Source organism: Mustelus asterias, chromosome 16 (genome assembly GCF_964213995.1).
Source record: "Mustelus asterias chromosome 16, sMusAst1.hap1.1, whole genome shotgun sequence".
In the NCBI taxonomy this organism is placed as follows: Eukaryota; Metazoa; Chordata; class Chondrichthyes; order Carcharhiniformes; family Triakidae; genus Mustelus; species Mustelus asterias.
In genome coordinates, this window is record NC_135816.1 from 97,063,702 (window position 1) to 97,135,790 (window position 72,089).

General features: G+C 42.2%; 1 protein-coding gene across 1 annotated transcript; it reads right to left on the reverse strand.

Moving 5' to 3' along the window:
- Positions 1-25,105: 25,105 nt before the first annotated feature.
- On the reverse strand, positions 25,106-36,780 carry LOC144505403 (T-cell ecto-ADP-ribosyltransferase 2-like). The gene is given in 3 exon segments (XM_078231515.1): positions 25,106-25,864; positions 32,434-32,664; positions 36,772-36,780. Coding segments are annotated over 3 exon segments (999 nt in total).
- Between the last annotated feature and the right edge of the window lie 35,309 nt (positions 36,781-72,089).

Here is a 72,089-nt window from a genome sequence, read left to right on the forward strand (position 1 = left end):
TAGTGGGGTGCTTCCATCACTAACCGAGGAGGTATCTGAGGATTCTGATGCGGTGAGCGAAGTCATCTTAAAAACGTATGAATTGGTGCTAAAAGCCTGCATAATGCGGTTTAGAAATTGAAGGAACTTACCAGGCGTGGAATTTGAAAGGATTATACCAATGGGTGGAAAAGGGATGTGAAAATTGACCAGACCTTTGAAGCTCTTACAGACACTGTTATTTTGAGAAGTTTGGGAATTTACTTCCTGATGTATTGATAAGTCATGTGGAAGTGCAGAGGGTTAAAATGGCAAGGTTCGTAACAGAGACAGCAGATGATTATGAATTAGTTCATGAATCAATCTTTGATTTCCAACATCATTTTCTGCCTATGAGGAGTAGGAATTGGAAAAAAGGAACAAAAAACCTCAGATGGGAAAGGTAGAGGAGGTCGTGAGGGAGATAATAAAGACAGTGTACCTTAGAATAAAAATGAAACCTATTAAATTGTAAAAGGAATAAAAAAGCCTCAGATGTTTTCACTGTAATAAATTAAGACACAGAAAGCCACAGTGTTGGTGGTTGAAGAGAAGCTCAGGGAAGGCAGCTATTGTTAAACATGATAAGTCTGTGGGGATTATAAACGTGGTAAAGGAAACCCCAGATGAAGCGAAAGAGGTACAAAATAATGTACCACCTGTCAGGCGTTGATTGATGAGGAAGTGCCAAGTCTCTTTAAATAATTTAACTGTGTGTGTAAAGTTTACTCATGAGTACCAGGAGGAATAACTAAAGAAGTTAAAATGTTAAGAGATAAGGATGCTAGTTAATATTTGAAGGAGAGAGATGAGGAGTTGTGCCGGAAAAGGTGGTAATATGTGGAATTAAGGGCGAGAAGAGTAGTGTTCCATTACATAATTTGAGGTAGGAGGCTCCGGTGAAGTATGGTGACGTGTTTGTAAGAGTAATAGAGACATTCTACCGCCTCGCCTGCCACGGAATTGAATCGGGTGAGGCGCAAACAATGGAAATGTCTGTTGAACTCAGGCGGTAATTTCTGGTGTCACTTGGGCGAGGCCGTGAAACCCCACCCAATATTATCTAGTCCAGAGATGGCCAAATCACAGGTGGGAATGATGTCTCCTGTGATTGGCAAATCAGTAGGTAATCAAACAACTGAGTTGTTAAAGGACGCATATCCTGGGAATGTTCCTGATTGTTTGGTAACAATGTCAGAAAGTTACAAGTTAGAAGAGAGGAGCAATCAAAGTGTGAATATAAAGAAGTTGAATTTCAATGATCAGAAACAAATTTTCATCAGATAGTTGGAAGAGACCAAAAGCAGTTTGAGGACGAAGTGAAACATTTTTTTCAGGAAATTTGGCAGAGTTACAACAGAAATATTTGAAAATAAAATAGATATGCCACAAAGCATAAATGGAAGAAGAATCTGTATATATACCGGAATGTTATCACCCTAAAAATGATGTGCAAATGTGGAAATAGAGACCCTTACATATTCAAGCGGATGGGAAATGGGCAGAAGTTGATCAAGAGTTTTGTTTCTTTTTTCGGTGGGGTGTAGAAAGGAAGTGTTGCATGTAGCACATGAGTTTCCAAGTTGGAAGCCTTTTCAGAGTAAGAGCTTTATTGGCCTGGTTTGCATAAAGATGTGGTTGAATTTCGCTGGTCATGTCATCTATGTCAAGTAATAGGGAAATCTCAGGTCGTCATAAAATCAGCACCGTTAATACCCCATTCCAGCATTTGAGGAACCTGCTATAAGGTTTTGAATTGAATGCCTGGTACCCTTCTCTAAATTCCCTCAATATCAATTGAACATAATTGATGTGTCTGCGACATTTACAGAGATCAGTCCCATGGACAATATTATAGCTAAAAGGATTGTAGAGAAGTTGTTATATATTTTTTTCCGGTATGGTCTACCCACAAAAATGCAATCAGATCAAGAATCAAATTTTCCATCAAAGTTATTCAAGGAGGTTATGGTTAATTACGGTGTAAAATGATTTAAATCAACTGCACATTATCCAGAATCGCATCAAACTTTAAGTACGATGTTGAGGGTTTATTGTCAAGAGCATCCAGAGGCTGTGATAAAGGAATTGAATTTGCACTTTTTGCAATTAGCGATCCACGTCATGAATCCCCCAAATTTAATCCCTTTGAATTGATTTTTGGTCATGAGGAAAGAGGACCATTTAAGTTGATTAAGGAGAAATTCGTGAGTCAGCGTTCTGAGACTACATTATTGGACTATGTGTCAAATTTTAGGGAAATATTGAAGGGAGCAGGTCAGTTGACGAAACAACATTAAAAGTGACATGGCATGTGATGCAAGAGAAAGCAGATAAGGAATCAATACTTTTGGTTTTGCTGGTGCAGATAAAGCCGGAGTATTACTATCAATGGTAGGTAACCATTTAAAAGCAAGGATTAGTGGGTCTTATCAAATTGCAAGGAAATTAACTGAGGTAAATTATTTGATAAGAACGCCAGATAGAAGGAAATCTCAGAGAGCGTGTCATGTGAATGTGCTCAAACGGTATTGTGATAGGGAAGAAAAGCAGAAGGAGGATTTGTTGGCCGTACAATTCAGAGTGAAAAACCGATTCCAGATGATACTGAACTTGACATTCCTCAAATTAAATTAAATAATGAGGAAGTTATCAGAAATTATAATAAATGTTTGAGTTATCTTCAAGAGGAAAATCGAAATGACCTGACCATGGGAGATATGTAGGAATAAGTTGAGATGTACGAAAATAATTGTGAACGAGGTATTTGTAGAAAATACTTTTCCAATTGAATAACATCCTTGTAGACATAGCATTCCGAAGTTGGCACAGGTTCAGAAGAATAAGCTATAATTTTCTCAGTCTGTAATGCAGCAGCCGAAATTCTGGAACAATCATACAAAACTTTTGGACCTGGAGAAGAAGAACCAGGCTTTCGACAGCAATATGAACAAAGAAAGTGAGCAGGCATGGAGACAACTTGACTGTTTAGAAACCTGTTCCTGAGTTGTAAAAAAAATGCCTGAACATAGATTGCAGGCCTGTGAAAAACAGCTCATCGTCTATGCAGAGAGACGCGTAGGTGAATCGGTAGTCCTATATGTTCTCTAAAGGGAGATTGAAAAATAGAAACATCGTCCTACTGGGGACTAAGGGAAAATACAACACTGTGAACTAAGGCTGTTTGCTGAAATTGTGCCATCATTCAAAATGAACTCCGGGCATTATCATCATGTAATGTCTGCACGGATGTGGATACCCAATGAAACAATAGTGTACACATCTGGTGTTCGAATAAATTGTGATGGTTTTCGCAGCAGCTGAACTGCTGTTTTTGGAACAATGGTTGCCATCTCTTCTGACACCAAGGAAGAAGATCAGCTCTGCGACTTTGTCAAAACGTGTGAAGGCAGTGATGAAGCAGATCCAGTGCAAACACAGGAGTCGAACTCTCTGGCAAAGGATGAGTTAAGGCCAATTGACATGAACAATGTAATGTCTCTCTCTCTCTCTCTGTCCTCCATCTCTCTCTCTCTTTCTTGTCTTCGCAACCAGCAAAAGATGATTACGTAAATGATAGAGGGAAAAGTTAGAATGTGCCAGTTTATTTTCCTAGTACGAATACAAAAACAGGCAGTAACTTCTCAAATATATTAAGCGAAAGTGAATAATCTAAATTGAAGGTGAAGATAAGTTGTTTCTCGAAGAGTGTTGTGAGTCTTTGGAACTCTGTTCCTCAAAAAATATATTTTTAAGGCAGATCTGGTTAGTTTATTTGGCAAACAAGGGAGTGATGACTTATCGGGATATGCCGGATGTAGATTCAGATTTAACATCAGTATAAAGTTGCGCAGGTTAGGTGGATTTCACGTTCTAAATTGCCCCTTAGTCGACAATAATGTTGAGGTTCGGGCGACTGGTAAATGCGCGGGGATGCGGGCGTAGGACGGTGTGGGCGGGTGGGGTTGGGAATGCTGGGAAGATGCTCTTTCGGAGAATCTGTGCAGACTAAATGGGTCGAATGGCGTCCTTCTGAACTGAAGGGATTGCATGATTCTATCAGACAGGCATTATATTTTTAAATGGCGTAGTGGGCTCGATGGGCCGCATGGCCTAATCATGCTGCATATTCGTCTGTTCAAATACTTGCATGGCTAAAGTGAAATCTGGCCGCCTGCAAAATGAGACTTGGGGAATCATTAATGTTAAACATGTACACGACAAGTATGTCGAGCAATTGATTTGTGTCTGTGTTGACAGCAGAAAAACATACAAATAATATTATGACAGTACTAGGCATTCCGCTGGTTATGACGTTGTAGCAATATATTTTGAAAATAAGCATAAAATCACGCTGAGTCAACAAGGTTCTATGAAAGTTAAGTCCTGCTGACTGTTTTGCAACAGCTTTTCAGGACGTGACAAAAATGGTAAGTGAGGAGAACATGAGGAGATAGTCTATTTGTATTTTTAAAAGGCATTCGATAATGTGCGAAGCAAATAGTTGTGAAACATGATGAGCGTTCATGGTGTTCCGGGTCGTACATTATTTTGTAAAGAGAATTTTTTAATTAATATGAAACACTGAGGTGGATAAAGAGAACGATTACGGTTCGTAAATGGAAACTATTGCAGTGTCAGAGATCACTGCTTTGGCCTCACATATCTGAAATCATTATTAATAACTTGAATGAACGCATGACAGAGCACAGCCAGATTTGCTAACAACGGAAGTAAATGTTGCGAATCAAGTTATGAGTAGGACGCAAAATAATAGGCAAATAAAGATAGGTAGGTCAAGTCAGTGTGCAAACCAAATCGCAGGTATACTATACTGTCTGAAATGTATCGGCACCTGAATCAGTAGAGCGAAGACAAAACAGGTTATTATTAAAATGGAAAGAGACATTCGGAGATGTAGTTATGGAGAGAGGCGGGAAAATTGAGTTTGGGTGACAATCCTACATCCCTTGATTATATTGATCAGTGGAATTAGTTCATTGAATGGAATGGCCTACTATTCCTGCTAATGGTTTTGCGGGTGTGTTCTGTGATGCTTTTGAAGTGACAGCGAACGAGAAACGCCACTGTACCAGAGACTTAAAAAAAATATGTTTTGATTTTTCAAAATACGATGAGAAAAATGCATCAATAACAGATGTTGAGTAATGGAGGGAAATTTTGAGTGACATATAGAACCACTGTGAACCATTGAGAGAAACACGGAAAATGATACCGAAGCAAGGAGAGCAGGAGATAGAGATACGATCTTTAGATCAGAGCTCAAGAGCCATGCGCTAACACAGGCCAATTTCTGAGACGATCAGTGGTCTTGCGCTTACATTCTTTTAACAATATACTCCCCTGGCATTGAAAATGAGCATGATTTTTTATTCTCTCAATTTGTGCACATCCCTAATAATTAAACGCACAGGACATGCCGATAATTATAAATATGCTTGCATAGAGTACGGTCTATCATTGTGTTATTGAGACCTAGCAGCTTGGAATGCAAGGGGGCATTACTTCCTCCACAGCATGAATGTTCGGCTCTTCTTGTTAATGCTCAGTGTACAGGAATATTTCTATCACATTCTGGCAGTTATTGGAGTTCCAGGTAATTTACAGCAGATATATGAAAAGAAAGGAGACCGTTGTTAACGTATGTCAGTTACCATGTTGCACTCTTGCCCACCTAGTGATGACATGTATGTTGGGAATATTAAAAGGTTAGTGTGAATCTCTTGCTGGGATTGCCTAATATGCATCCATGGAATACTGCTCTGCAGGATGTTTGATGGAGTGGACGGGGATAAACAATTGCCGCCGGTGGAATACTGGATACGCAATTAAAATTGTGCTGCTTAGAATCTCTACAGTACAGAAGGAGGCTATTCGGCCCATCGAGTCTGTACGAACCACAATCCCACCCATCCCACATATTTACCCAGCTAATCTCCCTGACACAAGGGTCATTTCAGCATGGTATATCAATCGAACCCGTAAATCTTTCGACTGTGGGAGGAAACCGGAGCAGTCGGAGGAAACCCTCGCAGCCACGGGTAGAAAGTGACCAAGACCGTAATTGAACGTGGGTCCCTGGCACTGTGAGGCAGCAGTGCAAGCTACTTTGCCTTCGTGCCGCCCTAAGCACAATTATTTGTAAAATCCCCAATGGTAAGACTCTAGATATTGTTTGGCAGCGTTTTGCTATTATGTGTAGCTCAATGTTTGAAATAGTGAGCAACAGTTCAATAATATATTTCAAAAGGGTTGCTGAGATTCACTTCCAAAAGTAGTAATACACTGTTTCATTCTTTCAAGATGGAAATATCAATGAGGCAATAGAAAATAATTGTTCGCCAAAATTCCCCATACAGTGTTACTGATCACGGAGCAAAGTGATGATATCAACCAATTAAAATTTGCACAAAATGTTCGTTCATTGCTGAGTAAAATATAAATTGTGGGTGAGCTACCAGGTTGGTGTTGTTCTTCCTAACCAAACTGACAGTTGATGTTAAATATTCCCAAAACGATTCCAATTCAGCTGGCATGACAGGTCAGTTCTCTCACAGAACATGTCTGCATGATACGTAATCTTGTTTGAAGGTTGGCTTTCAATTTTAAACCGAACTTTTATGAACGCTAAAAAATATTTCCGGAAAATAATGGAAACGTATCCATTTTTACAGCAGCTTTCACAAGCTCGGGACATGTTAAACGCTTCGCATTATCTCAACCCTTACTTGTCACGGACCATTAGGTAGGGAACACTAAATTTCCAGGTAACGAGGACGCCACTTCCCATAAAATAAAGTAAAATATATTTAGGAGGCAGTCGCTGCATTAACGCAATCACTTTTCTTCCAATCAGCAAGATGGCAATCTGATGGATAATTTTGATCGCTATATCCTCATCTTCTGTATAGAGTATACAAACAATATATTGCAAATAAAATCATGATTTCCCCTTGTGACAGTGACTGTGACTATGGGACATAACTTAAAAATAAGGGGTCTCCCATTAAAGACAGAGAGGAGGAGAATAGTTCTTTTATCTCCCATGTGGTTGTCAATCTTTGAAACTCTACTGGTCCTCCGTCCCTTATAATTCATTAGGTCACATGTTCGTATTAGATTACGGGTCTCTCTTTAAACTTGAGCCTTCTGATTTACATCGTAGAGTCACGATTGAAGCCCTTGACTGATACTTCTTATTTTTGACTAATGCGAAATGGAGGAATAATCCTTGTTTAATGCATACCATAACACTTGGCAGGAGGAGCTTTGTACCCCTTCTTGAAAATAATCAATGTGGAAAAAGCGTTTTACAATTACTTCTCCATTTCTTGTAGCGAATTTTGTGACAATTGCGATCCTTTGTCGAGGCAAGTACGGTCTCTCTAAATCTGTCACCCTATATTTGCTGGCCATGGCTGTCTCTGATCTGCTGGTCATCGCCTTCTTCGTGATATTTGATCACCTCACTTATTACAATGTGAAGTCTTTAATATTTTTCCCTACCAGTGTATGTGCACTGAACAAGTTAATCAAATATGCATCCATGGATTGTTCTGTCTGGTCTACAGTGACTTTCACCTTCGACCGTTTCGTGGCTAAATGTCACCAGCGATTTCAAGACAAATATTGTGCCGTGAGCACGACAATCCGAGTACTCTGTACCATTTGGATCGTGAGCATCTTGAGGAACATACCTGAGTATTTTAAATATGAATCTATTGTCATAATATACCACCAAGATAGGGCTTGCAAAAAACACTCAAGACTTCGTGAATCTAATTGAGTGGGCCACCTTTGATTGGTGCGTCATATATTGACACCAGTCAACCCATACATCGTCATCGTTCTCTGCAACTGCCTCACCGTCAAGCACATCTTGGTGAAAAGTTTAGCCCGAGTAAGAATCAGGAGTTAAGGCAGAACCGCCACCAGCGATGATCAGCAGAGGAAATCAATCTCTCTGTTATTCAACATTTCAGCAAGCTTTATACTGCTGTGGAATGCCAAATGTCATTTATTTCATCATGGACCGAATTGTGGATGTACATTACAACAGTGCGGACTTTACAAACCCTTTTGGCATTTTTCGCCAGACGAGCAACATGTTAATGCTTCTGAGTTCCTGTGTCAACACCTTTATTTGTGACATAACACAAACTAAGTTCAGGAAAGAGTTGCAAAATGGATTGCGTATTCCTTTTGTTGTATTGATTAAGATAGTGAAATTACGTAAATGCCGAGAATAACTGGAAATAATTCAGGGCGCCCCGATCCACTTCTATGCTTGTGGACCACTGATCTGAACACTAACTTCAGCAGGGGGTGATTGCAGCTGTTTCTTAAACAATCGAGCATTTCACCCACAGTACTCTCAGCAACTTCTCGCCATACATGCATAATACACTTCAATACAAATGAATTAGTCCAGCCTCTGGTATCTGTTCTTCTGGGTTTCTTTAAAAGTGGGAGACAGTTATTCACCCTCCCACCACAGTTTTGCATGAGGAGGCAGGTTGTTTGATTTTACCTCACGATTTCAAGCATTTGTTATCATTTCATAGTTCTTATCCCAACTACTTCCATCAACCCTCCACTGATTGCATTCCAAAATGTAGCAACGAACAGCCAAACGGAACAATTCCTTCTGATCTGGACATCGTCCCTTGGTTAATTTTCCCGAATCCCTTGTCCCTCGTGTTTGTCTCATCTGCAATCAGAAACTCTGCTCATAAAATCATGATTTGCAGCAATAGCATTTACATCTTTAATTAAGCCTGTCTGCTTTCGTCAGAACAATGCCAGATTCCTCAGTTTCAGCGCAAAAATATAATTCATTACCTCTGTTTGCAGTGTGGTGAGCTTTCTCTTCCGAGATACGAATCACTTTTTAAGAAGCAGTACTCATTTTTGCCGTTCCGCTGCAAGAAATCAAGACGGCCACTCCATCAAACTCTCCCACGTCCCTCATAAGCCATCTCGAACAATGGGAATCTTTCAGTCTCTAACAACATCCAGAAATTGAAAACATTAAATTCAGGGATATAACTCAAGGTAGCGATGATGAATTATTTTGTAGAACAAAAATATAAAAATCGATAAATGCAGGTGGGGGAGGGCCGAATGGACTGTAGGCCTTTTATTAACATGCTCAGGTTCTTATGCTAGTTACAGTTGCGGAAATCGCTGATTACTCTTTAATTTGTGTGGAGTGTTAAATTATCAATAGCTCAACTAGAACTGACACATTGTGCTTGGAGGGCCTGCATTGCAGATTTACCTCAACTGAACAACAGATAATAATTTTCACTGGCTGTAAATAGGAAAGTTTGACTTATTTGACTTTTACGCCCAATACAAGTTAGTTATTGCAGCATTTATGTAAGGGGAGAAGTAATTCTCTACGGTATGGCAGCAACGTAATTATACAAACATAACATTAAAAGTAAATCATTCGGCATGAATGTGGCAATACATTTTTTCCGAAGAATGTTTCGTGAAATGGAAAATATGGTCCCAACAGCGTTTCAACTTTAGACTCGGAAACCAAATTTAAAGTGTCAAAACTGAGATATTTGGCTTTTTGTGTGGCCAACGGTTTAAAGTATTATTGCACAAAAGTGGTAACACTCAGCTAACAGGTCAATCCCGCGTCATTTTGCAGATTGGCGGATAAACCTGGCACAATACAAAACCACAATGAAGCAAAATGAAGCGGGTGCAGAAAATCATAAACAAAAAGAGACAACGCTGGGCCAACTCATCAGGTCTGTGTAGCATCTGGAGAGAGAAAAATAGAGTTCAAGCTGTCGGAACGTATTATTCTTTTTCAGAGCTGAAGGGGTTGAAAAGTACGGATTTCTGCTGTTGAGGGTAAGGCGTGAAGAGGGATTTGGGGAGGGGGGAGGTAAAAGAAAGAGCAGGTACATCAATATATTTCAGGGAAAGGTTGAAGGTCAAGAAAGATAATATGTCAAAGATTATATGGAAACATTCAAAGTGCGTGCTAACCGTAGTAGTAAAGGCTGAAACAAGTGTTAGCAGAGGCTTAATAGTCATTTTACATAATAGTTTAGGAGCAAAATAAGGATCAGCGTTTTCAAATGGAAAAGGTGAGAACATATATAGGCTGTCATTTTATCGTTTGGGAGAGGAGTAGATCAATGAAGTGATGTGGAGATGCCGCCGTTGGACTGGCGTGGGCACAGTAAGAAGTCTCACAACACCAACTGAATGTCCAACAGGTTTATTTGGAATCACGAGCTTTTGGAGCGCTGCTCCTCAATCAGGTGAGTGGAGGTTAGTTCGCAAATACGGCACATATAGGGAGAAACACAATTGCAAAAATACTGGTTGGAATCTAGTCTTTATAGGTAATCAAGTATTCAAAGGTACAGACAGTGCGATTGGAGAGAGGGATAATCACAGGTTAGAGAGGTGTGAATTGTCTCAGGCCAGAACAGTTAGTCGCATTTTGCAAGCCCAGGCCTAATAGTGGGGGTTACATGTAGTGTGACATGAACCCAATATCCCGGTTGACGCTGTTCTCATGTGTGCAGAACTTGGCTATCTGTTTCTGCTCAGTGATTCTGCATTGTCGCGTGTCTTGAAGGCTGCCTTGGACCACCTGAGCTCAGATGAATTTTTGTGCATAGCTTTTGTGTCCTCGTCCCAGAATGGCAATGCTTGCCCACAGATGGACTGCAATGCATGTTGAGCAGACTGATCACTAGGGTGGCGGGATTGCTGTATGAGGTAAGACTGAGGAAACAAAGTCTTTATTCTCCGTAGTGTCGAAGAATGATAGGTGATAGCATTGGAACTTACACGGCTCCTAAACAACCTGGCTGGGCAGATGTCGATAGAAAATCTCCTCTGACTTGTTAAGTTGGAACCAGGGGACAAACTTCCCGAATAAGAGGCAGTCATGGTAAGAGTGCGATGCTAAGGGATTTCGTCAGTCATAGGGAGGAGAATGTTCGAAATTTTCTGCACCAGCACACGTTAGAAGCTCAATAATTGAGTCTGTACAAAACATCAATGGATAGGTTTCCCGGTACTGATGAAATCAATATATGTGGAGGTTGTGGGGGAAATGGCGTTGATTGAGATGGTGAGATATTGTCTGATTGGAGGATTTGGCTAGAAGGGGCGTGCGGCCACATGCTGCTTCCTACGATCCTATGAGATGCATATCTTAAATCTTGGAAGATGAGTGGAATTGTTTCATGTCCTATTTGTGGAAAAAACTGATAAAACATCCTGTGGCAAAATACACAGGGATACTGGTATCCGTTTGCTATTTTAAATCAGTTTCCTGATAGTAAATCATCTGCTCTATTTACATGGGTACGATGGGTATAGAGGGATATGGGCCAAATGCGGGCAATTGGGATTAGTTTAGGGGTTTTAAAGGAAAGGGCGGCATGGACAAGTTGGGCCAAAGGGCCTGTTTCCATGCTGTAACCTCTATGACTCTATTGGCCTGCAAATTCTGTTTGCAATAACAAAACGAGCACTGATACGTTTATTGCAGAAAGAAAATAAAGAGCATTCAGCTCTTTTCAAGGTTAATGGCATCACTTGAAAATCACCTGTTCAAATCATGTTATGTTGCATATATTTTAATTCGTAATTTATGTTTCTCAATTATAATAGACACACACTTTGGCAACATATGCACTTATTTCATATATATATATATATATGTTGTATACATACATAAAAATACACAAATATACGCATGAACATGTTATGCATTCAAAACACTTCAAAAGATCAGTTGGACTTTTTTGTGTGGTGTATAGTGTAGATTCAAAGTAAAGAAAATATTATTTTATTGTTTCCTCAATTGTAACCTTGGCATGCCAAGTTATCACTAATTTTACTTTAACTGAGTGGCATTCTGGACCATGTTGGATGACGTTCAATTGGCAATTGCGACCACGGTGATCTCGTTTGAAATATCGGCCAGACCAGGGAACGTCAGCACATTCCCTTTCCCAAGATGTATTAAGGAACCAGGTGTACTTTCCCACTCAATAATGTTTCAATGGCAAATATTACTTAGAATACCTTTGAATTCCAAATGTTAATAATCGTATTTGAACTCCACCAGCTGCCATGGTGGGATTTTGTTTTTTACTCGGAGAATTAGACAAGTTCACGGAATTATTAGTTTCAAAAATGGACAAATCCCCAGGCCGAATGAATTACATTGAGTCTGCTGTGGAATGTGAGGTTGAAACTTTAGGTGCCCGAACGCAGATTTTTAATTCCTCTCTGGCCACGGCGGAAGTGACGGACGACTGAAGGAGAGCTAACCTGGTTGCAGTTTTTAAAATGGTTGGGAGAGTTGAACCAGTAACTTGAAGACTGGTAACTTTCATGTTAGTGTTAGGAGAAAATTGGAGAAAATTTTAAAGGAATGAATTCATCTTCATCTGTCAAGACATGAGGTAATTAGGGATAATCAGCAAAGCATTGACAGAGGGAATTCATACCAATCAAATTTGATAGAACCTATCGAAAATGTGACAGAATGTCTGGATGAGGGGAGTGCAGTTGATGAACTGAAAATCATCAGGATTTTAGCAAAGACCTTGACAACATCCCACAGGGGAGATAGGCTGAGAAGGTATAAGTAGAATTCAGGGAAAACTGGCGAGATGGATCGAAACCTAGCTTAGTAATAGAACACAAAGGGTGGCGATTAGAACATAGAACAGTACAGCACAGAACAGGCCCTTCGGCCCACGATGTTGTGCCGAACTTTATCTGAAACCAAGATCAAGCTATCCCACTCCCTATCATCCTGGTGTGCTCCATGTGCCTATCCAATAACCGCTTAAATTTTCCAAAAGTGTCTGACTCCACTATCACTGCAGGCAGTCCATTCCACACCCCAACCACTCTCTGCGTAAAGAGTGTTAAAGACTGTTTTTGAGACTAAAAGCCGGTGTACAGTGTGTATCACAGGTTTCAGCCCTGCAGTCCATTTTTTTTCTTATATACTTAAATTATGAGGATGATATTGTGGGGAAATGACAATATTTTGAGATGACACCGAGATTGATAGGGTTGTTCATGGTAAGAAAGACGGTCGTGCATTTCAAGAATGTATAGGTGGGTTGGTCAGGTAAGCAGAACAGTGGTAAATTGTATGGAACCCAGTTAATTACGAGATGAAGCAATTTGGTGAAAATTACAAGACAGGGAGCATTTAATGAATGGTGAGATACAAGGACGCTCTGAGGAACAGACGGATTTTCCGGTACGAACTCACAGTTTCCTGAAGGCGACAGAGCAGATAAATAGGATAGTTAAGAAGGCATATGGAACACTTGTTTTTTTCAGCCGTGGCAATGAGTATAAGGGCAAGTAAGTAATGGCGATGCTGTACATAACATTGTTGGGGCACAGCTGGAGGACTGTGTGTATTCTGAACTGGAATACTGTCTAAAGTTCTGATCACGTCGCTTTAGGAGGAATGTAATATCACCAGGTGGGAACAGAAGACATTGCACAACATGTTGACTGGGATGCACCTTTTGAGAGACTGGGTAAGCATGGATTGTTTTCTATAGAGCAGAGTAGACTGAAGGGGGACACGGTTGAAATGTATAAGATTATGAGGGGAATGGATAGGGTGAATAGTAATCAGCTGTTCCCCTTGACTAAGGGGTGAATCACGAGGGTGGGTGGGGGGGGGGGGGGGGGTTTCAGTTTTTGGAAATTCAGAGGGGCTTTCAGAATTTCCTTTTCACTCAGAGGGTGGTGAAAATCTCGAATAGACTGCCGAGGATGCTGGAAGGCGTACAACCCTTAAAATGTATTTGGATGAACACTTGAGACAACTAGTGGTAGTTATTTTTGGCGCAGTTTTGATGGACACAGAATCTTTGCTGCACTGCAAGACTGTATGACTCAATTACTATGACTCGATGGATATGTAAGCATAGCCCCTTGATAATCCCAAGATCCTCACTGCACCTTCATGTGCATTGAAACCCTGGGTACTTAGGTTAAAGGAAACAAATAACATCTGGCTTGTGAGATAGCGGAAATCGGATATTAAATTCACATCTCGACCTTCACAATGCACCTTCTGCCCTTTATATTTAACTTCGTTATTGCTCCATGTGCACAGCCCATTTCTCAGAACAACACTCACTGCCCGTCACAGTCACGAGTGGTACAAATACTCTCAACTTCGTCAATTCACGACAGTTGAGAGTGGAACGAGACAATGTAAGAATGGACAATGAAGGCGGAAAAATCTGCATCAAAATGTTCCACATTGCTTCTGAGTCGGTGAGGAAGAAAAATGATCCGCATTTTTTTCTTTGAAAGATTCATAAGTCAAAAGAAGGAAATTGACATTTCAATGGTTATTGATTGTCAATGTGAAAAAAAAAACGGATTGAACGCTGTGCCAAACAACCTGGTGGGGTCGAGCTAATGGAACCATGGAATGATGGAACAATATCGCAAAGAAGGTGGATATTAGACATTTAGGGTCTGTCCCATTCCTCGGTTATAAGTTAATGCACCTCCCCGCCATTTAACATAATCCTCTACAAGTGTCCCTTCAAGTATTGATTCAATTGTTTTTTTGAATTTAACAATAAGATGAGACTGCACCACCCTTTCAGAGATTGCATTTCAGGTCATATTTATTCACTGCGTCAGAAAATGTTTCCTTAGGTCACCTGCTATTCAATTGAAAGTCAATTTAAATTTGTGCTTTCTGAATTGCAAACACTTTTCGCAATAAAATTGTTTTTTGCCCATTTATACCATCAAATAAATCACGATTTTAAGCAACAATTCCCCTCTTAAACATCTGTACACTAACAAATCCCCTCTGCTTTTCGCTTGTCTCCACTGATCACAAGCCCCTAATCTTCGGCACGATTCTAGCAAATGAAATCAAATTAGATTTATAATCCAGAATGGGCACAAGATATTTGACCCAGCCGTTCCACGCACCTGTGATTATACTCCCCTGTTTATCTTTTTTCCAATATTGCCTTTAGTCATTTATTAGTATTACCCGTTATTCCGTTCTGTACGATGTTTATCACGCCAAGCAACCATTCAAGCGGCTATTAAAAAGTGATTTTGGTGAGAGTTATACGAGTCCTGGAACTGTCTCCAGAGTGAAACTGAGTGCACGTATACCTCAGGGACTGCAGCGGTTCGATACGGCAGCTCACCCCACCTACTCAAGGATAAGGGGACATGGGCAATAAATGACAGCTGATTCAACGACGTCAACAGCCGTTCATGATTGTTTAAAAAATAAGGAGAAACACATCTCTCGGTGCGGACTTTGACAGTGGAGAGGGGCAAATTTGAAAAATCTAGGATGGTGCAATTGACTTGAATTACTTCGCCTTCTAATCTCTTCCCGCAGTTTGTGGTGCAGCAAGGCGGACTTTGTCTCTTTTCATAGCTAGTAATTCCAGGAACAGGTCGCGAGTCCTTCGCGACTGGCTCAAGGCTTGGGAGCGCGACTCCACTTCTAAAGTGGCTGACCAGGAGACGTTCACGTTCTAGGCGTATTTAGAAGGATTTACTGACGTTGTAGGCCGAGCTCGTGCTTCTGGCCCAGAGTTAGGGGCGTGACGCACTGCGCTACGAATTCTACGAATGGTGCTAACTTGAAGCAAGTTTGCGGCACTTTCACGGTTCAGACGGTAGCTGAGAGTGAGGGTGTCGTAATTACCTAAATTCGCCTCTTGTTGTCGCTGTTTTGAGATAACTGCCACTGTTCGAAAGCACTGCCATCGAAATTAACCTGGATTGGATAAGTCGGTTGTTGCAGAAATCCCTCGAGTCTTCCGATGGGTTTAAGAACAAAGAACGAAGAGGAAAGAAAATTACAGCACAGGAACAGACCCTTCAGCCCTCCAAGCCTGCACCGACCATGCTGTCCGACTTAAGTGGGAGAGAGGAAGCATCGACGTGCATTGATGATATTGGGACCTCGGTGCATGTGACAATTTATTATTTGAGGTGTAGCCCAGTTGGCTGGACGGCTTGTTAGTGTTACAGAACGACGCCTGGCTGGACGGCTTGTTAGTGTTACAGAACGACGCCAACAACACGGGCTAACTTCCCATTCGGACACACGTTATTCTTTAAGGCTCCCTTCAAAACCTTGTCCATCGCTCGAGGTGTGGTGATCATCAGGTTAAATCACAACCAATCACAGCCTAAGTTTATCTGGGACTATCGCGACTTCAATTTCCACTCTCGGACACAGTTGCCTTCAAACATACGAGTACACTGACTTACATGGTTTCGGCCATAGAGACTGACACAATCACACAGGCCATAAAGACACATAGACAATACGTAGTCACATGAGCGTTCTCTCTCTCTCTCTCCTTCAAACACACACACATACAAATATTTATTCACAACGATAAAATCAACATCATATTGATGTTGCAACTTAAAAAAAAAGATATTGCTGGAAATACTCAGATATCTGAAGATCAGTAATACGGAGTTGAAATATTAACTTTGTTTATCTCTAATCAGTAGCAGTCAGGCCTGCTGAGATTTCCAAGCACTTTTTGATAATTATCGAATCACATGTTCTCGCCCAACACAAGCGCACTGAGCGACTCGTAAAAAAGACACACAAACATCCTCTCACAGGTGAACAAACTCGTAAACAAACATTGTCACATGCATTCTCACATAGTGCAAACAGTCTCTTGAGACATGCAGAATCTCAGCAAACATCCGGTTTAGGCTGCAGATTAATTTGCCTTGAGAACCTCTGTTTGTTATTCACAATAAATTTATGCTCTAAAATCTAACCGATAAATCCTTTCACTGTCCTTCTCATTATAACTTCCGTTTTGATACGCACAGGCCTGCTTTTCGATAAATGTTGTGGTATAGGGCAGTATCTGACAATATTAAACAGTGTATTGGAGACCTCTCTGATGCTGTGATGAGCTGCTGTCTGGAAGGCTCCGCACATGTCCGAGAAACACCAAGGGGATAATCGTTGTATGGAGTCCAAATTTTAGTGGCAATGTTGTGAATGGATTGAAATCTGAAATTGAGACACTTGCAATAAAGAAACATCTGCAATAATGGGTGACATTACTCTTGATATAGATTGTGGAAATAAAATTGGTAACAGGGACAGAGAGAAAGAATTTCTGGTGTGTATGCCGGAGGTTGTTTTGTACCAATATGTTGAGAAAACAATTAGAAAACAGACCACTCTGAATTGGGTATTGTTTAATGAGAAAGGAGTAATTGGCAATCGAGTTTTGCGCGCCCCCTTGAGGATGAGCGACCATAATATGGTCGCATTCTTCATCAAGATGGCGAGTGGAATAGTTGATGCTGAACAGAGGGTCCTAAGTACTTAAACAAAGGAAATCACAATTTTATGAGGTGTGAGCTGGCTACGATATATTGAGTAATGGTACACAAAGGAATGACCGTAGAAATTATGGTAAACATTGAAAGACTGATGGGTTAACTGCAACAACTGTTCATTTCTCTTTGGCGCCAAAAGAAAATGTCAAATGTGGGCAAGCAATAGCTTGGAAGGGGAATTGGAGATGGCATTATGTGCATGGAAGTGGCTACAGTCAGACGACAAATTTGTTTATTGAGAGCAGTTTAGAAGTCAGCAAAGAAGCACTAAATGTTGATCAAAAAAGAGATAATAGTGTATGACAATAAGCTTGGGCTAAACATGAAACTTACTGTAAAGATTTCGATAGTAACATGAAAAGCAAACGAATGCTGAAGGCAAATGTAGTGCCTTATAGTCAGAAACGGGCAAACACATCAAAGGCTGATCAAAAACTTACCAGAAATGTAGGGTAACACATGGTTTAGTGAAAGGGAGGAACTGAAAGAAATCAGTATTAGCAGTAAAACGGTAGAGGGGAAATAATGGGATTGAAGGCAAGGGCCTGATAATCTACATGCCAGTGTACATATGTAAGTGGCCCCAGAAAGGAAATGGATGAATTAGCGTTCATCTTCCAAGATCCTATAGACTTTGGAGCATGTCCTGCAGATTCGAGGCTCGCTAATATAAGCACACAATGAAAAATTGTGAGGTCGCAAGAAAGCAGTCAGCCTCTCGTAGGCAGTTAGGAAAAAGCGAGCCCTTTATTTAAAAAAAAGGAGAGTTCTTGGAAACCTATGGCAGGACCAGAGAGATTCAGCATCGATTTACAAAAAGGAAATCAAGCTTGGCAAATGTAATTGAATTTTTGGAGAATATAACTATTACAGTTGATTGTGGGGAGGGGAATAGTGGGCGTTGTATATTTGGACTTTCACAAGGCTTTTGACAAGTCCCCCACCAGATATCAGGGTGCAAAATTAAAACATATTGGATATCCAGTATTAATCTGGATAGAAAAATGGTTAGGAATTTGGAGAAAAAGGATACGGATAAAAGGCTCTTTTTCCAAATTGCAGGCAGTGATTTGTGAGGTACCACTGGGTTCGGTGCTAGGACCACAACTATTCAGAACATATATTTATGATTTAGATGAAGAAATTAAATGAAACATTTCCATATTTTTATATAATGCAAAACTGGGAGAGAAGCTGAGCAGTGAGGGGGATGCAGTGACGCTGCAGTACACTTTGGACAAACTGGTTGAATGGGCAGATCCATGGCAGATCCATAGTCATGTAACTAAATGTGAAGTTATCCACTTTGGTAGCAAACACTTTGAGACATATTATTCCCTGAATTTTTATAAGTTGGGAGAGAAGAATGTCCAAAGAGACCCGGGGGCCATCCATCACTCGCTAAAGGTAAGGATGCAGGTGCAGTATGCAGTAAAGTTGACCAATTGCATTTTGGTCTTCATAGAGAATTGAAGTATACCGGCATGGATGTCTTGCGGCATTTGGGCTTTGCCACTTTGGGGCGGCACGGTGGCACAGTTGCAGCTGCACAGCGCCAGGGATGCAGGTTCGATTCCCGGCTTGCGTTACTGTCTGTGTGGAGATTGCACGTTCTCACTGCGTATGCGTGGGTTTCCTCCGGGTGCTCTGGTTTCTTCCCACAGTCCAAAAGACGTGAGGGTTATTTGGATTGGCCATGCTAAATTGCCCCTGAGCATAAGGGAGGCTAGCTAGGGGAAATGCATGGGGTTATGGGGATAGGGCCTGAGTGGTCGGTGCAGACTCGATGGACTAATTGGCCTCCTTCTGGACTGTAGGATTCCATAAAATCTCTATTAAAAATTTATTTATTCAGGATCGAACTATAGCCCGTCAGAGCACATGCAAACTGCCAAAAAAATAATGGTTGACCGATAAAGAGATCTAGAGGTCCATGTTCATAGCTCCTTGAAAGTGCAGTCACAGGTTGACAGAGTGGTGAAGAAGGCATTCGGCATGCTTGGTTTCATTGGTCAGAAGATTGAATACAGGAGATGGAATGTCTTTTTGAAGTTGTACAGGACATTGGTAAGGCCACACTTGGAACACTGTGTGCAATTCTGATCACCCTCTTATAGAAAGGATATTATTAAACTAGAAAAAGTACAGAAAAGATTTACTAGGATGCTGCTGGGACTTGATGGATTGAGATATAAGGAGAGGCTGGATAGACTGGAACTTCTTTCTCTGGAGCGTAGGAGGCTGAGAGGTGATCTTATAGAGGTCTACACAATAATGAGGTGCAGAGATCAGTTAGATAGTCAATATATTTTCCCAAAAGTAGGGGAGTCTAAATCTAGAGGGCATAGTTTTAAGGTGAGAATGGAGAGATACAAAAGTGTCCAGAGGGGCAATTCTTTCACACAGAGGGTGGTGAGTGTCTGGAGAAAGCTGCCAGAAGTAGCAGTAGAGGCAGGTACAATGTTGTATTTTGAAAAGCACTTCGATAGCTACATGGGTACGATGGGTATAGAGGGATATGGGCCAAATGCGGGAAATTGGGATTAGCTTAGGGGTTTAAAAAGAAAGGGCGGCATGGACAAGTTGGGGCGAAGGCCTGTTTCCATGTTGTAAACCTCAATGACCGATACAATTCATTCTTCTGTTTCAAACATATTCAAAGAATATGGTATATTGTTTCTTAATGCAATACAAATGACACAGAATATTCGATTTTTTTCCAGTTAATGCGTTTCTGCCAAGCAAGCTCGTTCTCGGTGTCTTTTTAATGAGTTACAGCATAATGAAGAATTTCACAAAGGTACAATATATTTTATGATTGCAATGTAATGTCATGTAATTATGGAAGCAGAACAATCTTAAAGGTGCAATTGCAAAGTCTTTCACAAGCTGAGCAATCATGACTTTAAGTTTTCGGTGACTTGTCATTTTCAGGATTCCTTGAAATATACATAGAATCCTGAGTTGTATAAACAGAGGCGCCGATTGCTAAGGTGAAGGCAAAATACTGTGGATGCTGGAATCTGCATTAAACACAGAATGTGCTGGAAAAAAATCAACTGGCCTGAGAGCATCTTTGTTTCATACATGCAAGGGACATGGCGTCGCTGACTGGTCAACATTATTGCCCTTCCCTTGTTGCCTTTGAGAAGGTGCTGGTGAGCTGCCTTCTTAAAACGCTGCAGTCCACGTGCTGTGGGTTGTCCCACAATGTCATAGGACGTGGAACATTACAGCGCAGTACAGGCCCTTCGGCCCTCGATGTTGCGCCGACCAGTGAAACCAATCTGAAGCCCATCTAACCTACACTATTCCAATATCATCCATATGTTTATCCAATTACCATTTAAATGCCCTTCAGGTTGGCGAATCCACTACTGCTGCAGGCAGGGCATTCCACGCCCTCACTACTCTCTGAGTGAAGAACCTACCTCTGATATCTGTCCCATATCTATCACACCTCAATTTAAAGCTATGTCCCCTCGTGTTACCTATCACCATCCGAGGAAAAAGGCTCTCACTATCCACCCTGTCTAATCCTCTGACCATCTTGTATACCTCTATTAAATCACCGCGTAACCTTCGTTTCTCTAACGAAAACAACCTGAAGTCCCTCAGCCTTTCCTTATAAGACCTTACCACCACACCAGGCAACATCCTGGTAAATCTCCTCTGCACCCTTTCCAATGCTTCCGCATCCTTCCTATAATGCGGCAACCAGAACTGAACGCAATACTCCAAGTCTGGCTGCACCAGAGTTTTGTACAGCTGCAACATGACCTCCTGGCTCCGAAACTCAATCCCTCTCCCAATAGGCTAACACTCCGCACACCTTCTTAACAACCCTATCAACCTGGATGCCAACTTTCAGGGATCTATGCACATGCACACTGAGATCTCTCTGTTCATCCAAACTACCAAGTATCTTACCATTAGCCCAGTACTCTGTAATCCTGCTACTCCTTCCAAAGTGAAACATCTCACACTTTTCCGCATTGAACTCCATTTGCCACCTCTCAGCCCAGCTCTGCAGCTTATCCATGTCCCTCTGTAACCACCAACAACCTTCCGCAATGCCCACAACTCCACCGACTTTAATGTCACCCGCAAATTTACTAACCCATCCTTCTCCGCCCTCATCCAGGTCATTTATAAAAATGACAAACAGCAGTGGCCCCAGGACTGAACCTTGCGGTACAGCACTAGTAACTGAACTCCAGGATGAACATTTCCCATCAACCACCACCCTCTGTCTTCTTACAGCTAGCCAATTGCTGATCCAAACCGCTAAATCACACTCAATCCCATGCCTCTCTATCTTAGTGACGGAATTCCAGGATTTTGACTCTGCGACTGGGAAGGAACGGCGATATTTTTTCCAAGTCAGGTTGGTGAGTGGTTTCGAGGGGAACTTGAAGGTGGTGGTCTTTCCCATGTGTCTGCTGTCTCTGTCCTATATGGAAGTGGTCGTGGATTTGGAATGTTGTCTCTGAGGATCTTTGGTGAGTTGCTGCAGTGCATCTTGTAGATAGTACACACTGCTGCTGCAGAACGTTGGTGTGGAGGGAGCGGATATTTGTGGATGTCGTGGCCATCAAGTGGGCTGCTGAATCCTGGATGGTGTCAAGCATATTGAGTCCTGTTCGAGCTGCACCCATCCAAGTATGTGGGGAGTATTCCATCCCACTCCTGACTTGTGCCTTTATTATCATGGGCAGGCTTTGGGGTGTCAAGCGCTGAGTGAATCGCCGCGGTATTCCTAGGCTCTGACCTGCTCTTGTAGCCACTGTCATTATGCGGCGAGTCCAGTTGAGGTTCCTTTCAATGCTAACCCCAAAGATGACAGTGGGGGAGTCAATAATTCTAAAACCAACCAATATCAAGGGACGGGAGTTGGAGCGTGTCTTAATGGTGATTGTCATTGCCTGGCATTTGTGTGGCGTGAATATTACTTGCCACTTGTCAGCCCAAGTTGCATATTGTCCACGTCATGTTGCATTTAAACAGCGACTGCTTCTGTCGAGAGAACATCGAGCCAAAGTCAGCTCTGACGAAAAGTCACCCTGATTCGGAATTTTATCTCCATTCTCTATCCGCAGATGCTGTGAAACTTCTTGAATTTTTCCAGGACTTTTACTTTTCCAGCGCCTATTAATAAATCTGGGAGGTGGTGATGAAATGTTATAAAACACTGGTTCTGTCTTAAGTGAAGTGTTGCATTCCGACTGGCTACCATACATTAGCAAGGATGTGAACACGTTGAGAAAGACCTGGGGGAATCATTGCAGGGATGGGAGGACTTTAGATTTGGAGTGGTTTTACGTCCCTGCCTTGATCCCAGGGGTACCGGTTAGAGTCCAGATCCAGAATGTGACGTTCAAGGTATCAACCTGTGTGATACTTTCAGTACCTGCTAAGAGTGAGAATTGTCCCAATCAGCCTAGATCATGCTATAAAAATGCAGCAAGAATCTTAGATATTAACAATCTCTGTGGCAAGCAGGCTTCAAGAGAGTCATGGCAATATGTTTCGATTGGGGTATGTCATCCATAAATAGAGTCGGTATTTGAAGTTTCATTTGTGATTCGTTGTTTTTTGGTTTATTCATCGCCCCTTTAAGCCCCTGCTCATTTGATTGGTCTCTAGGTTGGCTATTTTATTTTACTTGGTGTACACAAAAGAAAATCCCAGGGATTTCGGGCGAATTTCTCGATGTCAGCATTGTTTCACTTAAAGAGGAAATTGATTGGTTTTCCCAATCACGATGTCGCTGGGCAGAATATATAACTAGAATGGAGCCATCGGTGCAAAGGACGAGAACCAGCTGACAAAAAATAAAGAGATTGCCGAATGAATCAAAAGAAACGCGGGGGAGAACCTTCACATCTACAAACCGTTTGGGTTTTGGAGTGCATTGCTGAGATTGTGGTAGAGGCAGGTTCAATTATGACTTTCAAAGGGACATTAGGTAAGCATCCTGAAAGGAAACAATTACAGCAATACGACGAATTGGGGCAGTGCAAGCAGCTACATTTGTCTTGTATAGAGACAGCACAGGATTGATGCCACGAATGGTCTCTTCAAAAGTTCCAACAATTATGTGATTTGATAATCATCACGAATCAGAATTGCAACACGATTTCTGAAACATGACTCAATGCCAAATAATTCCAATTTGTGGCACAAATACGGTTCGCTGTCCAATGAACGAAACAAAAGAAGGAAATGGTATAAGACCTGAAGTCTTGTAGATCAGAACCTTTACTCAACAGTTTAAGGTTACATGTTCAGAGGATAGGTAATTTATACAATAGGGAAAAAAATGCCTACCAATCCCAGATATCGGACTCCAGGTACCCTCACTAGACATCCAGTAATTATAAGTGCCATGGAGCAAATCATTTGTTTTGCTGATATGTATCACATGATCCGGAATATTTCCAGGTTCCGAGATCTGTTCGAATTTCGAAAGCCCAAAATAAATTACTGATGCAGCTTTGCAATGCTCTGTCTGTGGATCGGTAGCTTGAATCCATACTGTATCGTGTTCGCTCACTGCCACATTCTAATCAACCCTGCATCAAGTTAGCCATGATGTGGAGATGCCGGCGTTGGACTGCGGTAAACACAGTAAAAAGTCTCACAACACCAGGTTAAAGTTCACCAGGTTCATTTGTAGCAAACGCCACTAGCTTTCGGAACTGGCTGTTCCTTCGTCAGGTGGGTGGGAGAATTTGCTGCAAATAAACCTGTTGAACTTTAACCTAGTGTTGTGAGACTTCTAACTCAAGTTAGCCAGACATCTCTTTGTCTCACGCACTCACCTTCTCTATCCATTTCTCCATCTCCCGCCTACTGCTCTGCATTATGAATTGAACCAAACGTCCACATTTATTTTAACTCGCCGTTCACTTTGCACACATGAAAACATCTGTTGGCAGAGACACGTACAAATACCGACACGAACAAGTACGCAGATGTACTAAAAATGCAAAAGGAGACAAAAACGTATGTATTGTCACACACGTATGGCCAGGTTACAAAGACAAATAAGCGCCCGTTGAAGTTTGGACAAACATTAACATGTACGGTGACCGGTAGGGACTGAATTGGCATATATAGTGATAAGATTTAATTTTATACTCAAGGACGGGTGCTGACGCATACATGGACAATGACTGTCTGACACGGGAAGAATAAATGTACTTTGCTGACATCACGATGGATAGGTAGGAATATGCACGTTTACTGATACAATTGCCTCGAAACAAGTGATGAAGTCCATGGTGTTAGTTGGGATAGGTACAAAGATACACAATGCCAAGTATGAACTGGTACTAACATGAGAATGGATCAGTGCTGACACAAACAGGTACCGGGATGTTCACAAAAGCTATTGGCCGTCAAAGGCAGAGATGGGGAATTCCGTTGTAATACATAGTGACAACTACGAACAGTACACAGTAAGAGGTGGGGATAGGTGAAGACATTCAGGTCCAGGTATTAGAATTTGCAAGCAAATAATTGACACGATTTGTTATGCACCGTGACAGATTCTTATAAGCACCGCGACAATTGTTAAGCATGCCTGATCAAATATTAGCTGACTGCTCATTGGCAAAGCGATGTTAGTCATGTTGAGCTGCCTCAGAACTTAGGTTGCAGTGCATTTGCAAGATTGGGGACATTTGTTCTTTTCTCCTTTTACACTAAGTACCCCATTTTTAATTTTCACGGTCACTGTCTTGCCTTTGCACCCTACGGCTGCCAACGTAATGATCCTCATGGCCTGATTGCTTTTCTTATCGACTGTTTTCACCTCAAAAATTTCAATGGGGGGGATAAGGACCTCCGCTTCACTTTGGATGGCCGAGAATTCACTGATTGGGACACCAAGTTTGGTCTTTATTTTAAAGAGCGTGTTGCTGGATGTACTTGGATTCAAGAATCCGATCGCTACATTCTCATCAAGGGAGCTGGAGGAGAATTGCGCCAGCCGGACTGTCGTTTTCTCCTTGGCTTCGAATAGAAGCGAAACTCCCCTATAGGTGCTGGACACCTTATTTTTATTGAGCACTTGCATGGCAACAGAGAGAAGGTAATGGAAGCATTTGAAGTGGAATTTATCCCGATAGGTGGAATCAGATTTGCCGTAATTTCTCATTGCTTCGTTAAAGTCCCCATACAATGAGGACGCTTGAGTATAAGCGTGAATGGCCATTAGGTGCTCCCTTCGCAATCCAGTTGGGATTTTGGTGTTAGGTTCCACACTTATGTTTGCCTCCTTCCAAACGTTTAGATATTGTGGCATGCCAGCCCATTCCTTTTTGATATATTCACTCACTGCCTCGTCGACTTCCGGCGTCTGTTTGAATATGTAAGCGGCTGAATCTTTGGCCATATCCATTTTGATGTCCTTTTGTTCATGTTCAAAAACGAGCATTATCGCATCTGTGAAAATGAAGAGATATCCCTCTCAACTCATGTACACTGGAGGCAGAGTATCAAGTCGCTCAATGACCTTCCATAGCCTCCTAACCTCCATAACGGGACAAAACAACTAATAAATAGAGAAGTCATATCGCATCCCAACTTGGAATATCATCACAATTTTGCCTAATATCTGAACATTTTCTGCCCAAAAGTCTCCGGAAGACTTTTACATGGTGATGCAGGATGTTGCATACCATCATATACTCAGGACTGAGAAATGAAGTTAGCAATTCATTTTTACATGTTTCCACTTTTCCATTGCTGGCAACACTTACTTAGGTTAATATGGACATTTAGATTACCGTTTTTGACTTTGCAAAAAGTTATTGACACATTTGAGGTTTGGAACAGTTTTGGACAAAGAACAAAGAACAATACAGCACAGGAACAGGCCCTTCGGCCCTCCAAGCCCGAGCCGACCCCGGTCCAAACTAGACCATTCTTTTGTATCCCTCCATTCGCACTCCGAGGGAACAACATCATAAAGAATGGCAAAATATAATTTCAGAGCAAAACACGGTGTGTAGAAACTGAGTGTACCTGCTTCTTCGGGGATTTGAAAGGGAGCAGGTCACCAAAAGTGAACGTCCATTCTTTCCACTGTGAGTCAGCTGACAAAATGAGAGACAGTAAGGAGATAACTGAACCGTGAAAGAACAGCTTTCTAACTGTTTTCGGATTTCAAAGGCACAAAAGGGATACCAGGACCAGAGGGAACTATGGGAGAAATGATCATGATTGAAAGGGTGCAGAGGAGATTTACAAGGATGTTGCCTGGATTGAGTGGCATGCCTTATGAGGATAGGCTGAGGGAGCTCGGTCTTTTCTCCTTGGAGATACGTAGAATGAGGGGAGACCTAATAGAGGTATATAAGATGTTGAGAGGCATAGATCTCAAAGGCTTTTGCCCAGGATGGAAATGGCTGCTATGAGAGGACATAGGTTTAAGGTGCTGGGGAGGGTAGGTACGGGGAAATGTTAGGGGGAAGTTTTTCACACTTGGTGGTGGGCGAGTGGAATTGGCTGCCGTCAGTGGTGGTGGAGGCAAACTCAATAGGGTCTTTTAAGAGACTCCTGGATGTACATGGGACTTAATAGGATGGAGGGTTATAGATAGGTCTAAAAGGTAGTGATATGTTCGCCACAACTTGTGGGGCCGAAGGACCTGTTTCGTGCTGTAGTTTTTCTATGTTTCTATGATTAATCTAAACTGATCAACAGCAGCAGAGCGACATTGTCAGAGATGTGAATGCCAGTAAAGACCAATAAATGCTGTGGGTTTAATGGCCTATACTTCTTGTGTGGGAGTGTAGAGGCTATAGATACGGTGCCTGCATTGGTTCTGACCTTTAATAGATTCCACGATTCAAGGGTTGTCCCAAGAGATTGAACAGTAAAGCCGCCATTCACAAAATGAGGGAAGGTCAAAACATCGAAGTCAACATCAGTTACCTTGCTATCATGTGCCCGTAAAACCTTGGAAGCTACCTTCACGTAGACACTTGAACAATTCGAATATGTCAAGGCAGCGTAATTGTGGTTTGAGCAAAGGTAAATTATGTGTGAAGAGTTTATTGAAGTTGTTTCTGGATGTAACTAATAGGGTAGATAAAGTGGTACCTGTGAGTGCAATACTATTGGATTGCCAATGGAAACTCGAACGGGCGTCACAAAAAAGTTTATTGCACGAGACAAGGGTGACTGGGGATAAAACATTGGCATGGATAGACAATCGGTTTACAGAAAAATGAGAACGCATGGATTTAAAACTGGCATTTACAAGTGGAAAGCTTGCACTTCATGGAGTGATGCAACGATCTTTAGTGGGGCATCAACTATTCGCAAGCTAAATCAACTATGTGCACGTTGTGCTGAGCAATAATATTGCCATGTTCGCTGATGATATGTAGCAAAGCGATTGGTTTAGGAGGACACTAAGGTTTTACAAATTGACATAGGAAGATACACTGTGCCTGCAATAGATGTGGCACATTGGACCAAACCAATATTATTCACTTTGTTCGAATGGATAGAAAAGAGATTATTTTTTCAATGGTAACGGACTTCAAATCTTGATGTTCAGGGAACTTTTAGTGTACTAGTGCAAGGAGGTGCGTTAGGCACGTGGGCATATGGCTCTTAATGCAATGAGGCTGCATTATATAAAAAAGGCAATATTGTTGCAATTGTGCACAACCCAGCACAATTTGTTCAGGTGGAGTCCATGTGATTTCAGGAATGGCAAATTAAATGGAAATAATGTATTGAGTTTTCTATGGATATAAATGATGATGTGGATAAAGTGGAACCAGTGATTGCAATGTTATTTGGTTTTCAGTAAAATCCAGCAGACATCACTAAGATGTTTATTATGCAATGTCTCGTGGTATTGGGAGTAATATGTTGGCACGAATAGATAATTAGTTATCAAAACATAAGGAAAGAATGGCCTTCAAGCTGATATTTGCAAGAGGATAACGTGTAACTAGTGGAGTAATGCTCGGATCACTAGTGAGGGATCAGCTATTCGTAGCTTGCACAATTTTGGTCTAATTAACGCATAGGACGATATACTTGTCTTGAAGATAATGCATATTTATTCCTGCCATTATAATCAGGCAATCATTTGAATACAGCTATGTGCAGCCTTACAGGGAAAATGCAGGAGGAATACACTAAGTCTACATGAGCATTCAGAGAGCCAGTTAGGCCGGACTGTCTTCATCTGCATCGTGACTGTTCTGTGACGATATGACAACATTGCCCTTCCGTTATCGATTGACAGGATGAGAGTGTAGTCTTTGCAAACCGAATCAAAAAGCGATGATCAAATGTTCGAGAGTTTATCGAAGAGCATGTTGTCCATGCAGTTTAACAACAGTGGAGCGCTGTGGTGCTCATTGTTGAACATATTAAAGATTTATGTAAATGGATTTTTGGACTCCAGGAGAACGGTTGGATCTGGCGATCAAGGGAACACGTGGAACGAAGGCTCAATTGCAAATGTGAACTTATGGAGCAGTAATTCATTTCAGAGGGGAATATGGCCAACTACTGCGACGATATGTTATGCTGCTATGTTCTTCGATTATCGTGTTATATTCATATAGCTGCACAACATAACTTCATTGTCTGGAAAAATGTTCAGACACCTGAAGTAATGAAAGGCACACTATAAATGCAAATCACTTAATTTCCAATGAAATGTTGAAACGTCTTTCACACCAAGGGATTCGATCCACAGGACAATACGCCATGTAAACGAATCGTGGAACTGGCAGAAGATTCCTGCCTCTTACAAACGTAAATAATATAAACCAGGCAGGGGATCAAATATATATGCTGCGAGCAGTGTCATTCGCCTTCATCTGGGCTTTGACTGGGAAGTACTGCAGATATTCTTTACAGCGAAAAACAAAATTATTTCCCACATGGGAGACTAACAAAGAAAGTAACTGCACATGGACTGCAGGCCACTTTGATGAAGTGGATCTAAATTGGCTCAGTAGTAGAAGATAGAGGGTGAAGACAGAGGGCTGCTTCAGTGACTGGGATCAGTGTCTTTTGGCGTACAACAGTGAACTGTGCTTGGTCCTCTCTCATTTGTCATTTATATAAATGACATAGATGACTAAATGGAGGGGGTGAGGGGGCAGAATTAGTAAGTTTGCGGATGACACAAATACTGGCCGGGTTCTTTACAGTGAGGTCGAGATTCGTGAGCTAAAAGAAGATATAGATCGGATTGTCAAATGGGCAGATGAGTGGCAGATGGAGTTTAATCCTGAGAAGTGTGAGGTGATACAGTTTGGAAGGAATAATTTGTGGAGGAAGTATTCATTGAATGTTATGACTCTTGCAGGTGCTGTGGATAGCTGGACATTGACACATCTGTACACAGATCTCTCAAAATGTTCAGACATGTTAGCAGGGTGGTGAGTAAGTCATATTAATGTCACTTAACCTTTATTAATCGAGGCATAGATTACAAAAGCAGGGAAGCCATGTTGGAGCTCTGCCGAACGTTGTTGAAGCTACAGCGAGAGTACTTTGTTCAGCACTGGTGGCCACATTTTACGAATGATTGCACTAAAGAAGGTGCAGAGGAAGTTCACGAGAATTCTACATGGGATGGAACATTTAAGTTATGAACAGGGACTGGATCGGCTTGGGCTGTTTGCGGTGGAGCAGAGAAAATTGAGAGGCGACATGATCAAGTTGTAAAGGTTCATGTGGTCCATGGACAGTGACAATAATTAGGTTTTGTTACCCTCAGTTGAAGAGTAGTTCACGAGGGGACATAAGCTCATGGCGATGATAGAGCTTTAGGGGTATGCGAGGAAAGAACTTCACCCAAAGGCAATATGAAGAAATGGTTTGAAACAGGTGTTCAAATGGTGTTTTTATATGGTAACTATAGCTGAATGTTTTGGAACCACGTCAGATGTAACTAATATGTTAAGCAAAAGCCTCAAGAGCGACATCACTAAATGCTAATCTTGTCAATACAGCAATCGACCGTGATCAGAGAAGTGTTAATTGAAATTGCAGTGGAAGAATGATTGGTAGTCAATCCTAAAACACAATTCAGTCAATAATTGAAAGACAATTAATTCATAGGACTTAAGCAAAGAGCAGGAAAGTTGCTGTAAAGAGAATCCATGCAAGTCAATCAGTTCTGACAAAGAAGTGCAGTGACAGACGGAGTCGAATTGATGGTATGTTGAGATACTTGTCTTAGATATAAAACACTAACTTTTGAAACTCACAAATTTGATTGATTTTTTTTGAGGAGGTAACTAACTGTGTCGATGAAGGTAGAGCAATTGATGTCATACACAAGGATTTTAGTAAGGCGTTTGATTATGTCCCCCACGGTCGTCTCATGAAGAAAGTAAGGAGGTATGGGATAGAGGGAAACTTGGCCGATTGCTAAGTAACTGGCTATCTCATAGAAGACAGAGGGTGGTGGTGGATGGAAAATTTTCAGTCTGGAGACCAGTTACCAGCTGCGTACCACAAGGATCAGTGCTGGGTCCGCCGCTATTTGTGAATTTTATAAATGACTTGGAGGAGGGGGTTGAAGGGTGGATCAGTTAATTTGCGGATGACACCAAGATTGGTGGAGTAGTAGATGAGGTGGAGGGCTGTTGTAGGCTGCAAAGATACATTGATAGGATGCAGTTCTGGGCCGCAAAATGGCAGATGGCGTTTAACCCTGATAAGTACGAGGTGATTCATTTTGGTAGGACAAATTTAAATGCGGATTACAGGGTCAAAGGTAGGGTTCTGAGGAATATGGAGGAACAGAGAGATCTTGGGGTTCATATCCACAGATCTCTGAAGGTTGGCACTCAAGTGGATAGAGCCGTGAAGAAGGCCTATAGTGTGTTAGCGTTTATTAACAGGGGGTTTGAGTTTAAGAGCCGTGGGGTTATGCTGCAACTGTCCAGGACCTTGGTGAGACCACATTTGGAATATTGTGTGCAGTTCTGGCCACCTCACTATAAGAAGGATGTGGAAGCACTGGAAAGAGTGCAAAGGAGATTTACTAGGATGCTGCCTGGTTTGGAGGGTAGGTCTTATGGGGAAAGGTTGAGGGAGCTAGGGCTTTTCTCTTTGGAGCGGAGGAGTTTGAGAGGCGACTTAATTGAGGTTTATACGATGAGAAGGGGATAGATAGAGTGGACATTCAGAGACTATTTCCTCGGGTGGATGTAGCTGTTACTCGGGGTCATAACTATAAGGTTCGTGGTGGAAGATATAGGAAGGTTCTACGAGGTAGGTTCTTTACACAGAGAGTGGTTGGGGTGTGGAATGGATTGCCTGCTGTGATAGTGGAGTCGGACACTTTAGGGACTTTCAAGCGGTTATTGGATAGGCACATGGAGCACAGTGGAATGATAGGGAGTGGGATAGCTTGATCTTGGTTTCGGAAAAGGTTCGGCACAACATCGTGGGCCGAAGGGCCTGTACTGTGCTGTACTGTTCTATGTTCTATGAAATTCTGAAGTGAATCTGGCGGGTCAAAGAGCTTTGAGTATCATGTATGCAATTCGGAAAGGACTAGTTCACATGTGGGAACAATAATCAAATACTTTTTGCGTGTTGGCCCATCTTTAGCAATGCACAACATTTCAGGAATGTACTTGGGAAGAACGACCTCACGCAAAGTTCAGTAGAGAGCAATAATTTACTCCGAGTATGCTGCCTGTATTCAGGGTGTTTTGACATTATCAGGATTGTCAAATATTATGATTGACACATAGAGCGTGTCAGGTCTCCATGAGGGAATCAAATACATAAAACGCTCAAGGGGCTGAACTTTCGCTTCCTGTTATTAGGGAAAACGGTATAACAATCTAATCGTCTACTCTGCCACTGCGTAGCAAGTTTCAGAATCAGCAGAATGGCCTCTTTCTGCCCTCAATCAGTCTACATTTGAAATTGTCTTAGGTTTCTGCTTTCTCACGCAGCTGCAGAAGAAATTTACTTGCCTGGTGATTGAAATGCAGAATTACAATACTTACTGCCCAACGACAGAGTAAGAATCACGATGTTAGCTAAAAGGTGCATTGCGCCTTTGTTCTGGTAACTCATGATGGAACCCTGAAGAGCAATTGCTGTCCCTTCAAATTCTGGTCGTTGAGCTTTATTTAACTGCGTTGTTGGCCCGTAGTCTGATGGCGTCAGTCCCGCAATCAATGAATCCCAATGAACCTGAAACAAAATAAACAAGATAATTGGTCATGTCCATTGGCTGAGATAGAATCATGGAATGATGTAGCACAAAACGGGGCAACTCGAAACCTCGTGCCTGTACTTTGCTCCTAAGCAGCTATCCAAATCACTGCAAATCCCCCTCTATATCTCGTTATTAATACATTCATTTCTGTATTTGCATAATTTCCTTGCAATTCTGATTGTAAATCTATTTGCTCCACCCTTCCAAAGCAGGAATTCCAGATTACAAAAACTCGCTGTGTAATAAAATACTTTTCTCCTGGCAGTACTGACTCTTCAGCCACTTGTTTTCAATGTCTGTGCTTTGCATTCAATTTTTCTGCCAGTGCAATTAATTTCCACGTTCATTATGCATCGAAACGCATCGCCCCTCGCCGATTCTTCTCTAAACTATTGGTTCTCCTTACCATATTTCGTCCTCCTATCCTTGGATCGAAGGCAAATTTGGCAGCAATTCATGAGTCCCTTCGAACATTTTGTTTAAATAGAGATTGTGAAGTGTTAATACCATAGTTTTTTTCCCTCCTCAAGTTTCAATTTCCCAATCTGGAAATGAACAATTTAGTCTGATTCACTGCATCCTCTATGTTAGCCAATTATTTGCCTTTGCGATGATCATGAACTCTGAGTTTTTATTATAATGTTTTTCTCTGGCAACTTAGCAAATGTCTTTTGGAAATCCATCTCCACACTTGCTTGTTCTTCCTTTTTTATTAAGCTTATTGCATACTGAAAAACACCGAATATGTTCATATTTTAAATAATAATTGATTTAACTAAACGTTTGACTGTTCCTGGTTTTATCTGGACTTCTCCTGCTATTTCTTTCTTCATAATGCATTATAAATTTTGCCAACGACATTGGTTAAATGAATGTTTCCTGCTTTCCATTCATCTCCTTTCCCGAACAGAAGGGTAACATTTGCCTGTGCTTTAGTTTTCAATTTGCAGTGGTTTTCCCGATTATAAAAAATATATAAAAATTAATAAAACACGCATCACGCTTCTGATATATTTGTAGCCATTGTGCTTGGTAACCAGCGATGCAAACAAGCAGGTCCCAGGGGCTGATTATTCATTAGGCACTTTTGATATCCCAGTATCGGATGTACAACCTGCTATTAAACGTTCAGTTTCAAAGGGCAATGCGATGTCTATTTGAAGGAGAAAACACTTTTCGGGATCCGAGGCCACAGAAGCCGATGACTGAACGAATGTAATACCTTTTGGCATTGTTATGATTTCTGAAAAATCATGGACTTTAAAGATCCTGAATGAAAAAAAATAGAGCAGCAGCATAATTCACTTCGTGACTCTTTTGGCATTTTCATGGTAAAAAAAATCCATTGTCTTCTAATCAATTCGCGGGATATTCTCTGTCAAGTAGCACAGAATCTTGTTTGAACATTAACCATAGTTTTCCTATAATCAAAATTCCAGAGTGCATGGAAATATGAAAAACCGACACGAATGCCCATAAAGGGGGCCGTTTTGGGTTAAAACGTTTCAACTGAAATTGCGTGCCTGCATTCTGCTTATTCGGAGCGTGACTACAGGCAGCCTTCCATCATGAAGACCAAAGTGTGACTTAATGAGTTAGAGACAGGTGCCACTGTGGATTTTTCGGTAATCTTTTAAAATCCCTCCAGGGTCTCTTTCTTCGCGTTTCTGCAATGTTACGAGCCTCAGAAGACTCCAAGGCCACTAACCTTCTACAATTCTGGACCTTATATGCTGCCGCTTGTTAACCATAGCGTCTGCGATTACATAAACCTCCAGGATTATGTCATCGCACCCATTGTGGGAAATAAATATTGATTCCCACTTTTTGATTCAGGGAGCAGTCCTCGAGAATCAGTTCAGACGCTTGTAAAAGATTCCTCAAATGCAGGAAGGTTTTTAAGTGTGCTCATGATATCGCCACTTGTGGTTTTCCTATTACCTGACATGTGTGACGTCTCCAACGAAATTCAATCACACTTTTATGGAGACCGAGCCAATAAAAATGCTTTGCATTTTAGCACGAATTTTCCGGATCAAATTAACTCTTGCTGGTTACGCATGTGCCATACACGGCACCTCCCTTCTATTACTCACTGGTAATACAAGTTGATGAACTTCTGCCCATTTTTCATCTGCATCAATAAGTTAAGGTCGCCATTTCCTCATAAGTACATAATTTTTGAGGTTATAACATTCTGGTGTGCACTCAGATTCTTCTTCCATGTCTGCTCTTTGAAACAGCTGTTTTATCTCCATATATTTCTTTTGTAATCCTGTCAATATTCCTGGACTAAAAACTATCATTTCATCTTCTATCTGTTCTTGTTATCTTTCAACCCTCCGATCAAAAATGTTCTCTGATAATTGAAGTCCAGCTGCTTTAGCTCTATTATTTGACTTCTCCTCTTGTATTAACCTCTGGCTTTCTGATCTTGTTACCACACAATCAGGAAAAGTCCCAGAATATCTTTCCTTTAACAGTTCAGTTGTTTCATTTTGCACTGGCTTTTAAAATACATTAGGCGTCACTCCCTCCTGCGATCCAGCTACACTGTTACCCGAGATAAACTGTATTCGTGGAATATATACTTTCTCTATTGTCCCTTCCAGCACTTCAACACATTTCATCAGAACTCTCCAACCTCAACTTATGTAGTGGGACACTACTCTTCTCAGCCTGAATTCCACATATCACCATCTTTTCTGGCAATTCTCCTTCTAAACTACATCACTCCTCATATCTTACCATTAGGTATTTAAGTTATCCCATATCTCTTATGATTGTAACTTCTTTAACTACTGCTCCTGGTACATATGGGTGGCCGTTCCCACACAAGTAAATTATTTGAATTGATCTGGCATTTTTGTCAATGACACCCTGATCATGCTGTACAGTCCTTTTCACCTCTTTACCTTCAACGGGTTTACTTTACCTCTTCAACAATGCCGATTAGCTTACCTATTTTACCATAACTGCCGTTCCAGAGCTTTTCTTAAATCACAAACACTGTGACTTTGTGTCTCCTACGTTATTGCAGTGAAAATATCTGACTTTTTTATTTCTCTTCCACCCTCATGCATTTCCTTTTCAAAATCAGGAAGACTACATTCACCTGCTCGCATGAGATCCGACTTGCCTTTCCCCGTTAAAAGGTATCTTTTCCTGAATCTAAAACTGGTGGCGGAAACGCAAATTCGATTTATGAACTGGTTCGTAATCATCTGCTACTTCTGTTGCAAAACTCGCAGTTTTAATCTTCTATTCCTCCACATGACTTCTCATGTCTGGTCCATTTTCAACGTCCTGCTCCACCTGTCAAATTGACATTGTTTGATCCTTTCATACTCCCTACAAGTTTGGCCAGGTTCCTTCCTTAGATATCTAACCCATCGTCTCTAGGCTTTTGACACTTGCTTGTATGATCTCGGAGAGGATTCTCGGTATGATCTCGGGTGGATTCTCGGAGGCTTTTTCCCAGGGCTGAAGTGGCTGCTACGTGAGGACATAGGTTTAAGGTGCTGGGGAGGAGGTACAGAGGAGATGTCAGGAGCAGGTTTTTCACTCAGAGGGTGGTGGTTGAGTGGAATCGGCTGCCGTCAGTGGTGGTGGAGGCAAACCCGATAGGGTCTTTTAAGAGACTTCTGAATGAGTACATGGAACTTAATAGGATTGACGGTTATAGGTAAGCCTATATATAAGCCTAGGTAGGTAGGGACATGACCGGCACAACTTGTGGGCCGAATGGCCTGTTTGTGCTGTATTTTTTCTATGTTCTATGTTCTATCTTAAGATGGTTTTTTGCACTTCATTCTCATTCTCAGATAGCTCCTTTGATCGTGATGCAAACACCTCACTAGCTCTACCTACCAACTTTGTTTGAATCAAAAATACCCACATAATCAGTGGACCATTTGTTTTGTTACATCTTCAAATGAATTGAAAAAAAATATCCTAAATCCTTCTCGTCAAACATTGGCAAACAATTGGGCATATTTAAACAGATTCCAACCAGATCTTTCAGTCTGATGGGTTCAGTCTCCCTCAATATCGTCATCACTGGTCTCAGACTTTATCTTTACCTGCGCCATTGTGAGTTGACGTTCATACGTCAGTCCCAGTTTCTGATGCTCATTCTCTCCTTCGTTCTTTTTTCCTCCACTAGGATTATTATGTCCCTGCTTTTTTCCCTTGCCTGTAATTCAAGCAGTTTCCATTCAATTTTTTTGGAGACCCTCTCTCTCTCTCCCGTGCGTTTTCCACTCTCTCCCTTTCGCTGCTTCTGATTCAATCTATTTTATTTGAAAAGTACTGCTAGCATTGTACATTGAATTCAATTGTGTTTCTGGCAACTGTAAATGCTGAATTATCACTCCAATTATCTCCGCCTTCCGCACGCTTGCAGATTATTTGCCAATTCCAAAAGCTTTGCTTTGGCCACCTATTTTAAACTACCCTGAGTGACGTCGTCCATTCCTAGGAACATTTTGGCCACTGACGGAGCCATTATTCCACAAGGCAATCCCTATTTAAACCAACCGAATGCAAAAGTTGAAAAGAAAAGACAAATATAATCACCACTCACTGTGTTTGAGTCCCATAATCCTTAACCAAACAACGATTAAAGATTATAATCCCGCAATGAGTCCTCAGTTTGTTCAGTACAAGATCATAAACTACAAGTTAGTTTATGTACTTGGCCGAGACCTTAACTTTGATCTTTGGTTTTGGCATTACGTTAGACATTAGGTGTTACACTCCAGGGATAATTCAAGTGATCCACGGGGAAGTTATATAAAAATAAACTATATTCAAGAATGCAAAAAAAACCAACTGGCATCAGTTTTACCAATGAAAAACTTAAAAATGACGACATACAATGCTTAACAGCAAGCTATCTCGATTGCTCCAATTCACAGTGAATTCAAGAGAGACATGAATCCTTTCTGTAAACCAGCCAGCACAGACACCAACTGTGCTTACATGATGCCTGATTACAGCATTTTAACACTTCTAGACAAAGATTCAAACAGCAAATCTCAAAGAGGGGCATATCCTCAAAACACCAAACTGAACAGAATTATCACTCGTCACTGGCAGCTACCAGTCTCCAGACTTCAGAGAGGGAAAATGAGAAGCACTCCGCTCTCGCAGCGAAAACAAATCTAAGCTTGAATATTCTGTCCAAACACAGCTTCAGCCCGTCACATGGCAATAACTGCCGATCATCCAAATCAAGACCCACTCTGCACAATCCCAATGGAACAAGAAGAACCGCAGTACATAACTAGTTCAGAGTATAACCGACATTCTAGCAAGTTAATACAATTATGCTGCTGCAGTGACAAAACGGGATGTCGGTTGTAGACAGAGAGCACCAATAAAAAGGAAGGGACAGCTGGTAACATGCTGCCCAGAACATGATTTAAAAAAACAATTCTTAACGTCTCAGTATCACCTCAAATAGAGAGGCGCCAATCACTTTGATCGAGTTTATAATAACCTTGCCTAATATCCCCTGGTGACACGTTGTGAAATCGTGTCTCAATAATATTCCTGTGAAACAGATTGGATCGATTGACCATTAGAAAAAACAATGCAATTTCTTTGTGTTGCCAATACACTCGAATAACTTTCATCACCTCTGGAAACGAAACTTGTACTCTTACTTGCCCCCATTTTGCCGTTTCTTCCCTGTAACTCTCAGTCTCAATCTCTCTCTCTCTCTGCATTGTACTGCCTTTTTCGATATTGCCCATCATCGTACTGTCTAATTTTCGTTAATTCTGATTTTGTTTGTGAGTGTCTCTGTGGGCTGCGTCTGTGTCTGTGTGCACATGTATGTGTGTACGTATTTTTGTTCACATTGTCTTTTGTTACTCTCGACGAAAATGAAGGGTAGTAGAGAATGACGGGATCAATGCATAAGTGACTCTCTTAGCATTTCTTACTTGTAAATTTATAGCGACATCTTAAGCAATGTTTATTAGCTCCATAGACTTCTTCTCTGTGAATATATTTGCTGTTGTGGCATTTTTCAAATTGATGGGATCCTAAATTCCCTGTGAAGATTATCAGGTAAGAATTGTACGGCTCCCAAAGAATCAATCACAGCTTCTATGGATGGTTGTGCTTACATGAAGTAAGTGCGTTCATGCCAATGCAATCCATCGCATACCCCACCACCCCGCTCAAAAAAGATTCCTTATTGAGATGTGCACACTGTTGCGAACTTTGCAATAATTAAATGTTTTCTAAAGTACAAAACACATTTGAAGGAAGCTATAAATTAGATCAATTAACGTAAAATCATAGCAACATTCAAAGAGCTTTTGCTGGGAGGGCGGAGGAGCGGTCGTAACCAGCGGAGTGACAGGTTAATCCTTCTTCCTCTCTCTGACCATGGAGTACAGCACGTGCAGTCATTTCACCCGTATGAATCTGATTTTAAAAATGACATGAAGACAAAATTTGCTTCCTCGTTCTCTTGAAGCACACAAACAATGGGTGATTCACTAACCTTTGTTTTCGGAAGTTGTGTTCATATCAACGGCAAAGAGCACTTGCCCCCATCCCCAACTCCACTTTCTCTCTATCCTATTCACCCTTTCTTATCTCACACTTCCTGTCTATATTTCTCCCTGCCCTCCCACTAACTATCTTTTTTCTCACTCTCTTTCTCTCTTTTCCGTTCCTTCTTTTCTTTTTACGACTCTTGAAATCCCTCTCTTTCTGTCTCTGATCCTACATTTATCTCTCGTTCCTTACCTTCCTTGTCTTTATCCCTCTCTGATCACCATCTCTCTCTGTCTTTGTCCCTTCCCCACTCTGATTCCCATTGTGGTTAAACATTACTTTATTTTTTTTCCAAGCACCCAACTCAGTTTCTCTCTCCATTTCACCTTGATTTACCCTTTCCCTCATTTTTCTCTTTCTCATCCTTGAATTTCGAATCTCTCCTTCTCACCGCCGACCCCCCCCCCCCCCCGCCCCCCCCCCCCCCCCCCCCCCCACTCTCTCTCTCTCTCTCTCTCCCTCTGTTGCAAGGGAACCAGTTTGTGCAGGAACATTAACTGATTCAGCAAAATATAACTTCCCTCTCCATGTTGATGAGTGCCTGTTCAATCGCACTCCCAGAATGAAACAGCTTTAGTGAGTGACATAGTCCTATATTCAGTCACAAATGAAACAAATAGATCTAGAGCTATTAGATAGTTACACGGGTAAGATGGGTATGGAGGGATATGGGCCAAGTGCGGGCAATTGGGACTAGCTTAGGGGTTTTAAAAAAAGAGTGGCATGGACAAGTTAAGTTGCAGTGCCTGCTTTCATGCTGTAAACCTGTATGACTCTATGACTCTAGATGCTAATGAGCTTACGTGGGACTCCTAGTGGTTCCATCACTAGAATTGTCACGACTTATAATTTAGTGCCACTAGATTCGATTTATCCTGATGCTGTTGACTGATTGGTTCATTGCTTCACAGCAAGCGTTCAGATTACGTTTGGGGCAAGCAGTGCATTTGGGAGATGAGGTTTTGAGGAATTAATTGATATGCCTGTTGCTTCATTGCTTGCAGTTGTGCCCTCTATACCAGCAATGCTCATAGGCTGAAATGGAAACGCAAAGAAAGAGATACAGCTAATACATACATTTGAAGTTTAGTCACTATTCTCTCCTACGAAAAATATTGGATTAGGTTCCATTAAAACACCCATGCATAGGTACACCAGAACCTCATTTTGCCCTTGGAACTCTTCCAACGGTTGAATGCCAATTGTTGATCCGAATCCTAACCCCATGATCGCACTTCTGCTCTCTATCTCTCAGTAGCCTGCCAAATGTGCCTTCTCTCAACGGCTGTGCACCGACTCTCTGACACTTCATCCTACTGCCCACTGGAACATGGCACGTGTGCTGAACATCAAATGATTGTCTCCAGAATCGTCATTGACCTCATCACCACTGGCAAACTTCCCTCTACAGCTTCCAATCTCAATGCCCTTACCCTCGCACAGCCCTCTTCTACTTCCTACCCAAAACCCCTAAGCGGGACTGCCCTGATAGACCCAGCGGATCAGCCGGTTTCCATCTGAACTGAACTCATTTCTGTCTGTCCAGGCTCCATTCATACTCTTCTCCAGCCTATTTCCATATGCATTCACAATTCATCTGATGCCCTACGTCATATCCACAATGTCCAGTTGCCTGGCACGTAATGTCTCCACTTCACTATAGATATTCATTCCCTCGACAACCCCTTATCCTCATTCGTGTCTCAGAGCTATCTGCGTCTTCCCCTGGCAGAAGTCAGAGCCATTTGGGTCTGCTACCAATCCCCTGCGCCAAACATAACTCCCACTCAAATATCTCTGCTTCGAAATAGCTTACTCCATGCAAAGAAAATGTGCATCCATGGGTATTTGCATGTGCCCAACTAGTACTTATCCTTCTTGTTGGACATGTAGACAATTTCTGTTTCCAGTTCTACTCAGGCCTTCTCCCACAGCTCATTACATCAAATAGGATTTTGGTGCTGTTTCGTACTCTTGTCCGGACTTGGGGAAAACATTTTGACGTTGTTTCCAAATTCCATCATTTTCTCCCTTCATTTGATATGCTTCCAACACTTTTGTTTTGTGAATTCAACTCTCTCTCCATATTTCCAGCCATAGATCTACCATCAATATTCTTTTCAAATCGACTAACTCCATTCCATTCTCGTAGTTTCTCTATCTGCACCTTACCTGTTCAAATTATGTCATTCATATGCCTTTCCACGTTTCCAAAATTGTGGATAGGGTGCTGTGCCCTATCAGTGGCCCAACCAGTATCTTATACATTTGTCTGAATGGCAAAGTGCCTATTGAAAGACCACATTGATTATTGTTTACCCAGTTGTTCCCCACAGCTTATTGTATCTTTCCTATATTCTGAACTTTCATCGGTGATATTCCCTGCAAGATAATGGTGTTGAAAATATTACCTGCTCCATCGATTGAATCCTTAATTGTCATTTTCTCCTGTAATAGAATCGGGTGTAGCATTCATTTTGACAATGTTTCCAGTACAGACTAAAAACAGGCTAAGCATGTACTTGAGCAATGTAAACTTACCACAGTGAAGAATGCAGCTAATCGACAAAATGCTCTTTACCTTCAAATAGAGAACTAACCTATTGCTGCCCCAATGTTGCAGTGTGAGAGATGCAGCACATGTTCACTTAATTTAAGCAGAATTCGAGCTTTCCTGATAAGATATCTACTGTCGTCACCTGGTGATTGGTTACGTAACAAAAATACGTTGACAGAATTATCAGATAATTTTTGTGTGGCAAGGTGAGGAAATCGGAAGCAAAGGGCACTCGAGATCTTTGCTACCTATTGCCAAAACTTTGGTTTTTAAATGTATTACATTACTTATTATATGAACAGGAAGTTCTATCAAATTGTAGCAAAATTTCTTGCTTTAACATTCTTCTAAATGTAGAATGAAGGAAAACATCCAAGTACAACCTGGATCAGTCTAATGTACAGGAGCTGGTTATTTATGCTACCACTCGAATGATGGATTGTTTAGGAGCATGGTTCAGGACCCCCTTTCCAGCATTGGATCTGGCACCAAATCCAACTGAAAGAGACTAATTGTCACTATCGCTTCCTTCCAAATGTCCCACACGTCGCTTTGGGGAATGATTTCTGAAATGATCAGGTTTGCATTGTCGATGCAGATTCAAATTCTGCATCACAGAACAAAGAAAAAAGTTTACTTTGCTTTCTGTGGTGTTATGTAGCTAATTTATTTACAACTATGCTTTCATTCGGAACTTGACTGCATCACATCGTGGATACCCATCTGGTTCACTCATATCCTTTCGGGAAGGAAATCTGCTGTCCTTACCTGATCTGGCCTACATATGACTTCAGAGCCACAATAATGAGGTTGACTCTCAACTGCCGTCGGGCAAATAGGGTTGGGCAATAAATGCTGGCCAGTCAGCGACGCCCATGTCCCATGAATGAAGAAAAAATAATAAGTGAATGGAAGGACTTTAATTGCCGATGGAATCTTACTGGGCAGAAGAGAAGACAGACCGTCCACACAAGCAAATAGCGCAGATTTGTTTCTGAGTTGTAAGGAAGGAACATGAACACCCTAACAATTTCAACGACTTGACATCTAAATATTTTATCAGAATGATCTGGCAGGATTTGCTGTGGTGTGGTTGACTCATATAGGAAACAGATCGATCGAGGGCGAGAGAGAGATCGAGGTCGGGAGTTACAGCTATGTGGGCAGAAAGATGAAGGCATATATCTGAAACTATAAAATAGAATGCATAAATGTTGAAAAAGGGGTTATGTAGAAATACATAAACGATTTTCATTAATTGCGTCAATCCGTATATCGTGTTAGTTCCCCTTACTTAGGCCATAAAATAAATCTCACAGATAGCAGCTAATGATACGGTTTTGCAGGTTTAATCCTGATAAATACAATTTCTTGAAGGGGGAATATCACCAAATCACCTGGAGATTGAAATAATTTCTTTCAAAGAGTCAATTTTAGCTCACCTTGATGGAATGTAACTTTCATGATTGATTCAAGCAGTTGTACCACAAATTAAGCAGGGACCTCATCAGAGATATAACAAGATTGTCAGATCCGTTGAACTCTATAAATTGCTGATTTACAGATGGGATATCAAATTAATTATTCAATGGGTTGTCCATCAAGCTGTCACTCAACGGAATTGAAGGTGTGAAAATTGCAACACCTCACAAAAAAATGCTAAGTCCCTGCGGCACCTAAGACCAGTGGAGGCAGCTGTACGGCAGGAGCTAACCAACATTCATTAGAAAACACCTTGCAAGCCCACGCCCGCTGCCATCTAGAACAAATAGTAGAGCTGGTATCTGGGAGCACCACCATCTGGAATTTCCCCTCCAAGTCATTCACGATCCCGACTTGGAAATATATTGTCGTTCCTTCATTGTTGCTGGGTCAACATCAAATAGATGAATTCCAATTCCTACCTTTACTTTCGTTGTTTTGTTACAAAAATGTATGGGGTATTACTTTCTGACGCCTGACTGCATAAAGCCGTCTTGTATAACTTTGAGGTGCGACGTGACTCAGTCAGCATGTTTAAAGCGGAGAAGGGGAGACAGAGAAGAATTATTTCCGGTGGTAAACAAAATAAGAACACGGGACACAACGCGTCTTTAGCACTTGGTCATTTCGGAATGAAAACAGGGAGTAATTCATAAGAAAAAACGCAAAGGAAATCTAGAATTATCTTCATCCCTTTTTCGTCCCCCTCACCGCCCTTCATCCCGTCCAGAAAGAAAATATGTACATGCTCCAAATTATGGGGAGAAAACAGCAATTTACATACACCATTGGAAACAGACTGAAGAAATCACACTAGGTCGAAAGGATTTAAGCACGGGCATGGGTTTTACAGATTAACCTTGCAGTATATTAAGTACAAGAGATTAAAGGGAGCAGAGGTTTGAAAATACAACCCACACTAAAAATCTGAAACATAAGCAGAACATGCAAAAAAACAGTTATCATCTCTCTTTGGAGAGGGACGCCTCATTCTTAATTACTAAAGTGAATGACATTTCATTAGAATCTAATAAAAGGTCAAAGACCTGCATCATTAACTCTTTGTTTGGCTCTCTATGAATGATGTCACACCGACAGAGAATCTGCAGATTTCGTGCTTCATCAAACCTGATCGAAATTTTTTGAAGATTATAGGAGATTATAATGTTGTTGGATTGGAATTATCTGCTCTAGCGAGGGAAAAGGGAGAAGGAGGAGTCCGGAGTAAGAAATTGTAACTGCCAAGTGAGACCTAAGGAGGCAAGGGCGATCTCTCTCTCTCTCTCTCTATCTATATATATATATATAATATATACCGTTCATGTAGTTTGGTGCCTTATTTGACATGAAGGACTATAATATTTTTTATTCTATTTCTTTAAGTAAAAACTTTGAAAGCGAGAAGTTGTTTTCTGTCGATTCCTCGTAACTTGCATTCATTTTTTTGGGGGAAAAATAAACAGCTATTGGTCTGCAAAGCGGATCTAGCAATCGGACATACTCATGGGATTAATACAGACAATCGAGAACTATATTTTAGTCTACCAGAATTGTACCGCTGATGACATTAAACTATCAGTGAGGAACTGAGTGAAGGAAAGGGCCGAACACAGCGACTGGAGATGAAGAGGCCAAGACTGCGAAAAAATTGTAGAAAAATAGGTAGACGTAGAAATGGAGAGAGAAATATTAGGAAAGAAAATGCGAAAGAGAGAGTGGAAGTATTTCAATTCGACAGTGCACTATTTCGAGATAACAGCATAACCTACAGTAAAAATAGTGGCAGAGATGAAAATTACAGAGAGTGTGAACAAGGTTATGCATTGTGGGGAAAGAGATAAAAAGGCTCAGATGAAAGGGGAGAAGTGGGAAGCAGTGAATAGGGAGATTATTAGAAAGAGCAAGGGTGAGACAAAATATCAAGGAGACTTGAAGATGAAGAGATATTTAAATAGCAGGAAAATGTGGTGGAAAGGAGCCGAGTAATGGACGGGAAAGGCCAAGCGACTAGGAGCTAGATGCAGTAAGAATGAAGAGGTTTTGAAAAATTATACATTAACTTTAATATTTTTTGCATTAAAGTTGATACTTTAAAAATAAGTAACTTCCTTACATGCCTGAAGTAAGTCTCTGTCCAACTAAACACCTATTTACGACATACTGTATCTGAGGTACTGCCATCAGTGATAGATTATTTGCAACAGGAAGTGATCAGATCGTTACAATGTATGAATTTATTTCTACCAATGAATCCCTAGAAAGAAAACCAGGCTTGCTTTTGTTTTGAAGTTAGAGCCTGATAAATCAATGTATTGAAACTGTTCAAGGGAAGACACTGACAGATTAGATAATGAATAGCATCTGAGATAGCAATAATCTCTGCCAATTAATCAGACATTCTTTCGTGCACCGGCACCTCATTTCAAATCTCAGTTCATTGTGTTCAGGCTTTTCAAAACCCAGATTAACACTGAACCATCTGTTAAGGATGCGTGGTAATTGGAATTGCTGCAAAAAAAATGAACAACTGTCCTTTCATTTCTTGTCAACATGTCGTGACCCAATAGTAAGCATAATCTAACTGGGTTGCCATTTGTGAACATTTGTTGATAGCAAATCATTGGTGAACATGTGACACTTACAAATGAGTTCCACTTTTACATAATTCAAACGAAAACATAATTCAGGGGTAAGTGGGGAAAAGGGGGCTGAAAAGAGAAACGCACATGAACGTGGGAAGGGAAGAGACTGAGAAAAAACACGGAAGAAGAAAGAATGCGAAATGGAGCAGTGGTGAACAAAATTAGCAGAGACAAAGAGAAAACACTTGAGCATGAAAACAAGAGAATCCAAGAGCGATGAAGAAAGTATAAGTGACATACAGAATGAACCGAGAGAGGGACGGAAACAAGAGAGCAAAGTAAGAGTGGAACACACAGCAGGATAAAAGGAAGCGAATGAGGGAGAATGAGGGGCAAGGTCTCAGAATTATCAAGTGATGGAGTGTGTCAGACGGAACAGCAGCGAAAGAATGATTGAGACTAAAAGAAAAAGAGAAAAGAAATAAGTATGAACGAAGAGAAGGAGGGACAGTTATAGTGATCGACAAGAAAAAATGTCGTGATGGGCAACAAAAGTAATAAAGAGGAAACTGAGAAAGAGTTGAAGTGGGATAGCGCAAAGTAAGTGAAAGAGAAAGGGCGAAGAGACCAAGGGAAAGGAAGAGTGAATGACAATATACCACAAGGCATTTGAAAATATAGAAGGAGGTGGGTGTGGATGTTCTTGCATTATAGTCGCTAATTACAGCAAGCAGACTCCCTAATGCTTGCAAGGACAAATTTCCAGAGTGGAAAAATACCATAGAGCCCCAGTTCGATGTCTTACATCAGATGACCAAATGTTTTCCCAAAATGATAAATGGAATTTAGATCAGGAAAGGTGAAGTGTTGTTATTAGTCTGTCACAATATTCTTCTTGGTGCATTTGAAAATATTTTCCCCCTCATGTAGCCAGACAAAGTCGTGGTGCGGTTTCATGATGATTTGTTAAAGACTATAGCTATCGGGCTCTGACGTAAGTCATCAAGGCTATACGGAATACAAAATTCAAAAATGCACAGCAGTTAGAGTTTCAAATTCGATTCGGAATAATTAGTACATACCAATCGAGTCATAGGAGTTATCTCTATACACTCATGGTTATTGATAAAGGTTATATCATGCACGCATGAGGTCTCGTGTCTAATTATAACTTTTGCATGTTAAATCATCGAGGAAAGAGAACTATATCTCTGACCAAAGGTACAGTAACTTCTCTTTCAATTATTCCTTGTTTTTGTGGGAAGAACTGAGCTGCAGTTGCACATTGTTCAATTAAAATGTCCTTGATACATTTCTGCGTCTGCTATAATCAAGATCTTTGGTTTGCACACAGCATCCCTGTTTGGCTGAGTTCAGCTTGCAGCTGATGTGGTTTTTTAACTTGTGTGATTATTAACCCTTGCAAGTCGTTCAAGCAGTAAGTAGTGGGGTGCCTCAGGGATCGGTGGTGGAATCCTAGCTATGCACAATACATATTAAAGATTTGGATGAGGGAACAAAATGTAACATCTCAAAGTTTGCAGATGAGACTGAGTTGGGTGGAGGGTGAACTGTGACGAGGATGCAGAGATCCGAAAGAATGACCTGGTCAGGTTGGATGACTGGGCTAATTAATGGCAGAAGCAGTATAATTTGGATAAGTGTGAGGTTATTCATTTTGGAAGCAAAAACAAGAAGGCAGATTATTACCTAAATAGCTGTAGCTTGGGAGAGGGAGTGAGCAGCATGCTTATCTTCAGTGACTTGTGCACCAGTCACTGAAGTTAAGCATGCAGGTGTAGCAGGTGGAAAAGAAGACAAATGGCATTTTTCGAGCACAGGAGCAGGGATTATACAGGGCCTTGGCGAGGCCACACCGAGGGTATTGTGTACAGTTTTGGTCTCCTTTTCTGACGAAGGATGTTCTTGCTCTCGAGGGAGTGCAGCAAACGTTTACCAGGCTGATTCCGGCGATGACGGGACTAATATATGAGGAGAGATTGACTGGATTAGGATTGTTTTCGCTGGAGTTCGACGAATGAGGAGAGATCTCATGGAGACTTGTAAAATTCTGACAGGACTAAAGATGATAGATGTAGGCAGGATATTCCCGATGGTGGGGGAGTCCAGAACCAGGGGTCACAGTCTGAGGATTCAGGGTCGATCAATTAGGAGGGAGGTGAGGAGACATTTCTTCACCCAAATATTGGTGAGCCTGTGGAATTCATTAACACAGGCAGTTGTTCATGCCTAAATGTTAAATGTATTGAAGAGCGGCTGGATTTAGCACTTGGGGTGAATGGGATCAATGGTTATGTGGAAAAAGCAGGATTAGGCTGGATGATCAGCCATGATCGTAACGAATGCTGGAGCAGGCTTGAAGGGCCAAATGGTCTCCTCTTGCTCCCATCTTCTATATTTCTTTGTTATTTCTCTGATATTCACAAAACTTGATGCAGAAAGTGAGCAGAAGTGATTTCAATATACCCTCTGTTTCAGGCTACAATATACCTCCAACCCATTTGAACATTAGAACATGAATTTAAAAATAGTCAGGTGTCCTTCACAAATCCTTATCATCCAATTCATACGTTGGAAGTCTTCGGCTTCAAAACTACATTGCCACCCTTCATTCCTGGGAGAAAAAGGTAATGCCCATTTCAGCCTTACATATATTTAACATTGTTCTTGTGTAGAGGACTCGAAAAGAATTGTCACTTTACATGAAGAATTTTCTCCCCACCTCAGTCAAGTATGATTGACCCCTTAATCTGAAAAGGTATCACAATGCTGTGGATTGCTGCTGCAGTTCAAATACCTTTCTGTCGACTCTGTAAAGTCTCTGCACAATCGTATGTATTTCAGTGTCATGAACCCTCTTTTTCCTGAACATCAGAGAATATGGGCATTATTAATTCAATCTATCATCATGGTGCAAGCCTCTCTTGCCAATATTCTTATTATTCACTGTACTGGTGCCAATGTCAATGTATCCTCCCATGAATATGAACGATACATCTGCTCACATTACTGGAGATGCGGATTTAGTATCTAGCATGTAAGTTCCATGCAGATTCCTGATTGCTAAGTGTCCCTGCAGGGTAACTTGTTGCGTCCTTGTTGCGAAAGCACTCACGCCCCTCTGACAGAAGAGCACAAGGACAGAAATATGTGTAGCAGAGAGCGACCGTTTGGATTGCTTCACAGCGAATTGTGCTTTTTCCTTTGTTAGTGTGTCATACTGTTATCACACAGCAACATTCTGCAGTTGCCAAACAGTGTGATTTCACATTTTACTTTCTTTAGTGCAACGTCTTGATGATAAAATATCGATTCATTGCTCAATGAACAGAATTATGCTATTTGAAATTAGCTAAAATATCTAAGTCAGATGAATCTGTGAAGCTACTGTACCTTTACGAAATGTATTTTTAAATCATGTTTTCTGCACTTTGCAAGCGGGCATTTTGTTTTCATTGTGGCACCGGCTGCCTGTTTAGAACACCTCTTTTTGCAGTTTAAATTGTTTGAAAGGAATTTTATTCATTGAAGTGCTGTGTAAAGATTGATTGTCAAGTCAACGCCAGGTGCTTCCTCCACAGAGTAATCCAAGAATTAATTTCCAATTTGGTTAGATGGTATTTTTACTTCAGGCTGAATGCACTGTTCGCTCTTTCTTTCTCTCCCTCGTACAGTAAATTCTGCTCGGTAGCTGGAAGCATATATGCTTGAATTCCCGGATTTAAAGAATTGCCGTTGGTGGTTCGCTAGCTAGCATGGAGAGTGGTTCTGTCTCTTGAAGTGGATCAGAATCCCAAGAAGCCAGCAGTGGCATTACCGCTATTGGGATGCATGGTGGCACAGTGGTTAGCACTGCTGCCTTTGAGCGTCAGTGACCAGCTTCATGCTTTGGCTTGGGCCATTGTCTATGCGGAATCCGCGCGTTCTCCCAAGTCTTCGTGGTTTTCACACCAGGTGTTCGGATTCCTCCCACAGTCCGAAATACATGCTGGTTATGTGCATTCGCCATGCTATAATTCTCCCTCAGTGTACCTAAACAGGTGCTTCAGTGTGGCGACACGGGGATTTTCACAGTAACTCAACTACAAACTTTATAAGCCGACTTGTGATACCAACCAATTAACTTAATTTAGCTTAAAACCTCGAGGTTTGCTGGGAGTTAAAAGGTTTAACTGGTCAAAAGGAAAAGAGAGGCGTATGTTAGGTCCAAGCAGCTAAAAACAGAGGGAGCTCTGGAGGAGTACATTGAAAGTAGGAAAATACTCAAACGGGGAATTAGAAGAGCAAAAAGGGGTCACGAAATGTTCTTGGCAGACAGGATTAAGGAGAATCCCAAGGCATTTTATTCATACGTTAGGAACAAAAGGGTTGTTAGGGAAAAAATCGGACCTCTCAGGGACAAAAGTGGGGACTTATGCTTGGAGCCCAAAGAGGTAGGGGAGATCCTAAATGAATACTTTGCGTCGGTATTCACTAAGGAGAGGGATGTGTTGACTGGGAGTGTCTCGGAGGGGAGTGTTGAACCGTTGGAGAAAATCTCCATTACAAAGGAGGAAGTGTTAGGTTTGTTAGAGAATATAAAGACTGACAAATCCCCAGGGCCTGATGGAATCTATCCAAGGCTGCTCAGGGAGACGAGAGGTGAAATCGTTGGGCCTCTGACGCAAATCTTTGTCTCGTCACTGGACACAGGTGAGGTCCCAGAGGATTGGAGGATAGCCAATGTGGTCCCGTTATTTAAGAAGGGTAGGAAGGATAACCCGGGTAATTATAGGCCGGTGAGCTTGACGTCCGTGGTGGGGAAGTTATTGGAGAAGATTCTTAAAGATAGGATGTATGCGCATTTAGAAAGGAATAAACTCATTAACGATAGTCAACATGGTTTTGTGAGAGGGAGGTCATGCCTCACTAACCTGGTGGTGTTTTTTGAAGAAGTGACCAAAATGGTTGACGAAGGAAGGGCCGTGGATGTTGTCTATATGGACTTTAGTAAAGCGTTTGACAAAGTCCCTCATGGTAGGCTAGTGAAAAAGGTTGGATCCCATGGGATAAAGGGGGAGGTGGCTAGATGGGTGGAGAACTGGCTTGGTCATAGAAGACAGAGGGTGGTAGTGGAAGGGTCTTTTTCCGGCTGGAGGCCTGTGACTAGTGGTGTTCCGCAGGGCTCTGTATTGGGACCTCTGCTGTTTGTGATTTACATAAATGATCTGGAAGAAGGAGTAACTGGGGTGATCAGTAAGTTTGCGGACGACACAAAACTGGCAGGACTTGCAGACAGTGAGGAACATAGTCAGAGGCTACAGAAGGATATAGATAGGCTGGAAATTTGGGCAAGGAAATGGCAGATGGAGTTCAATCCTGATAAATGCGAAGTGATGCATTTTGGTGGGAATAATGTAGGGAGGAGCTACACGATAAATGGAAGAACCATAAAGGGTGTAGAGACGCAGAGGGACCTGGGTGTGCAAGTCCACAGATCGTTGAAGGTGACGTCACAGGTGGAGAAGGTGGTGAAGAAGGCATATGGCATGCTTGCCTTTATAGGACGGGGCATAGAGTATAAAAGTTGGGGTCTGATGTTGCAGATGTATAGAACGTTGGTTCGGCCGCATTTGGAATACTGCGTCCAGTTCTGGTCGCCACACTACCAGAAGGACGTGGAGGCTTTGGAGAGAGTACAGAGGAGGTTTACCAGGATGTTGCCTGGTATGGAGCGGCTTGGTTATGAGGAGAGATTGGGGAAACTGGGTTTGTTCTCCTTGGAAAGACGGAGGATGAGGGGAGACTTAATAGAGGTGTATAAAATTATGAAAGGCATAGATAGGGTGAACGGTGGGAAGCTTTTCCCCGGGTCGGTGGTGACATTCACGAGGGGTCATAGGTTCAAGGTGAAGGGGGGGAGGTTTAACACAGATATCAGAAGGACATATTTTACACAGAGGGTCGTGGGGGCCTGGAATGTGTTGCCGGGCAAGGTGGTGGAGGCGGACACACTGGGAACGTTTAAGACTTATCTAGACAGCTATATGAACGGAGTGGGAATGGAGGGATACAAAAGAGTGGTCTAGTTTGGACCGGGGAGCGGCGCGGGCTAATTGTTCCTTGTTTCTCGTTTTAAGGCTTAATTCTATGATGTTCGTGGAAGTGGAAATTACTAGGGTTGGGAAGCATTTTCCGATCAGGGCCATTGTGATCTCCTGGACTCGTTTCGATCGCCTCAGGGGGTCGGAGAGGAATTTCCCAGATTTTTTTTTCCCCATATTGGCCCTGGGGTTTTTCACTCTGGGTTTTCGCCTCTCCCTGGAGATCACATGGTCTGGAATGGGGGGGTGGGGGTGAGTTAATAGGTTGTAATGAACAAAGCATCGTAGCTGTGAGGGACAGCTCGGTGGATAGGATATTGGTATGTAGATAGGCTGGAAAATTGGGCGGGGATCCTGGATTCAGGATTCATTCCTGGACCGGGGAGCGGCGCGGGCTTGGAGGGCCGAAGGGCCTGTTCCTGTGCTGTATTGTTCTTTGTTCTTTGTTCTTTGTTCTTTGTTGGGAATCAGAATTTCAATTCAGCAACCAAAGTACTAAGTTACAGCATCATGTGAGCGTTCGTATTTTCTGCAGTAAAGCTATGGCACCGTACGTCTGATGCTTACACTCGTCACAAATTGATGCATGTCCTTAAAATAAAGGACAATCAATTGGGGGCGCAGCACAGATCCCTGTGGGACACCACTGCATACTGCCTTCCAGTCAAATAAAGCAACCTTCCCTCATTATTCGTTGACAATTGATCCAATTTCGAACCAACGTTCTCAAAATAACCTGCAGTTCATGTGCAATTACTTTCTTCTTTAGTTTCCCATGTGGGTTTTTGTCAAAGAGTTTGCTGAAAACCATACTGAATTACATCAAGTTCAATACCCTGATTTATACGCTTAGTGAACTCCTGAAAAAAGTGCAATCAAATGTATTAGGCATGAACTCCCTCTGACAAAGCCATTCTCACTGTCGCTAATCAAGCCTTGCCTCTCTAAGTACCGATAAATGTTGTTTATCAAAACTTTCTCCTGCCACTTACGTGAGACACACTGGTCTGTAGTTCCCGTGCTTAACTCTACAATTCTTCTTAAATACTGGAACCGCATGATTAGTTCTCCTTAGAACCATAGAACCATAGAAAATTACAGCTCAGAAACAGGCCTTTTGGCCCTTCTTGTCTGTGCCGAACCATTTTATGCCTAGTCCCACTGACCTGCACTTGGACCATATCCCTCCACACCACTCTCATCCATGAAACCGTCTAAGTTTTTCTTAAATGCATTTACCACATTATCCGGCAGCTCATTCCACACTCCCACCACTCTCAGCGTGAAGAAGCCCCTCCTAATATTCCCTTTAAACTTTTCTCCTTTCACCCGTAACCCATGCCCTCTGGTTTTTTTCTCCCCTAGCCTCAGCGGAAAAATCCTGAGGCTCTATCTATACCCATCAAAATCTTATACAAATCTATCAAATCGCCCCTCAATCCCGCTCCAGGGAATAAAGTCCCAAACTATTCAATCTCTCCATGTAACTCAGCTTCTCAAGTCCCGGCAACATCCTTGTGAACCTTCTCTGCACTCTTTCAATCTTATTTACATCGTTCCTGTAACTAGGTGACCAAAACTACACACAATACTCCAAATTCGGCCTCACCAATGCCTTATATAACCTTACCATAACACTCCACCGTTTATATTCGATACTCCGATTTATGAAGGCCAATGTAGCAAAGACACTCTTTACGACCCTATCCACCTGTGCCGTCACTTTTAGGGAATTCTGTACCTGTATTCCCAGATCCCTCTGTTCAACTGCACTCTTCAGAGTCCTACCATTTACCCTCTACGTTCTCCTTTGGTTTGTCCTTCCAAAGTGCAATATCTCACACTTGTCTGGTTGAATTCCATTTGCCATTTTTCAGCCCATTTTTCTAGTTGGTCGAAATCCCTCTGCAAGCTTTGAAAACCTTCCTCACTGTCCACTACACCTCCAATCTTTGTATCATCAGCAAACTTGCTGATCCAATTTACCACATTATCATCCAGATCATTGATATAGATGACAAACAACAATGGACCCAACACCGATCCCTGCGGCACACCACTAGTCACAGGCCTCCACTCAGAGAAGCAATCCTCCACAACCACTCTCTGGCTTCTTCCATTGAGCCAGTGTCTAATCCAATTTACTACCTCCCCATGTATACCTAGCGACTGAACCTTCCTAACTAACCTCCCATGAGGGACCTCGTCAAAGGCCTTGCTGAAATCCAGGTAGACAACATCCACCGCCCTCCCTTCATCCACTTTCCTGGTAACCTCGTCGAAAAACTCTAATAGATTGGTCAAACACGACCTACCACGCACAAAGCCATATTGACTCTCCCTAATAAGTCCCTGTCTATCCAAATATTTGTAGATCCTATCCCTTATCACACCTTCCAATAACTTGCCCACCACCAACGTCAAACTTACTGGCCGATAATTTCCCGGATTTCTTTTGGAACCTTTTTTAAACAACGGAACAACATGAGCCACCCTCCAATCATCCGGCACCTTCCCCGTGAATACTGACATTTTAAATTTGTCTGCCAGGGCCCCTGCAAGTTCAACACTAGCTTCCCTCAAGGTCCGTGGGAATACCCTGTCCGGCCCTGGGGATTTATCCACTCTGATTTGCCTCAATACAGCGAGCACCTCCTCCCCTTTAATCTGTAAAGGTTCCATGGCCTCCCTGCCAGTTTGCCCTATTTCCGTAGACTCCATGCCCGTTTCCTCAGTAAATACGGAAGCAAAAAAACCATTTAGTATCCCCCCCATCTCTTTTGGTTCCATACACAGTCTACCACTCTGGTCTTCAAGAGGACCAATTTTATCCGTCACTATCCTTTTGCTCCTAACATACCTATAGAAGCTCTTTGGATTTTCCTTCGCTCTGTCTGCCAAAGCAACCTCATGTCTTCTTTTAGCCCTCCTGATTTCCCTCTTAAGTAGCTTCTTGCACTTTTTATACTCCTCGAGCATCTGATCTGTTCCTTGCTGCCTGTACATTTCATACAACTCTCTCTTCCTCTTAATCAGTTGTACAATCTCCCTCGAGAACCAAGGTTCCTTATTCCTATTTACTTTGCCTTTAATCCTGACAGGAACATACAAACTCTGCACTCTCAAAATTTCTCCTTTGAAGGCCTCCAACTTTCCACTGACATCCTTACCAGAGAACAGCCTGTGCCAATCCACACTTCCCAGATCCCTTCTCATTTCATCAAATTTGGCCTTTTTCCAGTTCAGAACTTCAACCCGAGGACCAGATCTATCCTTATCCACTATCAGGTTGAAACTAATGGCATTATGATCACTGGATCCAAAGTGTTCTCTCACACTCGCATCCATCACTTGCCCCAACTCATTTCCCAATAGGAGATCCAATATCACATCCTCTCTAGTTGGCACCTCTATATACTGATGTAGAAAATTCTCCTGAACACATTTTACAAACTCTACCCCGTCTAAACCTTTAACAGTATGCGAGTCCCAATCTATATGTGGAAAATTAAAATCACCTACTATCACAATTTTGTGTTTCTTGCAGTTGTCAGCTATCTCTCCGCTGATTTGCTCCTCCAATTCTCGCTGACTATTGGGTGGTCTATAATACAAGCCCATTAATGTGGTCATATCTTTCCTGTTTCTCAGCTCCACCCACAGGGCCTCTGTAGACAAGCTCCCTAATCTATCCTGCCTGAGTACCGCTGTAACATTTTTCCTGACCAACAATGCCACCCCCCCCCCAACCTTTTATTGCTCTGCCTCTATCCCGCCTGAAACATTGGAACCCTGGAACATTGAGCTGCCAGTCCTGCCCCTCCTGTAGCCAAGTTTCACTTCCTTCCTAGTGATAGAGGAATTAAAACAATGACTCGAACCGCTTGCATGCACCCTCCCCTCTCCCCCCCCCCCGCTCCGCCGCCCCCCCCCCCCCGCCGCCCCCCCTCCCCCCGTGCTCACCTTGTCCGCCACAAAAGCCTGGCATGCAATTCATCGCAACCTGGAGATTTGACAACTTTTTAGCCGGCCACCACAGTGAAAATTTTAACTTTCCCTCTGCCAATTGGTTCATGAGCATCACAGTCTCTCTTCCGAGCTCAATATCTTCAGAATCCTGATTGGCTGAGGTGAAGACTGTTGTGAAGCATTCGTTCAACTCTCTACAATGTCCTTTGCCTGCTCTCACACATTGTGCCTTGCCCTCTAATTGCCCCTACTCTGTCCTTGAATATCCTCTTCGCATTGATACATTTACTTGTTTTTTAGGTTTCTGCCTACTTCTGGCAAACCATGTTTTCATATCCTTTATTTGTATTTCTAATCGTTTTCTTAAGATCCTCCCTTCCCTTTCACTAATGTCCCTGCTGATTTCTCCCCTTGTACCTTCTTTTGCATCTGAACTTTTCCTGAATATTGTTATCCTTTTTCCTCTTGGCTGACTCCTTGCTGTCACCCAACAGGGAACATGCTGTGTTTCTGCTGTCTCCATTTGCATTTTGAACTTCAGTGCTTCTTTAGATTTCCCCAATGGCATCTGTTCCCATTCTACGTTGGCCAGGTACTGCCTCATTTTATGAAACACCTTCTTCTCTCAATCCAGCACATCGTTCTTGCATCTCGTATATTTCTTTGTCCATAACAATTTAAGTTGTGCCATGTTGTAATTTCTATCATTAGAATGCTTCCTCAGCACAAATTTGACAACTTGTCATTCCCCGGAATTGGGTGCAGCACAGATCCTTACTTTGTTGGACCCTCGACAAGTTGGCCTAAAAGTTCTCCGATACACATTTTAAGAAATCCTCTCCATTCAAACTTGTCATGAAATTACTTTATTTGTCTGCTCGGAAATCCGTGCTGCTTTGAAAAAAAAAAGTGTTTTCTTTAGGACTGTTAACCATTGGAAATACCGTGGTCGCGGGGCCGGGGGGGGGGGGGGGGGGCGCGGGGGGCGGAGGGGGGGGGCGGTCTGGTGGAGGGGGGATGTCACCTTGAGTGAGTCTCAGTCAGAATGAGTGCGGATATTGGCAATTTGTAGGACAGTGTGAATTGCACTGTTCAGTGTTCACGTTAAATTCCTTTTTCATCTTTTTTAAGTTCAGGTCTAGTTCAAAGGATAATAATGTAGGTGATTCACCTGACTGGATGGCAGTTAACTGTTAGTCACCTGATGTCTGATTTGGACCTTAATAGGTGTCGATTACGATTGACCTTTGGCAGTGGGAGTTATCTCAGCTCACCTCGGTTCTACTTAACAAATTCACAGTTAGAAGCACATAATCAATTTGGGTGCATGCGAGCAGGAGGGAGACCACATCCTCAGTGAGACATGCGAGAGTGATTATGGTTTTTGACAATTTAGAGCATAGTGGGAATTCAGAGGGGAAGAGGTGTCACTAAATATTTTCTTTGCTTTCCAACTTCTTAAATCTTCACAGAATAATCATTCCCTGCTGCAGCAGTTGAGGATAGAGGCGAGCTGATCAGTAGCTCGTGGATAAGGTCCGCTAGGCATTTCCTACTTTTGTTTTCGTTTCGAGGTTGTAAGTTTGGTTGTGGTTAATAGTTTGTATACTTAGCAGTAATGGGAATGAGGAAAAAGGGCCTTATAGTCATTGATTAAAAATGGTGAATTTAAATGGGTCAGTCGTGGCAGGAGAACACAAAGCTGTGTTGCGATTGTTATGCTCTGTGGTGTAACTGAGAGCATTTCCAGTGCCCTGGACCAGGTTGTGTGCTGAAAATGGTTCCAGCTGCAGCTCCTGGACTCTGGTGTTTGAAGTTTGAGTGGCGGCAATGGAAACTGTCGAGCATTTGCTCCACAGATGGCATGTTTAGAGAAATGGTCATAACGGAGGCGAAGACAACCATAAGCAAAAATGCAATGTCTGACCACAGTAAGATGAATAGGAACACAGCGAAAAATTCACGGAGGTCATTCCCCCTGCAGAAAATATATGCCATTTTGAATAATTTTGGGCCAGTGAACTCTCAGGGGAATGCAATAACAACAGAATCCGTCACACCACGTTGGTGCTGCTGCATAGGAGAGAAGAAGAGGCAGTAGTTATCGTGCGTACAATTGCAAGGGGATTGGATAGGCGTTTCTGTGTGGGAAGAGAGAACAGCCAGTGGTCGTGGTGCACATTGGTACAAATGGTTTTGGTAATAAAAAAAGTAATTTGAAGGATAAGGGGACTGATCCCAGGATTACAATCAGCACCACCTGGTTGTCAGGGTAAAAATCACCGGAAACATTAAGAGAGTACTTGGCAAATCAGATGGTGAAATGAGGAGGGTTTCAGTTTCCTGGGGTTTTGGGACCGATTCAGGGGAGGTGTAACGTGCACAAACAGGATGTGTTGCACCTGACAAGACAAGGGTTGAGAAGTCGCCATTGTGGCTGCGGAGGGTTTAAAAAAGAATGACAGGGTCATGGAATCCTAAGCAGGATGACAAGTGAAATATTGCAAAGGCATAAATGAAAGACGCAACAGTAAAATGTAGAGATAATGGGCATTGCAACCAATGGCAAGAGGCAAATAATACGACAGCACAAATGAAATTCAGAATGATTTGACATGGTAAAAAGGCAAGACTTTCTGTCATAATCAGCAAAGAGTTCAGAATATGGTAGATAAACTGACAGCACAACACAGCGGCAGAGTGGTTAGCACTGCTACTTCACAGTGCCGGAGACCCAGATTCAAATTGGACCTCGGGTCACTATCGCTGTGCAGTTTGCACATTCACCCCGTATCTGTGTGGGTTTCATCCAGCTGCTCCAGTGCCCTCCCACAGCACAAAGATAATCGATTCATAGAATCCCTATAGTGCAGAAGAAGCCCATTCTGTCCATTGAGTTCGCATGGACCACAATCCCAACTGGGCCCTATCCCCTTAACCCCACGTATTTACTCTGCTAGTCCCCTTGGCACAATGGGGCAATTTCGCATGACCAATCAACATAACGGACACATCTTTGGATGTGGGAGGAAATCCACGCAGACACCAGGAGAATGCATAAAGTCCACACAGACAGCCACTCGAGGCCGGAATTGAACCCGTTCCCTGGCGTTGTAAGGCAGCAGTGCTAACCACTGTACAAGGTAGCCGCTGGATGACAGGGATTAATGTGTGGGTGAGGTATATTTGCGATGGTAAAATGTCCCGTAATATCAAGGGGATTAGCAGGGTATAAATGTGGGGGTACTGTGATTTGACCTGGGTGGAATTTTTGTGGGTGCAGACTCGACGGGCTTAATGGCGTATTCTGCATTGTAGGGCTTCTGTGCTTTAAAAGTGAGACAAATATCATCTCGAAGCCATTAAACAGACATGGTGAAAAAGGTCAAAACTGAGTACTTATTATCCAGGTATATATGCCTTTCTGAAAGACATGAAGGAAGCAAGAGTTTCTGGTCTAGCAGTGTTAATGAGAGACGAAATGAAGTCAGTTTTGAGAAACGATCTCAAAGCTGATAATGTATGTGTAAATTTGAGTGGGAGTAAAAATCATCAAGGAAAATATGATATTGATGGAAGTAATGGATACACCCTCAAATAGTAGCCACACTGTCAGAAGTGGATGAATCAGCAAGTAAAAGGAGCATGTAGAAACAATAATGGGTAGCTTTAGTCTCACGTTGATCGGGCTAATCAAGTTGGAAAGGGAAGCTACGACAACATACAGTGCATTCGGATAGTGTCCGAGAGCAATATTGATAAGGGAATCCGAGGTTATGGGGAAAAGGCAGGATCCAACGACGGAACGGTGGGATCTGGTAATGCGCAATTAGGCAGGTTTAATAAATGACAACACAGTAAAAGATAATCGAGGTCGTTGGCATCATATTATGAAAAATTTAACATTTAGTTTTATAACACCATAAGATATAGGAGCAGAATTAGGCCAGTCGGCCCATCGAGTCTGCTCCGCCATTCAATCATGGCTGATATTTTTCTCATACATTCTCCTGCCTTTTCCCCATAACCTCGGATTCCCTTATCAATCAATAAACTATCTATCTCTATTTTAAAGACACTCAAAGGCCTGGCCTCCACAGCCTTCTGCGGCAAACAGTTCCACAGATTCATCACTATCTGGCTGAATAAATCCTCCTCACCTCTGTTTTAAAGGATCGTCTCTTTAGCCTGAGGTAGTGCCCTCTGGATCTAGTTTTTCCTACAAGTGGAAACATCCTCTCCACATCCACTCTATCCAGGCCTCGTAGTATCCTGTAAGTTTCAATAAGTTCCCCCCTCATCCTTCTCAACTCCAACGAGTACAAATCCAATAACTACAGTAAGCAAATGGATCGGAAATAACTGTGATTGGTTTAAGTAAAGGGAATTACAATGAAATGAGGGTACAGTTAGCTGCATTAGACTGGGCGGGCAGATTCGCAGGAAAAGCAGTAAGCAAGCAGTGGCAGTCATTCTGGGAAGTAATTCACTGCTTTCAGCCAAAACTATCTACTGATAAGAAGGAAAGATGCTAAGAGATGGATAAACGGAACATGGCTGACCAAAGCAGTTATGTAGAGTATCAAGTTGAAAGTAAAAACATATAAGGGAGGAAATGTCAGTGAAACTACTGAAGAGTGAAACAAATTCAGAGTCCAGTAAGGCAGGACTAATAGGATAACAAACAGAGAGGAAATCAGCAATGAGGGCAAAGTAGCAAGGAATAATAAAACTCACAAAAGGAGCTTTTTTAAATATGTTAAAAGGACAGAGAGATCAAAGTGAATGCAACTTGGAAAATCAATAAGTGGAGACTGTTATGAAGAGCAAGGAAATGGCAGAGGAGATTAAAAAAATATTATTGCAGTGCAAGATATTTCGAACATCCCAGTAATAATCAACATTACAGCGGAGGAATTAAGTACGATCACTGAATAAGTGCTATTAGATGAAATAAAACGAACGAAATACTTATTTTAGGATCCCAGCATGCAAGCCTCCAGAGGCATTGGAGGCTTGCAAGTTGGGATCCTAAAACAAGTAGCCACAGAGACTTTGGAAGCATTGGTCTTAAATGTCCAAAAGTCATTGGATTCTGAAGAAGTAGCAGAGGATTGGGAAACTGTCAATGTGTCACCGCTACTCAAAAAGGGTGGGATGCAAAAAGTGGGTAACCATAGGTCGTTCCGTCTAACATCTATTATCAGAATCAATTATTAATGAAGTAATAGCGGCACATTTGGAAGATCATAATCTATTCATGCAGCGTCAGCATGAAGGGGGAATTGTGTATGACTAGTTTATTAGATGTTCGGGGCAGTCTCAGCAATAGTCGATAGAGGGGAAGCAGTAGATATGTGGTATTGGTCTTTCAAAAGTAGTTCGACAAAGTTCTTGACAAAAGGTCAGGTCATGATATAAGCGTCCATAGTGTGAAGTTAATATGTTGGAATGCGTGGAGATTTGCTGAATGGGCAGGAAACAACGAATGGGATCATGGGTTATTTTTCTGCTGGCGACCTGCAACTTGCAGGGTTCCAGAGGATTCAGTTTTTATGCTGCAACTGATTGATAGACATATTAATGACTTGGCGGAAGGAAGCAAATGTGCTACAGCCACATTTTCACATGACACGTAAGTAGGTGGAAACGCAAGGTGCCACAGTGATACAAATAGTTTATAACCAGATATTGATAGGTTAAGCAACTGGACAAATATTTTTCAAATGGAGTACAATGGTTGAAAATGCGAAGTTGTTCACTTTGGAAGGGAGCGCAAAATAATAGGGTATCATTTTCGTGGAGAACAACTGCAGAATGCTGTAACACAAAGGGTAAGGGACAGCAGATTCAGAGGGGATTTGAGAAAACAATGCACATGAGTGGTGGGAATCTGGATTGCACTGCCTGGGAACGTAGGCATAGGCATAGGTATATCCAATTTCACACAGTTGTATTGCCTATCGTTTTGGTTTCGCCATTTACTCTATTTAATGCATTTTTTCTGAAAGCAGAAAAATGACATTTTCATGGAAATGTCACCACTGTTACTCGCCTTGACGAAACGTCACATTTTGTTTGACTCAGACATTTGTCTCGCTGATAGAACAATTCAGCACACTTTGGAAATAGATACTACATTTCCAGCTCAGATCTGAGGTGCGTGACCAATTTCCAAATGGTTCAATTGGAGATGACAATTATAATTAATCATTCAAAGAGTTAGATTTTCATCCACGTGGCCCATGGAATGGGAAAGAGATCATTGTCTGGCTGGGCTGTCGGAGAGACATCATAAAATGCTCTCTAGAATTTCACTAAAGAGAAGCATGAAAGATCTAGTGCAAAACTCACGTAATCTGTATTCGAAAGAAATGGAATTAAGTTACTACTGATTGCCATGAAACCATTGTCGGATTTCGGAAAACCGATCTTGTTCACGGAAATCTGGCATCCTTACCTAGTCTAGCCTACATGTGACTTCAGAGACACGACAATCGGGTTGACTCTTGACTTCCCACCGGGAAATAGGGAAGGATAATAAATGCTGCCCAGCCAGCAACACCCATTTACCACTCATGAATTATACTAAATAAATAAAAACAGAAACAATGTGTTGGATTGGAGGATGGTGAAATTTTGCGAAAATCCGCTTGGCAACAGGCTCATGTGATTTTCTTATTATGAGGAGAAAGAAAATCAAGATGACACCCGGAAATTTTTAAATGCTTGTATTCATACATTGACACCAAAGAGGGACACGTTTTCGTTCTTGACATAGACTCCAAGACTCAGGGTCAACTGGGAGATCAGCGGGTGGGAGGAAGCTCCGGGGCAAAGAAGCAAGGAAACTACTGTTTAGATATAAAACATAAATGATACGGCCTGTGGAGGTTGAGGGGCAAGGACTTACCAACTGACCTTCTGTCAGGATGTCAGTTTAGGAATACACAAAGACTGAATAAATCGATATTGAAAGTAATCTGGCAGGCGCAGTCTGGTGCGAGAGACGAACTAAGCCTCCTGCATAGAAAGAAAGAAACCATAGAAACCCTACAGTACAGAAACAGGTCATTTGGCCATCGAGTCTGTACCGACCACAATCCCACCCAGGCCCGACCCCCATATCCCTACATATTTACCCACTAATTCCTCTAAGCTGCACATCTCAGGACACTAAGGGGCAACTTTAGCATGGCCAATCAATCTAACCCGCACATCTTTGGACTGTGGGAGGAAACCGGAGCACCCGGAGGAAACCCATGCAGACACGAGGAGGATGTGGAAACTCCACACAGACTGTGACCCAAGCCGGGAACGGAACCCAGGTCGCTGGAGCTGCGAAGCAGCAGTGCTAACCACTGTGCTACTGTGCCGCCCACCAAATCCAGATGGAAAGTCAGATTAATCTGAAAACGTGCATGTCTGCTGAAAGAGTGATATCACGTACACATGATCATAAATTAATTCGGTTGAGTTCATTAAGTAACGGGGAATAAACTTTTCAGCAGTTCATGTGTTTATTGTCCATCAAGTAATGTTTAGTCTATGTTGATTTTCGCTTGTTTTTGCAGTAAAGCTCTAAAAACGTTTATCTTGACAGGTGAATCTTTGCCCGGTTGATGGGGCATTCAAATATCCCTTCAATATGCGTGTGCATGTTTGATTGCTGTGTTAAGGATGGTGTGTGTCTTCTGTTTCTGAGCGTATGTGTCTTTGCACGCTTTTCTGCCTCTTTGAGTGTACATGCATGTGAATTTGTGTGTGTGAGAGAGAACACGTTTGTTGCAGTTTCCAGCAGAGGGAGTTGGCTGCATATGTATTTGTGTGTGTTAATGTATGATTATGTGTTTAAGTATGATTGTGCTGAAATTTGTGTCTGTGCCGTTGTGTGTGAGGGGGCCAGTTGTGTTTGTGTTTGAGGTAGATTTTATGTGTGAGTGCATGTGTTTGGGACTTTGTCAGTGCGTTTGCCTGCCAGTTTACATTTATGTGTTTGTGCTTATCAGAGTATGACAGAACATTTGTAATTTTTTGATTGTCCGTGTGTGAGATAATGATGTTGTGTGCATCCTGGTGGTTGTGTTTTTGATTGTGTGTTAACGTGTGTGTACGCGTGTGTGCATTCATGTGACCTGTGTGTATTTCCACTGATTTACGAGTGTGCATGTGTATGCAGGTATGTGAGTTTAGGATATCTTTCTGTGAGTTTGTGTGCGTGTTTGATCTTTCTTCTATGTGCTTGTGTGTATCTGTGGCAGATAGTTTGTGCACTTGTGTGCACTTAGGCTCGGCGATTGTTTGACACGTGCTGGGATATAGATGGTGGCGTGTTTTGCGTGTGTGTGTGTGTGTATGTGTGCGTGTGCATGTGCGTGCATTTGTTCTGCCTTGCGTGTTTTTTTTTGTGTCAGCGTATGTGTTTATGTGTGCATGAGTCTATGTTGGCAATTGTGTATTTTGAGTGTGTGTGACAGATGCCTGTGTGTATTTGCGAATCTTTATGTGAGAATGATTTTGAACTGTGAGAAAGAGGGATATTTTGTTTGCATGTGTGTGTTTGTGTGTGCTTGGAAGATTGTGATTCTATGGAAGGAAGCTTTTACAGAGATTGAAGGGGGATTTGAAAGAAAAAAAACATTTTCAATTCGAAGCTGGAGGGAATCTGGAATGTACAGTCTGAGAAGGTGGTGGAGTCCGGAAACCTTACAACCTTTAAGACACATTTGGATGAATGGATGAACACTTGAAATATAAAAGTCAAGGATATGGGACAAGTGCGGGAAAATGGCATTAGCACGCCTTTTGTGGTAGCTATTGTCAGTGGTCTGAAGGGTCTTTTCTGCAGGCTCTATGACGTTATTATTTTCCGTCTGTGAGATAGTGCGTGTTTATTTTGGTAGCTGTATAGAGAAATAAAGTTTGTGTTTCTATCGGAGACATTGTGTGAGAATGTGTCTGTGTGTGTGCGCGTGTGTGTGAGAGGGGGGGAGAGTTCGGAAGAGGAGACTTGTGTAAGATTAGGCCAGGCACACCGTGTGCTTCAGAGGAAAGTGCGAAAGGAGGTGACAAAAAAAAGCCGATATTAAAATGGGAATGATAGAGACTGAGAACAAAAAACGTGAGGACGAAAGCATGCGAAATGAAGCAGAAGTCAGCAAAATTAGGAGAGACAAGAGAAAACACTTGAGCATGAAGGCAAGAGAATCCAAGAACAGTGAGGATAGAGGAAGTAAAATACAGAACGAGCAGAGAGGGAGGGAAAGCAGCAGAGTAAGGTTACAGTGAAAGAGACAGCAGGGGAAAAGGAAGTGAAAGGGGGAGAGTGGGGGAAAGGTCTCAGTGTGATGAAGTGATGAACTGTCACAGAGGGAGCAGGAGGGAAAAAAATGATTGAGGTTAAAATAAAAAGCGAAAAAAGGATGAACGAAGAATTGGAGGGATAGATAAAGATATAGTGATGGCGAAAAAAACCTATAAAGAGGAAACTGAGAAAGTATTGAAGTGTGGTACCATAAAGTGAATGAAAGGAGAAGAGGGAAGGGACCAAGGGAAAGAAAGAGCGAATGACCGGGGTTGGGGGATTTTGCATTAATATAGCGCATTTAATAAAGCAGACGCCTTATACTTGCAAGTGCAAATTTCCAGGGGAAAATTAACACGAAGTCCCAGTTAGGTATGTAAAATCAGGTGACCAGGTGGTCGCTCCATATGGCAAAAGTAATTTAGAGGATGAAAGGGGAAGTGGTGTTTGAGGGTGTCACAATATTTTTCTTGTTGCATTTAAAACTATTGCTCCCCTCATGTAGCCAGACAAATTTGTGGTGTGATTTCATGATGATTCGTTCAAGGCTACGAGCTATCGGGCTCTGACTTAAATCATCAAGTCCAGTCATAATTCGGAAATGTACAAGCAGTGGAATTTTCAAATTCTATTCCAAGTAATTTGTATGTACCAATCGAGGCATAGGAAAAATGGAAAAATAGATTGCTGTACTTCTGTTCAGATATACAGCTGCCATTGATTGGTTATATAACATGCAGCGGTTATAACTGGGCACTATACCCTCATGTGTGCATGATGCAACCTCTCTTTCCCTTTTTCCTTGTTTTTATGGGCAGACCTGAGCTACAGCAGCACATCGTTCAAATAAATGTTACTTGATAACGATGTGCGTCTGCTTTAATATGCTGATTATTCTCTGAACTGATTCCAACATTAATGTATCCTCCCATGAATATGAATGAAACAGCTGCTCGCATTACGGAGGTTTCTATCTAGTATCTAGAATGCATATTCCATTTGGATTCCTGATTGTCCAGTGTCCCTGTAGGCTAAATATTTGCGTCCAAGGTACGATAACACCCAAGCCCCTCTGAAAGAAGAGCACAAGGACAGAATCATGTGTCGCAGAGAGTGACTGTTTGAATGACTTCACCGAGAATTATTGTGCTAATTTCCGTTGGTAGTGGACCACATTGTTATCATACAACAGCACTCTGCAGTTTCCTAATGGCGTAATTTCACAGTTTACTTTCTTTAGTGCAACTTCCTGATGCTGAAATATCGATTGATTGCTTCAGGAATTGTTTTATGCTATTTGAAGCGAACTAAATATATCTCACACAGATGCAACTGTGTTTTCACATCGCTTCGCTGTGTGGCTGAGATTCTGCTTTCAGCTTATGCGATTTTTAAACATGTCTGGTTACGAAGACTTTCCCGTATTTATTTCTCTGACATTTACACTAATTAATGCAGAAAATGAGCAGAACTGATTCAGGCTAAAATAAACCTCCAACCAATTTGAACGTTTGGACATGAGTTTAAAACATAGTCAGTAGTGGTTCATATACCCTTCTCCATCCAATTCAAACGTTGGGAATCTTCGGCTTCAAAAGCACATTACTACCCTTCATTCCTGGGAGACCAAAACAGTGCCCATTTCGGTCTTACACGTATTTAACATTGTAACATCCATTATCCGTGTCGAGGACTCAAAAAATTATGTCACCTTGAGCGAAGGTTTATCTCCACACCTCCAAGCGTGGTTGATGCCTTAACTTGACACAGTATCACAAAGCTGTGGATTGCTCTGGCAGTTCAAATTACATTTCTGTCCATTCTGTGAAGCCTCTGCACAGTCTTATATGTTTGAATGTCATCACCTCTCATTCTCCTGAACATCAGAAAATATGGACATTATTAATTCGACCTGTCATCATGGTGCAAACCTCTCATGCCAATATGCTGATTATTCTCTGAACTGATTCCAACATTAATGTATCCTCCCATGAATATGAATGAAACAGCTGCTCGCATTACGGAGGTTTCTATCTAGTATCTAGAATGCATATTCCATTTGGATTCCTGATTGTCCAGTGTCCCTGTAGACTAACTATTTGCGTTCAAGGTACGATAACACCCAAGCCCCTCTGAAAGAAGAGCACAAGGACAGAATCATGTGTCGCAGAGAGTGACCGTTTGAATGACTTCACCGAGAATTATTGTGCGAATTTCCGTTGGTCGTGGACCACATTGTTATCATACAACAGCACTCTGCAGTTTCCTAATGGCGTAATTTCACAGTTTACTTTCTTTAGTGCAACTTCCTGATGCTGAAATATCGATTGATTGCTTCAGGAATTGTTTTATGCTATTTGAAGTGAACTAAATATATCTCACATAGATGCAGCTGTGACAAATGAAGTAAAAACAAAATGGTTTGCAAACCCCTTTCAATCTTGCCCCTTGCAGCCCCCCCCCCCCCCCCCCGCCTCCCCCCCCCCCCCCCCCCCCGCCCCCCAACTCCGCCTCACGGCGTCCTCAGACGCAAATATTCTGAAGCTGGAAATTTGTCCAATATTAGGCATTGCACCACCGTGAAAAACGTGACCTTCCCGATGTCAATTTGGTTAAAATCTTCACAGTCTGTCGCCTGAGGTCAACGTCTTAAAAATCCTGATTCTGTTAGGTGAAAGCGTTGTGAAACCTTCGTTCAACAGTCTACCAATGTCCTTGAGCTTCACCCACACATTGCACCTTGTTCCCCAACTGGCCCTACTCTGTCCCTGATTATGCTCTTCCCATTGATATACTTTATTTGAGGATTATTTTAGGAGTTTCCCTATGTTTAGCAACCAGTGTGATTTCTTATACATAGGACCATAGAAATCAGAGAAACCCTACAGTACAGAAAGAGGCCATTCGGCCCATCGAGTCGGCACCGACCACAATCCCACCCAGGCCCTGCCCCCATAACCCTACATATTTTACCCACTAATCTCTCTAACCTACGCATCTATGATATCATAGAATCCCTACAGTGCAGAAGGAGGCCATCCGGCCCATCGAGTCTGCACCAACCACAACCCCACCCAGGCCCTACCCCCACATATTTTACCCACTAATCCCTCTAACCTACGCATCTCAGGACTCTAAGGGGCAATTTTTAACCTGGTCAATCAACCGAACCCGCACATCTTTGAACTGTGGGAGGAAACCGGAGCACCCGGAGGAAACCCACGCAGACACGAGGAGAATGTGCAAACTCCACACAGACAGTGACCCGAGCCGGGAATCGAACCCGGGACCCTGGCGCTGTGAAGCAGCAGTGCTAACCACTGTGCTACCGTGCCGCCCCAGGACACTAAGGGGCAATTTTAGCATGGCCAATCAACCTAACCCGCACATCTTTGGATTATGGGAGGAAACCGCAGGACCTGGAGGAAACCCACGGAAACCCGAAGGAAACCCACCCAAATAGTATAAATATTTGCTTTTCTAATTGTTTCGTTCAGGTCCTCTCTGCCCTTTCACTAATGCCTCCACAGCTTTGTTCTTCTTGTACCTTCTTTTCCGTATAACCTTATCCTGAATATCTCTTGTCGTCAATGGTCCTCTAGGCTTCCCCTTCCTGTCACCCCAGAGGGAACATGCTGTGTTTCTGCCCTCTGCATTTTCATTTTAACTGTGTTTCTGTAAATTTCACTAATAGTCGTTGACTAACAAAGAACAAAGAACAGTACAGCACAGGAAACAGGCTCTTCGGCCCTCCAAGCCTGTGCCGCTCATTGGTCCAACTAGACCATTTGTTTGTATTTATCTATTCCCAGACTGTTCATGTGACCATCCATGTAAGTCTTAAACGATGCCAGTGTGTCTCCCTCCACCACCCTACTTGGCAGCGCATTCCAGGCCCCCACCACCCACTGTGTAAAATACGTCCCTCTAATATCTGAGTTATACCTCGCCCCTCTCACCTTGAGCCGGTGACCCCTCGTGATCGTCACCTCCGACCTGGGAAAAAGCTTCCCATTGTTCACCCTATCTATACTATTCATAATTGTGTACACCTCTATTAGGTCTCCCCTCATTCTCCGTCTTTCCAGGGAGATCAAGCCCAGTTTACCCAATCTCTCCTCATAGCTAAGAGCCTCCATACCAGGCAAAATCCTGGTAAACCTTCTCTGCACTCTCTCTAAAGCCTCGACGTCCTTCTGGTAGTGCGGTGACCAGAACTGGACGCAGTACTCCAAATGTGGCCAAACCTGCGTTCTATCCAGCTGGAACATATGACTCCAGCTTTCATACTCTATACGCCATCCTATAAAGGCAAGCATAACATATGCCTTCTTCACCAGTTTCTCCACCTGTGCTGACACCTTTAAGGATTTGTGGACTTGCACACTTAGGTCCCTCTGTGTTTCTATACTCTTGATGGCTCTGCCATTTATTGTATAGCTCCCCCCGACATTAGTTCTTCCAAAATGCATCACTTCGCATTCATCTGGATTAAATTCCATCTGCCATTTCTCTGCCCAATTTTCCAGCCTATCTATATCCTGCTGTATTGGCCGACAATGTTCATCGCTATCCACAAGTCCAGCCATCATCCTGTCATCCGCAAACTTGCTGACAACACCAGTTACACCTTCTTTCAAATCATTTACATATATCACAAATAGCAGAGGTCCCAGTACAGAGCCCTGTGGAACATCACTGGTGACAGAACTCCAGCTGGAAAAAGACACTTCAACTGTTACCATCTGAATCCTGTGGCCAGCCAGTTTTCTACCCATCTCGCCACCTCTCCTTGTATCCCATGAGCCTTAACCTTCTTAACCAACGTGCCATGAGGGACCTTGTCAAATGCCTTACTGAAATCCATATCGATGACATCCACGGCCCTTCCTTCGTCAACTGTTTTTGTTACTTCCTCAAAGAACTCCACGGAATTTGTAGGGCACGACCTCCCTCTTACAAAACCATGTTGTCTGTCACTAATGAGATTGTTCCGTTCTAAACTCGCATACATCCTGTCTCTAAGAATCCTCTCCAACAACTTCCCTAGCACGGACGTCAAGCTCACTGACCTATAATAACCCGGCTTATCCCTGCTACCCTTCTTAAATAACGGCACCACATTCGCTATTCTCTAATCCTCTGGGACCTCACCTGTGTCCAACGAAGAGACAAAGATTTCCGTCAGAGGCCCAGCAATTACATCTCTTGTCTCCCTGAGCAGCCTAGGATAGATGCCACCGGGCCCTGGGGATTTGTCAGTTTTAATGTTACCTAAAAAAACAAACACTTCCTCCCTTGTAATGGAGATTCTCTCGAACGGGTTAGCACCTCCCTCTGAGACACTCCCAGTCAACAAGTCCCTCTCCTTTGTGAATACCGATGCAAAGTATTCATTTAGGATCTCACCTATTCCCTTGGGGTCTAAGCATAATTCTCCTCCTTTGTCCCTCAGAGGTCCTACTTTTTCCCTGACAACTCTTTTGTTCCTAACATATGAATAAAATGCCTTAGGATTCTCCTGAATCCTATCTGCCAAGAACATTTCGTGACCTCTTTTTGCCCTTCTAACTCCCCGCTTGAGTTCTTTCCTACTCTCTCTGTATTCCTCCAGAGCTTCATCTGTTTTCAGTTCCCTGGACTTAACGTACGTCTCTCTTTGCTTTTTGATCAGATCCTCAATTTCCCTGATTATCCATGGCTCTCGAATCCGACCATGGTTCGTTGACCAGATCCTGCCTTCTTTTATAAAGGTCTGATCTCTCACAATCCAGCATATCTTTCTTGCAACTTGACTATTTCTTTGCCCATAACAATCTTAAAAGTCACCACATAGTGATCACTACGATTGAAATTGTGCCTTGGCACCAAGTCAGCTACTTGTCTACCTTCATTCTCCCGAATTAGGTCAGGCACAGATTCTTCCCTTGTTGGACCCTCGATACGTTGGCCTAAGTATACTCCCATACACATTTCAAGAAAGCCTCTCCAATCAAACTAGTCATGAAATTCCTTTTGTTGTCTGCTCGGAAATTCAGGACTCTTTGAAAAACGTTTGCTGTCTCTTTAGGAACGTTAACCACTGGAAATGATGGGGCGACAGTATCAGAAACGTACGGTGGCATGCAATAGCTTGCTAATGACATTGCGGTGCTAAAGACATCAAATGTTTAGCAGTAAAATATTGAGGAAGTGAGAGTAGCATTTGGAAAAATGAGAAGTGGGCAACAGTGGAGAGAAATGGTTGGGGCGGTGGTGGGGGGGGGGGGGGGGTGGTGGCGGTGGTGGTAAAGAGAAATACAGGGAAGATAAAATTAAGAAATATCATGTCGGGTGGGGAGCAGGTGTGTCACGAATTTGCAATGGAGAGGGATAGGGCCATACGGCAGGGCAAGGTTTACAATTGGTGGAGAGGTAATTATGATGGGATTAGGCAAGAATTAGGGGACATAAGTTGGGAACAGAAACTGTCAGGGAAAGGAACTAATGAAAAGTGGAACTTTTTCAAGGAACAAATACTGGGTGTCCTTGATAGGTATGTCCCTGTCAGGCAGGGAGGAAATGGCCGAGTGAGGGAACCATGGTTCACGAAACAGGTGGAATGCCTTGTGAAAAGGAAGAGGGAAGCTTATGTAGGGATGATGAAACAAAGTTCAGATGGCTCGATTGAGGGTTACAAGTTAGCAAGGAATGTCTGAAAAAGGGGCTTAGGAGAGCAAGGAGGGGACGTGAGAAGTCCTTGGCGGGTCGGATCAAGGAAAATCCCAAGACTTTTTATTCTGATGTGAGGAATAAAAGAATGACCAGGGTGAGGTTAGGGCCGGTC